This window comes from Phasianus colchicus, chromosome 35 (genome assembly GCF_987193195.1).
Source record: "Phasianus colchicus chromosome 35, bPhaCol1.hap1.1, whole genome shotgun sequence".
Taxonomy (NCBI): Eukaryota; Metazoa; Chordata; class Aves; order Galliformes; family Phasianidae; genus Phasianus; species Phasianus colchicus.
In genome coordinates, this window is record NC_143470.1 from 1 (window position 1) to 68,055 (window position 68,055).

Below are 68,055 nucleotides of genomic sequence, written 5' to 3' on the forward strand. Positions count from 1 at the left end.
TATTATTATAAACCAGTCTTCTTCGGAATCCTTTCCTTTTTACCTCTTACAAGCATATTGCATGTAAGGACTGAGGCTCTCTGAATAGGGAGAACAGCAGCGGAACATCATTCATCTTGGTTCCCATCTCCCCTGGAGCTAGCAGAGCAGCCCCAGCATGTGGTGTGGGGAGTGCAGGAACCAGGAGCCCAGCTGCCACGCGGAGCTGCAGCCCTGGTGTCCGTGGGGCAGCCCCTCACTGCCCGGTGGCCATTGCCTCTCTGCTGTCTTCCAGTCAGGGCTGCTGCTTCCTGGAGCCGTGGCCATGAGCAGCAGCAGGGAGTGGTTTGTCAGGGCTTCTCTCTTTACACTTGTATGCCCTCCTCATATGCCCTTGAATTTGTGACAGCCCTCAGGTCTGGTGTACCTCAGTGACAGCCCTGCTGTCTCTACAGCATCATCCTGTGGCTGCAGGCAGGCAGGCAGTGTGCACCGCTGTGCCAGAGCTGGCCTCCCTGATGGAACGGTTGTAATGAAAGGGGAAATGGTGTCCAAGTGAAAGAAGGGAGATTTAGATTGCATTAAAGGAAAAAGTCTTTCATGAGAAGAGTGGTGAGGCACTGGCACATGTTGCCCAGAGAGGTGCTGGAAGCTCCATCCTTGGAGACTGGAGCAGGCTCTGAGCACCTGATCGAGCTGTAGGGGTCCCAGTTCATTGCAGGGAGTTGGACTAGATGACTTTTAAGGGTCTCTTTCAAATCAAATGATTGTATAATTCTGTCACTCTATGACTTACTGTATTGCTCAGTTGCCTATTGAGCCCTTAGAGGCACCCCTTGGTCCTGCCCAGCACCATCCTTGGCTGCTGATTTATCAGGGCAGATGGAGAGGGACTCAGCAGCAGAGATCCCCACCTGGCTGAGTCTGCTTCTCCCTGGAGCAGCACAGCCAGGGAAGGTCATCCTGGGGCCCAGGGCAGCGCAGCCCCCACCTCTGCAGAGCAGCTCTGCCAACTCGTGGCCCTGCAAGGAGCGCAGGGAGAAAATCAGGAGCAGCCAGCCAGGCCAGCACCAACACACTGCCCTGGACAAGGCTCTCTGAGCACAGGGGTGGCCCCTGACAGCCCAAACTGCCCAGCTCACCACTGCACTTCTACTCCAGCAGTCTTCCCCACCAGCCCTGGACAGCCCTGTTCCGGGCTCTGCTGAGCTCTGGACTGGGAGAGGGACCGGGCTGGGCTGCCCATTCCCCAGTGCAGGCACTGAGCCCGGTCAGAGCATGGAGGGCTCCCATTTCAGCCATCAGCCCTCAGCAGTCCGAGGTGAGAGTCTGCTGCTGGGAACTACAGGCTTAAGGCTCAGGAATGGTGGTTGTTTCCTTGGGCAACGTCTCCTTTTTGCTCCTGCAAGAGGAAGCTGGCTGGATCCCTTCTGTGAAGCACCCTGCTCAAGGGCCCCATGGGCATGAGGTGCTCCAAAGGGGCCCCAGGATCACCTCTGCCTGCTCCCTCCTCCTGTGGGCTCACAGAGCTGCAGCCCCGCAGAGCCCCCAGCACAGGGGTCATCCTGTGTATGGTGCACATTGCTCCAGTTGCCCCCAGCACCCACACAATCTTGTCCAGGGAAAAGATTTGGGGTATTGCCACAGTCAGGACAGGCACTGAGGAACAGCCACAAGATCAGAAGGCTCCTGGTCATGCTTGCATCTGCTGGGAATTTTCAATCCCAGATCAGTTCCTACCGCCCTGCATCCCTCTTTGGAGCAGTTTGGCCGTAGATGGGTGAGTCTGTACTGGCTGATCAGTACTGGTCAGGGTGTGAAGCAGACCCAGACGGATGGGGATGAGTGCAGCCCATCCCTTCTCTGGGAGTCTCTGGGTGTCCAAAACGCTTGGAACGACAGTGGAACATTTCCAAAGGCAATAGGAGTGTACAGGTATGCCTGAGGTGACAGGAATCCCTCTCCAGCTTCCCTTCCCTGTCTTTATTACATCCCAGTTGCCTCGGTGAAGACCGCAGACATCTCATTTGCCTGTATATTCAGAGACAGGACCTAGGAACTATGAGCGTCAGCTCTGACTCACATTCTATATGGGCTCCAGGAGAAAGGGAAGAGAGTGATGTCTCAGTAGAAGTGAAAGGAATCAAAATATTAGTGTAACAATTAATGATAACCACTCATAAAAACAATACAACAGCAAAAAAAAAAAAAAAAAAAAAAAAAAGGAGAATATATTCATTGGAGTAAGTAAATGTTATAACCATAAAAGACATATAATAGGCCCATTATGGGACAGACTGAGAGTCATCTGTAGAGAAAGACAATAAGATTAGCACAGCTAAAATGTGTCGCTGTCATCATATTCCTCAAAGCATCCTTGAGCTCCTGGTTCCTCATGCTGTAGATAAGCGGGTTCACTACTGGAGGCACCACTGAGTAAAAAAATGACACCACCAGGTCCAGGGCTGGAGAAGAGATTGAGGGGGGCTTCAGGTAGGCCAGAAAGTCAGTGCTGAGAAACAGAGAGACCACGGCCAGGTGAGGGAGGCACGTGCAAAAGGCTTTGTGCCGTCCCTGCTCAGGCGGCATCCTCAGCACAGCCCTGAAGATCTGCACGTAGGAAAACACCATGAAAACAAAACACCCCAAAGTTAACATAGCACTAAGCAGAAGAAATCCAGATTCCCTGAGGTAGAAGTTTGAGCAGGAGAGCTTGAGGAGATGGGGGATTTCACAGAAGAACTGGTTCACAACATTGCCTCGGCAGAGAGGCAGTGAAAATGTGTTGGCAGTTTGAAGAACAGCATTGAGGACCCCAGAGCCCCAGGCAGCTGCTGCCATGGTGGCACAAGCTCTGCTGCCCAGCAGGGTCTCGTAGTGCAGGGGCTTGCAGATGGCAACGTAGCGGTCGTAGGACATGACGGTGAGAAGGTAATATTCCGCTGAAAACAAAAACAAAAAGAAAAAGACCTGTGCAGCACATGCAGCATAGGAGATGTCCCTGGTGTCCCAGAGGGCATTGGCCATGGCTTTGGGGAGAGTGGTGGAGATGCAGCCCAGGTCGAGGAGGGCGAGGTTGAGGAGGAAGAAGTACATGGGGGTGTGCAGGCGGGGGTCGCAGGCTACGGCTGTGCTGATGAGGCCGTTGCCCAGGAGGGCAGCCAGGTAGATGCCCAGCAAGAGCCAGAAGTGCAGGAGCTGCAGCTGCCGCGTGTCTGCCAACGCCAGCAGGAGGAACTCGCTGATGGAGCTGCTGTTGGGCATCTGCTGCTGCTGGCCATGGGGACCTGATAAAGGGAGGAAAAGCAAAGCAACATTACAGCAGACCTTTTTGAGCAAGGCCTACTTCATTTCTTACTGAAACCTCCCTCGCTGCCCCTGCCTTCTCTGCAGGACCTTTGCTTGAGCTCTGGTTGCTGTTGGCTGAGGATGCCACTGGGCACAGCGAATGCTGCTGTGGAGACTGTTGGAGTCAGCTCTGGCCACCAGCAAGAAGAAAGTTGAAATACAGAGTGATCTCAGATTAAAGTACATGAGATATAAAGCAGTTTTTTCTCAGTTTCACAAAGAAGCACGGGAGGGCTCTGTGATATCGCTTTCTTTATCTTTTCCTTTTTGACCCACTACACAATAGAAACTCTTGGTGTTTGCTATGCATGCAAAGTGAAATATTTGGGGTCCAGCAAGGCAATGGCGTTATCCCTCAGTGCAGAGAGGTCAGCTGGTCTGTCCTTTAGTCAAGATCGTGGCTGCCCCGTGCTGGCACCTGTGGATGGTCGCACTCAGTTGTTCCCATGAAAAGACTTTGGATTCTGCTGAGAGCTGAGGAATCCAGGTAAGAAGAGCAGAACTCTCGACTCCTTTCCTTTCTCATCATAACTGAGGAGCTCAGCTCTGCTATCTTCATGTGTTCATTTCCATGGTCTTAACACTGAGTTGTTCTCTCTGTGGGGCTGCTGGTTAACACAGAGATGCTATGGGAGATCCAGAGGCACCTGCAGCCTAGCAGACACCCCCAAAAACTAGTTGAATGCCACAATAACAGGGTATCCTGAAGGGAATGTCAGTTCATTCCCAGACCCACAAACAGCATTTCCCAGAGCCTCAGAGGTTAAGGGGAGAAATGAATGTGTTTTCTCCATGGACATATCTGCATGACAGAACCCACCGTGTCAGTGTCTGAGATGCACCTGAATTCTCACCCTCCAACCAAATGTGTCCAGTGGCAGCTATGACCAAGGTTACGTGGCATTGGGCTGGAGCTCTATGCTGGGAGAAATTAACAGGCCAGGGAGCTGCTGCAGGGAAGATGCCTGCACTTCAGGGATGGCAGGGAGGTGCCCAAATCCCCCTCCCACCATCTTTCTGGCAGCAGGTCCCTCTCCCATCCTGCCCATGTCTCTGCTGCCTGCAGCTGTCCCTGCCTGCAGCTGTTTCTCTGACCGCAGGTCCCTGCCTGGAGCTCACAGAGCCCATCTCAGCTACTGTGTGCTCAGCTCTGCCCTGCAGACCTGATTCCTGGCATTGGGCACTGCCCAGGGGCATCTCACTGTGTGCAGAAGCTTCAGGCCAGGTCACACGGAACCCGCTGAAACTGAGCATGGGGTGATGGTGATTTCTATGGGCTGAGGAGCAGTAAAGGATCTTGCTGTGCATCCTGGTAAACCTCAAAGTGATGGCTAGGCCATCTCCACTTCTCTGAAATCACAGCCTTTATTTCTAGTTCAGCTGTGAAAGAGGAGCACACAGCCCTGGGGCACAGCAGGGACCTGCTCTGCAGGACAGCCCTGGGCACCCGGCTGCACCCCCGGCTGCACAGCCTGCAGCCGACATGGGACACGGAGCCCTCAGGGCTGTGCTCTGTGCTGCAGCAGGGAAGCCCTCATCCAGAGCAGGTCCTTCTCCACAGTAAATAAGTATGGATGACCCTGGTGCAGAAAGCATTTCTAGGATACTCCTTCACACTTCCCAGCCAGCCTGCACCTTACCGTATCAATGTCTGTGAGAGCTGCTCCTCCAGACAACTCAGATTTGTCCCGCTCTATACACCGTGTTGGATCTCTCAGCCTTCTCTCCTCCCATTGTCACTGCAGGCAGTGCCCCAGCTCTGCTGCACTGTACAAGCTGTTCCTGTATGAGCTACTTGTATGAGCTCCCTGTGTCCCGGGAGCCCGGCCCAGCTCAGCAGCAGAGGCACAGCCCAAGGGCTCCCTTGCTCTTTCTCCCTCCAGCTCCTGCTGATGTCCCTGGGGCTCCATGGCTCACAGCTCCTGCAAGGCAGCGGGATCAGCCCTGGGAAAAGTGTTCTGAAGGAGACTGAAGGAAGCAACAACTGCTCTTCTCTAAAGCGTGCACAGAGACTGATTCCAGCAGCATGATTTGTTCTAGCAACGTGTGTCTGTCTGTGTGAGGTGTAGATGTTCTCCTCTGCACATCCAGAATGAAAGGACACATAGAAGAAAAGAGGGGTCTGCGCGTTTCTCCTGCTCAGAGCACTGATTCAGGAGACGTGATGCAGCCATCTCACCCCCAGCTGCAAGGTCTCCGCTGAAGCAGAATTCAGTTCCCCATGCAACCCACACCCACAGGAGCTAGGATTCCCCCTGGTTCATCTCAGGTGTGCACAGAGCAGTTCCCTGCATGGGATCCCCCGCCCTGAGCCCCTGGTCTGCATTCAGGGGGGTCAGCTGCTCCCACACAGACACCTGGCCATAAGAGAGGTGCCAGCGGTGCTCCAAGAGGTGTGCGAGTGTTTGCAGGCTCAGATGGAAAATCTCAGAGAACACTCACATCCCTAGTGACAGTCTTCGGTGAGACTGAAGTCTCAGCTGATACGGGAGAACCAGCATGGCTTCGCCAAGGGCAAATCCTGCTTGGCCAACCTGGTGGCCTCTTCTGATGGTGTCACTGCATCAGTGCACAAGGGAAGAGCCACTGATGACATCTGTCTACACGCAGCTAAATCATGATGCCTCAGACTCCTTCTGAGCACGTGCGTGGATGTCACTCATCTAGGGGGGAAACAAGCTGTCTTCCTGTCTGCTCTGCAGTTCTGACTTCAGTTATCCCAGTTCAGGAAAGCCTGGCAATGGCCAGTGATTCAGATGGCCCAGACTACACACAGAAGTGATGCTGCTCTGTAAGACCATAGCCATGTAAAATGGCAGACAGCTGGTGTCAGCCCTTTTCAGTCCAGCTGTTTGCTGATCCTTAGCTGAAAGCTGAAATGTGGTCTTCCCTGGATAAGATGCACATGCTCAATACCTCATTTTTTGTTGGAGATTACTTTTTTCTGTATTAATTTGTCAGGCCACCTGTTTGTTTCACATTATGCTTGTTGAAATTGGTTCATTTTTTCCTACCATAGGCTCTGCAACTGGAAGAAGGTGAGCCTCTGCGTATTTGGAGTATTAATGATCAGCCATTCCAGATGACTTCTTAAATAAATTTGTTAAGGAGTTACAGAAAGTTACTGTAAGTTTTGACCAACTCCTGAGTAAACTGGAATACTGGATAGCACCCCCAAAGTCCTCCTGAAAGATATTTTTCTCTGTTGGAGATAACTGCATGCACGATCCCTACCATTGCCTCCTTTGGGCACAGTTAGGAGCACTTTGCTTTTCTCCAGAGAGATTTTGAATTCTCAACAGCATCCCCACACCCTCCCAGGGCAGGTACCCAAGAACTGTTGTCTTTTGGGGGTTAGGTCTGTGTACTAGTGATGGGCTCAGTTCATTTTCAAGCGTCACAGAAAATAGCACAGCAACCCACTGTTTACACTAAAGAGAAGGATAAATTGGTAAGTTTTGGAATCTGTGTGTCTTCTTCTGTGACTACTGAAGGCAGTCTCAGTATATCTCATACAGAGGGATATATTATTTATTTTCTGGATCCTACTAACCAACAGTGGTATTTCTGACTCTTCTTCTTCTGCAGGACAGGAGGGGAAGCCCAGGCAGTTCCAAGCTGAACTTCAAAACTCAATTTGTTTGATGCTGATGATGAATGGATTGGTTCCAGCAGTCCCCTTCCCGCAGTGAAGAACTGTGACAGCTCCCAGCAATTCCCAAGAGCGCTGCAGGTCATTTCTCTTCTGCACTGTGGAGGTGTCAGGGCTGGGAGCCTACAGTTTTCTAAACTTATTTTGGCTGAGAACGAGTCCCATGTCAAAGAAAGCAAAACCTGCCCCTTCATCTTCATTGAGCTCTGAGGCCAGCCTGCCCTAGGTGCATATTTTGTTATGGGGTTGTTGTGGCCAAAGCGCAGGACCCGGCACTTGGCCTTGTTGGACCTCATCGCATCACCCCAGCCCAGCGCTGCAGCTTATCCAGATCCCTCTGCAGGGCCTCCTACCCTCAGAGCTGGGCTCCTGCAGCGTCAGGGCAGGCAGAAGGTTGCTGGTGCCAGCGTCATAATGGGCAACGGCCAGCACTGGCCCCGTTGCTACGGTGTCACAATGGGTGCTCTGTGACACGGCACCAGGAGCACTATAAAAGCGGCTGCACAGTGGTGGGTGCTGCATCCTGAAGGAGCTTCTGGCTGACGACTGGAAGCGTCTGGAAGGGATCAGCTCCCACATGGCTGGTGCCAACAAGGAGCGATCTGCACGTGCGATACGGAAGAAGATAAGCTTCTGGGAGGATGGCCCCGCAACGGAGCGTGCCTCCAGAAGTCCCGATGTCACCGCCAAAGGTACCGGGATCCACAGCCACCACAGGGCACTGCTGCGACCGGGTCCTGGCAACGAGTGGGCCAGAGCCAGCACTCTGACTGCCTCGGGACCGCCTCTGTTTGGGGCCGGGGACAGCGGTGACCTTTTCCATCTGCCACCTCACTGCCGCTCTCAGGCACTCGCAGTGCTGAGAAGTGGCAGACGCAGAGTGTGACCTGCTTTTCCTTTGCCCTGCAGAGCGAGTAGCCGTCTGGGACGCGGTGGCCGTCTGTGTGCAACAACACCTCCTGCTGCACAAGGTGGGTCAGCACCCGCTTCCCGCTGCTCTGTTGGAGGGGTGGGCAGTCCCCTTGGCCCTGGGCCACGCCGTGCACTGACTCTTCCCCTCCCCGGAAAGCACGAAACTCCCCCCCAAAGTCCCTGCGAAGCACCAATGGGCCTCCCACAGGCGCGGTACCGCTTGGGGCAGGTGGTGCTGTATCTCAGGGCTGATCCCAGTCGCTGGAGGCCTCTGGATTCCCTGAGGCTGCTTCTGCCAGGACTGCTGTGCTGCAGTTTGGAGGGCAGTGGGAAGGAGAGGGTTGGGCAGCTCCTTCCCAAATCTCTCCCAGCTGCCCTGGCCTGCACCTCTGGACAGCGGCAGGGGACCTGAAGCACAGTCCCTGCACAGGGCAACCTCTGGTCCTTTCCTTCAGCCTTAACCCTTTGGCCCTTCCCTTCTCTCCCACGTGTAGGGGGTCCGAATTCCCACCTTCGGTTCCTTCGACATCATCTCCAAAGAGATCCAGGCTAAGGACGGGACCCTGGTTGTGCAGTGGCCTGCGTTTCGCCTGGCCAGGAACCTTCTCGACGTCCACAGTCTGATGGGTGATGCGGAATTCCTGCCAGGTAGGAGGAGAACTAAACTCCTGCTGCCTGCACAGACGGGGCAAACAGGACGACTGCCTCCACTGCCCAAAGCAAACGGCCCCCTCCGTGGAGCCAGTCCAAACCCAGGGCTGTCCTGGGTGGCAAATACAATGAGTAGCACTCAGAAGCACGGGCACGAGGGCTGCTAAATGACCAACTCCGACTCTTTTGTGTGATTTCCCAGGCCGTAAGGAGGCGGAGACCATCAAGTACACTCAGGTGGCCGCAGCTGCATCTGTGTCCCGGCAGAGAGGGGAGATCTGCATATGTAACACCACATCTCTCGTCTCCCGCTGCCTGAAGAAGGGGGAGAACATTGCCTTTGTCCTGAAGGACATAGGAGTCCTCATCTTAGAAGGAGCACGGGCTCAGATGAAATTCTACTACGACTTCCTCGAGAAGGTCTGTGGGAAAGTGAACCTGGAAACAGCAGTTTTCAAGGTGAGGTTTTGGCTTCTCCCTGGCCCGGGCAGTCCCACAGCCCTTACCCTGCCTGCGTGTGGCCTGCCAGGACCTGGCCAGCTGCTGGGGCAGGCAAGAGCCGCAGTGCTGTCAGTTCTCCCTGCCTCGGGCCCTCCACTCCCGAGTGCCTCAGCCATCACAAGGATGTTCCACAACCTCCCTGTTCCTCCCCTGCAGGTCCCCTGGCTGCTGGACATGGTGGTGTCCCGGGTGGCAGCGGTGGCCTCCCTGACGCTCTCTGGCCGGGTCGTCGTCTTTCCTGAGTGAGTATGTTTGTGGCTGGAGCCTCTGCTCGACGCAGCTGCTCAGCTCTCCTTCGGTATCTTTTACTCCTTGTGACCACGGCTGTCCTGCCACCAGGACTCAGGGCAGCCGCTGCTGTTTCCATCCTGTCGATCCTTTATCAGCTCCAATAGTATCATCAAGTCCCCATCCCTGCAGGACAGTCACCGAATCTGGCCATGGGACCTTCACCCAGCTCCACAATCAGCATAGTGCTTTCTCTTAAAGTCAGCATATCTGGCTCCCCTGGTGTTTGCTGTCAGCTGAGGCCACAGGTCACGTTGCTTAGGGAACAGATTATCCAGGGCATTCCCTCTTGGAGATTTTACCTTCTCTCCAGAGGTGGGCATTTTGAGAATTCCCACTGGGTACCTATTTTACACGTCCTGGAAGAGTAGAGATTTCTGCGAGGTAGATCTGATGGGAGAGATGAAGGAATTTAGGTGACATGTTCTCCCCATCGTGGCCTGGACTTCTTGGCTGGGTGGCCCTATTTCCCAGGACAGCCCCTGGAACCAGGGCACAGTCAACTCTGGAGAATAGTGCACCTTGATGCAATGTGAAAATCGGCCTGTGAGCAGGCAATCCCGGTGAGCAGCAAGGGCTGCTGGAGCACTGGGTCACCCCTGTGTCTTCTCCTTTTGTACAGGTTTCAGTTGGAGTTGGTCCCCAAACCACCTCCCAGGAAACCATCCAAAGCCTCGGGAGAAGTCCCTGGTGAGGGCAAGCACGAGAAAGCAGAGCGTTTGCCACCTCTTGGCCAGAGCAAGAAAGGTAAAGCAGCAGCCAGCTCCTTTCCATGCCCCACACAGACAAACTGTGATGGGAAAATGCCCACTCGGTGACCATCCTAAGGCTCTGACTTGTGAAAAGATTCACACCAGCTTGCCACAGCCTCTCCTAACCACATGTTAGCCTCATGACATCTCAGATGCGGGGCGTGCTGTTCCCATGCGCCCCATCCCTGGGTATGGCAGGAGGATGGGGGATCCTCAGCCCTGTCCTCCCCCCAGCAAATGAGCCCCTAAAAGAGACTGTCACCTCACCCGGTGACACCACCCGGCTCCTCTTTCCCAAAACAAATGCCAGGAAGGCAGGCCCAAATCAGAGCTGCACCTCTGAGAGGAGGAGCTGGGCAAGAGGGACAGAGGTCCCCGGAGAGAGTGTCTGTGAGGGAAGTGGAGCGGCCCTCTTCAGGTGCTTTGGGACAGGCCTGAGCACCTCTGCATGCCACAGGGACAGCAATTTCCCAATGAATCTCCTCTGACGAGATCTGTCCTTCCCAGTTCCAGGGAAAATTCCTGAACTGCCACCCTTACCTGGCCGCTTGAGCATTACCAGCAGAGAGGGCACATGCTCTGCAAAGACAACAAGGGTCGACCAGAAGAGCTCTGTGTCCAGGTGAGACTGGGTGCTCGGGGTTGGGATCCTTTTGGGGGCGTTTCAGTGACCCAGCAAGAGCCCATTCTCCAGCCTCTGACAGTCCCTGTCTGGGGCTGCCCAGCAGCACTGAATGCAGCAGATGGAGAGGTGGGATGGGGCTGCCGGAAGCCCCCCATTTCACAGTGCTGACCCCTCTCCAGCCCTCAGGAGAGCCCCAGCGCAACCTGTGAGCTCTGCGTGGGGAAGGCTGCGTTACAGCCAAGGCTGCAGGATGCGGCCCCAAAGCCATCACCCACTGACATGGACCCCCTCTGCTCTGTTCTTTCAGTCAAGTTCCAGTGGTCCCAGCGGTGTCTTCTGCCAAAAAGATGGCTGTGCCTAGCAAAACCCAGGGCGAAGGCACTACCAAAAGCTCAGCACCACCGACGGGTCCAGCACAGGCAACAAAAGCCCACAGGTGCAGAGAAGAACCAGGGGTGGTGAAGCCAGTGCTGACCAGTCAAGGTCAGCACAAACCTCCAGCCCAAGGAAAAGCACCAGAAACAGGTCGCACTCATGGAGTGGAACCTCAGAGGTGCCAAGAAGAAAGAGGAGCGCTGAAGCCGGTGCTGCCCAGCCAGCTTCAGGGGAAACACGCAGCCAAAGCTCCAGCACAAGCGTCAGGTCGAGCTCAGGCAGTGGAATCTCAATGGTTCCGAAAACAAGGAGCAGTGAAGCCGGCGCTCACCACCCAGTTTCAGGGCAAACTCATCACCACAAGAAAAACATCAGAAATACTTCCAGCACAGGCAATGAAGGCTCAGAGGTGTAAAGAAGAAGAAAGAGGAGCAGTGAAGCCAGCACTGACAAGCCAGTTCCTGGGCAAATACCCAGCCAAAGCTCCAGCACCAGAGGCAGGTCAAGCCCAGGCAGTGGCATCTCCGAGCATCAGAGGAGAAGGACGAGGAGCAGAGAAAATCTCCTGTGATGGCACAGTGCTGGAGACAAACAAAGAGAAGCCGAGTGGCCCTCACGGAGCCCAGGCTCCAATGATAATTCCCAAAATAGTGATTCAGTCACCATCAAGCTCTGAGCACAGTCTGCCTGAGAAGCCCACCTACGACCCCAACTTTCTGATGCCACCACCACGCTTCCGCAAGCGACGTCGAGCCCGAGACAGGGCGCGAAGGAGGTGCGTGATTCCTATCCGTATCATTCCGGGGTGCCATCTCCCTGTAGAAAGGCAGAGGTGGAGGAACAGCGGGGACTCTCCCAAGACCCCTTGGCTCTGAGGGATGGGACGGCTACGCTTCCTGGAGCCTTGGGCTGGTGCATCACCAGAGGCGAGTTCCTCCTTCTCCAGTGTCTTGCTCTCTTCTGCGGACACACCCAACGCACCAAGGCCCACGATTTGGCAGCATCTGGAAGGCCCAGCTAAGCGCGAGGCTGCTTGGGGCCAGAGAGGAGACTTTCTTTCCGGCTCGATGCTCCTCTAGGTCCCTGGTGGGAAGAGCAGGGCTTTGGGGATGGGGGTGGCATAGCTCAGGAGCCAAACACTGCAGCTGGACACCTGCTAGGGAACAGGTAGAGAGAGGGAGTGAAATGGCTGCCCTGCCCTCAGCGTCCTGACCTGAAGCCTCCCGTGGGGTCTGTGTGTGGGCAAACTGCTCCCCAGACCTGTGCTATTGTTTGAGAACAGTTTCTCTTCTTTTACAGAAAATAATTGGTCTTGTAACCATGAAAATATAAGAAAGACTATCAGAGCAGATGCTGTGGAGCAAGATAAACAGGATGTGAACGCAAGGCTGAGAACCAAGGATATCTCTAGAAAAGAGAAAAGCAAAAGGAACGGCTCACAGCTCAGAGTGGATAAGCGCCCGCATGCATGCACAGAGAGTGTTTGTGGAATACTCTGTTGATGTGTAAAGGTGGATGGGAAAGTTGTAAAGGCGGACGGGAAAGCCAAAAAAGGAAACTTGTAAATGTATCTAAGTGATTGGAAAATCTTTAATAAATGATTCGGACCACCCTTCACTTCTGAGTCCGTGCCTGGTGTTCACATTTGACCGCCTGGAAAGAGATGGAGAAAAGTAGAACAGAGGTCTTGCAATAGATGGTGCAGTTTTCATTTCTTCCCAGTGCTCTTTCACGGGAATGAGGAGGAAGGCTTTCTCAGCTGGGCTGTGGCTCCGAAGCCGGCCCAACACACGGATGGAAGCGGGGCTGTCTCAGTGCTGCCCGCAGTGTGGAAGGACAGAGAGCTTTGAATCCTGTGATCTTACGGACGTGACAGCACGTGGCTGTGACGTGAGCTATCACAAGGCACTCTGTGATAGCTGCCCGTCAGCCTGAGGGACAGGGATGGTTCTCAAACACGAGGGATGAGCTGCTCAAACACGAGGGCTCCCCTCTGGAGCAGGATGGGGAGCGCAGAGCCGCCGAACGGCTGCTGGGAGGATTCCTCCTCTGAAGGCCCCGGGCACTGAGGAGAGGCAAGCCTTCGGGCTCCACAGGTTTGGCACAGCCCAGACAGAGCCCTGGTGGATTGCACGCCACTGGGAGCAGCTCCAGACACCTATCGGACACCTGCCCATGGTGCTTCCCTCTGTGGGGTGGGCATATTGTCCCCTAACCAGGTCCTATGCCCAGTGTGTGTGAGGCCAATAGGACACCACAGACCTATAGGAGGCACCCCTTAGGCAAAAAGTCTAACCACAAGGTCAAAAGGTGCAATCCTTCAGCAAAATCGTGCGTCTGAAGGCAAAAAGGGTGCATCACTTTAGCAAGCCTTACGCCAAGGCCAAAAGGGGGCACCTTTTGGGGGCACAGGTGTCTCACCTGTGGAGCAATAAATGCATGCGTGACAGATTGTGTTTTTGCAGTAGAAACTTCCAGTACCAAGTTACTGAACTTGCAATTTTCTTACAGAATGGCTGCATAAATGGCTGGTTGGGTTGTTTTTCACAGAAAAGATGCTGAGCAGCAGGATAGAGCGGAGGCTGTGATGTCCTGATGGTGGTAAGAAATTAATCAAGAGAGTTTGGGCAATATCCACTGTGATCATAGATGAACAATGCAAGCTTTTGTAAAGGAATATGCATGGGAAAGACTGCTAAATAAATTTATTTTATTTATTTATGCTTGCTAGCACAGCATAATAGGTATCATAAATCAGGAATTGGAGCTTAGTAACCTTTAGATATTTTATAATCTGGGTTTCTTCTTAAACATGGCTTTCATATGTAATAAGGAAAGGAAAAATACAGAGCAGAGAAAGGAAAGCCTGGCACAGGATAAAACAGGTTTAATGGTGTCAAGAAATATTGCCCTCCTATGTCCATAGAAATGGACAAAATGATCCTAAAAACAATAGGTTGCTGATAGACCTCATATGGAAAAATGGATTAATAAATGCATCGTGTGGATGATAAGCCTGGAGTACCCACCCAGGCGGGAAACAGAAAAGCGTCTCCTCTGATGGGAGAAAAGGATATATAATGAGAAGTGTTTCACTGATCAGTGCGCGTTTTCTGCCTTGTTAGGAGGGGGTGCATGCCTGTTGTTGCAACAAATAAAAAAAAACTTTGCTGCTTCACTGAAATCTTTGCCTGAACAAACATTATTGAAGCTGGGTATTTCTCACACTTGTTTCTATACAGGTTGGGGCATGAGCTGCTGCAGAGGAGCCCTGCGGAGAAGGACCTGGGGTGTGGATGACAGGTTGGCCATGAGTCAGCAGTGTGCTCTGGTGGTCAAGAAGGCCAATGGCATCCTGGGGTGCATTAAAAGGAGCGTGGCCAGCAGGACAAGGGAGGTGGTCCTACCCCTCTACTGTACCCTAGGGAGGCCACGTTTAGAAGAGCGTGACTAGCTCTGGGCTCCCAGTTCAAAGAAGACAGGGATCTCCTAGAAGGAGCTCATCAGAGGGTGACAAAGATGATAAAGGGCCTGGAGCATCTCCCATATGAGGAAAAGCTGTTTGACCTTGGGCTGTTCAGCCTGGGGAGAAGAAGACTGAGGAGGGTTCTGATGAATGTTCATAAATATTTAAAGGGAGGTGGGAGGCAAATGGTAGGGGCCAGGCTCTTCTTGGTGTGTAGTGGTAGGACAAGGAGCAACGGCTTAAAACTTGAACATAAGGAGTTCCATACAGACATGTGAAAGAAGTTGTGTACAGTAAGGGTGATGAAGCACCAGAACAGGTTGCTCAGAGAGGTTGTGGAGTCTCCTTCTCTGATAGTATTCAAGATCCATCCTGATGCCTACCTGTGCAGCCTATTGTATAGAACCTGCTTTAGTAGGGGGGTTGGACTCGACGATCTCTTAGGTCCCTTCCAATTCTGTGATTCTGTGAATCATAGAATTGGAGAATCTGGAAGCACTGAATGATCGTGGAAACATCATAGCATCTACATCTTAAAAATACAGTCAAAATACATAGCACTGTGATAGAATGGAGGAAAAAAATTACCCTTAATTGCCCTTGAAGTACTCCAAAATCAAGGAATCGTAGAATCCTCACAGAACTTGACTCAGGCAAGCAAGCACTAAGGACCTCATCCTTTCCCTCCCTGCATTTCCCCCACATCTCATAAAGGATGAGAATTCTCCTGTGTCCTCTTTCAGTTGCTCATATATTTAGAACAGCATTTTTAATTGTCCTTAATGGCAGAAGGCAGATGAAGCTCCAGCTGTGCTTTGCCCTTCTAATTTCTCCCTGTGTGGCCTTACAACACCTTTGCAGTCCTAATTTTGTGCTGGTGTCATGGTTTTGGTTTTTGCTTATTTGATTTTCAATATTCCACATCAAAACATCATGTACTGGAAGTGTTAATGCTCTAATTCTACGTACCTATCCCTATACATTGCGGAAGTCATGGGATCTGACCCTTCCGGGGGGGGGCAGTCTCTTACTGCCTGGCAGTGGGTGCTGGAGGGTGCTTTCCTAGCCGTTCCAAGCTTTTTCAGGTTTGACTCGGTCTCGGGAACTCTCTCTCATATCTTATTTGATTTATTAGTCTCAATTTCAATTAGATTGTATTATATTGTATTATTTTGCATTCCGATATCATAGTTAGTAAAATAAGTTTACCTCCATAGATAGTTGCCGCTGTTTTTTTCCTTTTCCCCCTTCCTTCCCATTTTGTGGGCCCAGGTGGGGGGTGGGGAGGGCAGGGGCCTACTGCCCCCTGTCACGGGCATAAACTGATCTAGTTAATTCCGTGACATAGGGTCAGGTTGGGTGATATGGAGTTACGGGTCTCAGAATGTTATATGGTGGGGGTGAGCTGGGGGCAGGGATCCCAGAGTTCTGGGGCTACAAAATGTTGGGTCGCAGCGTGATGGGGGCAGGCAGGGTCAGGGAGTCCCAGGGTCGTGTGGGGGTATGGTTCACACAGGGCTGTGGGTCACGCGCCGCCATGGGGTCACGCACACACAGGGTTATGTGGTCATCTTGGGGTTTGGCTCATGTGGGGTCATGGATCGTGGCCCCACCTTTGGGCTACAGGGACCCCCAGTCCCATCTCAGGAAGAAATAAAGGCCTTCCAACACCGCCCCACCTTTTTACCTCAGACCACTCCTCACATCCCACCCTTCCCTCTATGTCCCCATAGCTCCCCATATGTCTGTGTCCCACCTGCAGCGCATGTCTTACCTTCTCCTGAAGAGCATTCTGCTCCTGCAGGCTCTGTTTCCACATCCATCCCATGTCCCCCACATGTATATTCATACAACCCCCCACAGATCTCCATAGCTCATTAAGGACCTCCTCAGACCTGGTACACCTCCCTCTCACCCAGCCCAGGACCTCACAGTGACCCACAGTTCCCATCAACAACCCTTATCCCTGCTCTGGGCTTCCTCCTTATCCCCTCCCTGTTTCCTCCTTTGGACCTGCCTTACCCACTCCAGGACCCCCTTGGATCTCACAGATCCCCACAGTTTCTGACTGGACCCCCATCACCGTCCCAGGACCCCCACAGCCCACGTGGGGCTGCTGAACCAGGCGTCCTCACTGAATTGTGCCACAGTGCTGCACCCTGAGCCCTTCTGCAGTGCTGCAGATCCCAGGGCAGCGGGCACTGCTCTGTATGTCTCCGCCCGGCCCAGGAACGCCATCCCTGCGCTGCCTGTGGAAGTCTTTTCTTTGCTCCTGGCACATCTTCCATCTGCAGAGCACATGAGGAGTGTCCCTCAGACTGCGCTCCAGGTTAACCTGCAGCGTCCAAACGAGGAATCGCACAGCAACCCTCATCTCAGGATGGGGCTACAGCTGTGCCCCAGTGCCTTCATTAAAGAGAGGAGAATGAAGGAGCATAATGGGGCATCTTTCCTCCTGACATTTCCCACCGTCTGCGTGTTGGCTGTGCCGTGGGAGTGGCATTTGGTCATAGAGCTGTGAGTGCAGGTATGTGTGCAAACAGGGGTGTGCAGAGATCATAGAATCATAGAATGGCCTGGGTTTTTAGTTTTCCATGTGTGTGTGTGCACATGGCTGTGTGCAAGTCTGCAGCTGCGCTCTTGTACTCCAGCATGTGGGTGTGCAAAGTGATGAGTCTGCACACGTGTGTTTGTATATGAACACTGATGTGTGCATCAAGGTCTTTCTACACGGCTGTGTGTTTTTTCACACATTTGCATGCACATGGGTGGAGTGTGCATGCAGGTGTGCAAGGATGTGCTTGCATGTGCGTGTAAATGCACAGGTTTGTGTGCGGGGAAGTCTTTGCACATGGGTGTGTGGTTCTGCACACCTATGTGCACGCAGATGTGTATGCAGGGGAGCAGCTGAGGTTCCTGGGACCAGGAGATTCCTGGGAGAGGCGGAACTCACACGAGAGTGCTGGAGAGCACAGGGCCGGGAAGCAGAGCTCTGCGCTCTGCACAACAGCCTGCAAGATGGCCTGGAGCGCTGATAGAAGCAGGATAGAGTCACAGAATCACACAGAATGGCCCAGGTTGGAATGGACTTTAAGCATCATCTCTACCACCTTCCCACCACAGGCAGGGCCACCAACCTCCACATTTCATACCAGACCAGGCTGCCCAGGGCCCCATCCAACCTGGCCTTGAACACCTCCAGGGATGGATGGGGCATCCACAGCCTCTCTGAGCAGCTGTTTCAGCACTGCAAGTAAAGAATTTCTCCCTGACATCCAGCCTAAATCTTCCCTGCCTCAACTTCAAACCATTTCCCCTTGTCCTGCTGTTCTTTACCCTTTCAGAGAGTTGACTTCCCTCCTCTTTAGAGGCTCCCTTTAGGTCCTGAAAGGCTGCCATTCGCTCACCCCACAGCCTTCTTTTCTCCAAGCTGAACAAGCCCAGCTCCCTTGGCCTGTCTTCTTAGGAGAGGTGCTGCAGCATTCTGATCATCTTTGTGGCACTCCTCTGCACCTTCTCAACATCTCTCTGCCTTCCTTGTATTGAAGGCCCCAGACCTGGATGTGATACTCCAGAGGGGGAGTGTGCGCCGCCTCAGCTTCTACAGGTGGGTGTTTGGGGGGATAGGGGGGTACCAAGATGGGGACTGGGGCTAAGGGAGCCAGGGGCCGCGTGCTGCACTGCTTTGCCCCCGTGGGGCTTCTGTGTCACTCAGGGCCTCTGCTCGGAGGCAGGAGGTGCTCTGTGTCCCCCCGCAACCCCCCAGTCCCTCTTTCTGACCTCCAGGGTCAAACTCTCCTCTGTGCTCCCCTTCCCACCTGAATACTGGAGCACCCTCCCAACTCCAGTTCCCCCATTCTGATTCCTGCAGTCCTCCTCCACCCCCCACCTCACTGCCCCCTTCTCAGTTCCCTCCCCATTCCCCATTCTGACCCCCAGGGTGCCTTTCCTCGTCCCCTTCCCCTGTCCCACCCCTCCTATTCCCCCATTCTGATGCTCCTCTTCCTTTGTCCCCCCCTCCGCCAGTGTACCCCCTGAATCCCCGATCCAGAATCACAGAATCACACCATCACCAGGGTTGAAATCACCAATAGCTCTCACTAATCCGTGTCCCTCAACACAACGTCTCAGTGTTCCTTGACCTCCTCCAGGGCTGGTGACTCCACCACTCCCAGTGCAGCCCATTCCAGCACCCGACCACTCTGTTGGAGCAGTAATATTTCCTAACGTCCAGCCTGAATCTCCCCTGGTGCAACTTGAGGCCATTCCCTCTCGTCCTATCGCTGTTACATGAGAGAAGAGACCAGCCCCCAGCTCACCACGGCCTCCCTTCAGGAGTTACAGAGAGCAATGAGGTCTCCCTGAGATCCTTCTTGCAATGAGGGGCCCAGAACTGAACACAGCGCTCGAGCTGCAGCCTCACCAGAGCTGAGTGCAGCAGGACAATCACTTCCCTGCTCTGCTGCCATCACCATTTCTGATACAGGCCAGGATGCCACTGGTCTTCTTGGCCACATGGGCACATTGCTGGCTCAGCTGCGTGCCAACCCATTACCCCAGGTCCGTTTCCTCTACATTGACTTCCAGCTGCTCTGCCCCACGCCCATAGCGGTGCCTGGGGTTTGTGGTGGCCAAAGTGCCTCTCCAGTTGACCAGGAAGGCTGACAGATGATGGAAAGCAGCTTGGCTTTTCACCTCCCCCAGCTCCCCAGCACGCTTGGATGAATCTCATCTGGCCCCACGGACTTGTGGCAGTCCAGGTGGAACAGGATGTGAACTTTGGTTGGAAATGCAATGCCACGGGCTGCACAACTGTGGGACAGTTCTGAGTGTAAGGAAGGGCATCTGCTGGGTGAGTGCTTTGCTGGATGAGCATCGCCCTGCTGAAGAGCAGCCGTTGTCTTTGCAGACAGCCACATCCACGGGGATTGGAAGCTTTTTCTGCCTTCCGGCTCTTGGCTGTTGCTCTGAGAGTGGAGGTTCTTGCCCGGAGAGAACCACCAGCAGAAAGGATCCCACGCGTGGCCTCTGAGCCCCTTCAGGCAAACCAGCTGGATGAGCGTGGCCTGTGACCTTGGCTTGGAGTTAAGCCAGCAGGCTTTGCCCAAAGCAGAATGACCTGTGGGCACAGCGTCCAGAAGGGGGAAGTGACCAACAGCTGGAGACAGCAGCAGCTTGAGCAGCGCTCTTGAGGGAAAGCCTCACTGTGAACACAGGCCCAGCAGAAGAGTAGCTTGTCCCTGTGCTCACATAGTAAGGTCTTCCTTTCTGACCTGTTACCTCTCAGCTGGTGCCTACAGCTGTGTGATGTGCTCTGCAGGAAGTGCTGACGTTTTGCATTTCACCTCGTCTTTCATCTTGCTTAAAAGCTTAGAGGCCATTTTAATTTCCACAGCCGTGAGCTCTGTGCCGCAAGAGCTCTCCAGCTTCTTCCTGTGATGTGAGGCTGTATTGTGTCTACTTTAAGTCAGGCTCTTTTCCCTTTTCATTTTAAGGTAGGAAAATTAATTTCTGGGCCGGGAGGAGAAGAAATGCGACAATCTTCCCTGCACTGTTCAGCTTGCCTGAGTTGCCAAGTGTTCCTCATTTGTCTTGTACCCTTCAATTCCAAGTCCACCTACAGTTAAGTAAGCGATTTCACTATTTATTTCTGACTGTGGCAATTCAGTTCACAAGTCACACTTCATTTACAGTGCCTGCCTTAATTCTGACAAAGCTTGCAGTTGCAGCTGACTTCCCAAGGCTGCAGTACATGGTGGTGGCACAGCCTTGGGCTTCTGCATTTGTGCTAAGGCCACATTTCCTTCCTCTGTCTTGCAGGTCAGCTGGCGCTAGAAGTGGACGGTATCCCAGTGTGAATGAAGGTCAGTAGGAGCAGCTGCTGATGGGAGGAAGGAAGTGCAGGCTACTGGACCTGAAGCATCTCCCGGTACGGTAGCAGAGGAGGCGGTAGTGATGCTGGGGGGCAGTTGCAGAAGAACGGGAGGAACTCCTCAGCAGGAAGCCACAACCCCTGCAGCAAGCTGCAGGAGACTCAGCACGTGTGGATGCCCAGGAAGAAATGCAGGCCCGGTGTTTGAGCAGCGCTGGCCACGGAGTGCTGCAGCCCAAGAACAAAGCTATTCTGCCTTTGCCGAGATGGCTTTTCAGGGTGGACTAGTCTGTTCTCACAAAAACCAGAGGGCTGACTCATCCAAATGCTTGCTGGTTGCTTGGAAGCCCAAATCCTTCAGTCTCCAAGCTGGGGGCAGCCTGGGGGCAACATCTCCTGCGTGTGATCATGCGGTGCCTGAGCGAGAGGATGAGCCAGGCTGCTTACACAAGAGGCATCTTAATTTCTCTGTTTTGTTACTTCAGATAACGCCACTGGGTGGCCCTCGTGTTGTTTTCTTAAAATTTGGTATCAGCCCTGGTGACTCTGGGCCAGAGCCCAAAAGGCAGGAACCAGTCCAGGAGCTTAAAGTCACGGCCCCAGTTAGAGAGGCTGGCACCAGCCCTGGGACATAAAGATGCTGCCAGAGAAGCCAGCAGTGGCCCTGGGGCCTACAAACAGAGCCAGAGAGGCTGGCCCTGGCCACGGGACCTGAAGCCACAGCCTGAGTGGCCAGCACCACCCTGGGGATTAAAGCCCAGCCCCAGCCAGAGAGGCTGGCACGAGTCCTGGGCCTAAACCTGAAGCCACAACACAAGAAGCCAGCACCAACTTCGGGCCTGAAGCCACAGCCTGAGAGGCTGGTGCCGGCCCTGAAGTCTGAAGCGCCAGCCAGAGAGCCCAGCACCAGCCCTGGGGCCCAAAGCCAGAGGCAGAGGCCAGGACTGGCCCTGGGGCACACAGATGTGCTTCCCACTGGTTTCTACTCATTCCTATAGGACTCCACTGACCACTCTGAGCCCATACTGGTCCTCACTGGGTTTTACTTTGCCACACTGGACTTCTCTGGTCCATACTGCTGTGCACTCCTCCCAGTTCCCACTACTTCCTCTGGGACTCCTCTGACCACTACGAGGCCATACTGCGTTTTCATTGGGCTGCACAAGAGTCATCTTCACTTCTCTGTTGCTTTCCTTCAATTAACCCCCATTCAATCACCCCCATTCACCCCACTGGGTGACCCTGGCGTTGGTTTCCTAAAACGTGGGTCTAGGAGGTGACCACTCCCTTTGCCTGTGATGAGAGCACAGAAGCGATGCAGGCACTCGCTGAGGTCACAGTCGGTGCCAGGGTGGGAGCGTTTGTGCCACAGCTGGTGAGCAGAGCTGGTGCTCTGGTGAGCGTGCTGCACGCAGAGACTGAGCTCTGTGCTTTTCTTGAGAGAGATCACCCTGTGAGAGCCCACTGGAAGCAGCGCTGCGGCGTGTGTGTGAGCTGGGCACAGCTCGGGCTGAGCAGTGACCAGGTGAGCTGGGTTTGGTGCTGGCTGGTTGCCGGGAGGTGTCTCAGCAGAAAAGCTGGGCTGGGGAGGAGTTCCCAGCTCCAGCAGTGCCCTTCTGGCTGTATCCAGAGGAAATGGGTTCTTGTTGAGATTCCATCCCACGATTCGGTGAGGATGATGAAATGTCATTCCTCCCCTGGAAAACTGCTGCCGAGCCCCACCTTCATGTCAGACCTTTCCAAGGAAGCAGAGCGCAGACTTCACAGAGTGCAACTTGTGGCTCACTGCTCCATGGATTGCTTGGTGTGCCATACCCAGCAGGTGTTTCACCGCACCGCGCTGCAGTCACGGCAGAGAGCCAGCTGCTCAGCTGTGGACATGGACGATCAGCACAGCTGTGGGGGAAAAGGGGACCGGGGGGCACTTGCTGACAGAAGCCATGGCAGTCAGACACAAGCTGGAGCTAGTGATGGGCAGCTGTTGCAGCCAGCTGATGTCCAAGCATTGCCCCCTCCAGAGACTACATTGCATGGCAGAAGAAAGCTGGGACAATGCTTCTTCCTCCTGATTTTTCACTTGTTGATACTTTCTGTAGGGTTCCTGTCCAGAAGGAGAACTCAGGAGTCAAGGCAGCTGAAGATTGCAGTTGCAGTGCTGTAGGCGATGTCAAGTAAGCATCCGTTTGGAGTGCAGGAAGGGGCAGTGAGAAGTGTTTGTGTCAGTTTGTGTTTGGGCTATCAAAGTAGCACCTTTCTGCTTTCCGGGGGGACATGGGCTTACTGGACAATACTTCTCTGCCTGCTGGTGTCTGTGAAATCAACATACAATCTGTTGTTGTAGGGACAAAAGCAGTGCATCTGTGGAATGGTGCGGGGATTTACGGTTACCTTTCCTGTCCTGATTGATAGTGGGAAGCCAATGTTTAGCCTAGATCCCTTACTGTGAACATGGTACGGGTGAGCTGGCATTGACTCTTTGGGATTTTGTTGCTTTTCCCTGCAGTGGCGACCAGCTCGGATGTGCTGGAGGACATCACGGACATCCAGGGTTTGCTGTCTTGGATCAACGGTGAGTTTGGGGGCTGCAGAGCTGCAGGTGCGTGTTTGCACAGAGTGGGTGCGGGAAGGCTATCATCACCATTCTGGGGGATGTTCTTGCATTTTCAGACGTGGCAAGAGCTGTAGAGGTCCCCCATGAGAACCCCGGCAGCCCTGCCCCAGGATGCTTCGTCGCTGAGCTCCCTGACAACCCCAGGGACAGCAGAGAGCTCAGCACACAGCCTGCCTCCGGGACGCCCGCCGACCCCTTCTGGGGGCTCCCACCATCCCCCGGGTTCCTGCCTGAGCTGCAGTGTGGGCTGTCGCAGCTGCGCCCCATCACGCCACCTGCGAGTGCCCGGCTCAGTCCACGGCCGACCACGCTGGCTGTCACCACGCCTCCCTCAGCCCAAAGCGCACAGCCCACCGAGGAGGTGCAGCAGATGGAGCCCCAGGAGGTTCCGGCTCACTCGCCCCCGTCACCGGGCTCTGTCCCCAGCCGGGTGGCAGAAAAGAAGAAGAGGGGCAGCACCAAGCGGGCCAAGCGCCCTGCGCCTGCCGGCACCCCCCAGAAAGGGGAGAGCTCCCAGCAGGAGCAGCTCACCACCAGCGCTCCAGCCAGGAAAGGGAAGCTGCCGCCGCGCACGGAAAGGGCAGAGAGAAAAGGCCGCAAGCGCCTGTGCCCAGCGAAGCTGTCTGGGGCCAGCGCAGGAGCCAGCAGCAGCGGGCAAGCGGGCACTGCCAGCGAGCTGCGCGTGCACTTGTGTAAATCCATCCAGGTCGTGCACCCGCTGGGGCAGAGGGTGACTGTGGTGGGCCCGGTGCGCCAGCCACCCTCTGCGCAGCCCCAACCCTCGGCCAGCACCGGCCCTGCTGCCCTCCGGCCCCAAGACAGCGGCACAGACAAGGCAGCGCCGGCATCTCCAGGCAGCACGGGGCAAAAGGGGGGCACTGCCGAGAAGACGGCGCCGAGCTGCCTGCGCCCGTCCCCGCAGAGGAGCTCACCGCTGCGGAGGGACCCACCATCACCACCACCATCACCACCACCACCACCACCACCACCACCAGTGCTGCACCAGCAGCAGCCTCGGCCGCAGCGCCCCGGGGACTTTGTGCCCTGCGTGGGGCCACGGGCAGGCGGCGGTGCGGTACCCATAGTGATGGAGGTGTCGCTGCCCATCACAGCCGAGCAGCGGCCCGAGCGGGAGCGCATGAAGAAGCTGGCCCAGGAGGAGCGGCAGCGGGCGGCCCAGCAGATGAAGATCGGCCCCGTGCAGTTCCTGGTGCAGCGGGAGATAGACATGGCCATAGCCGACCAGTATGGCTACCCGTAACCCTGCGCTCCTCGCCGGCCCCACAGCACCAGGCAGCAGCGGCAGCGTTCCAGAGGCACCGCCAGCGGCCCCATCCCTCCTTTCCAGAACCAAGCTGTCCTCCGGAGTCATCGCGGCAGTGGGATGGGACGTCATCTGGCAATGAACTCTTGTGGGATGGGAATTTTAGGATTATCGTCCTTACTGTGACTCCTTGTTTTCTATGATACGTTATTAAAAGCTTTGTGTTCCCTTTGCTGTGTCCCTCTGCCTGCAGTCATTTGGGCCCTGTCACAGCCCCCAGCTCCTCATACCTGCCTCTGGGGCAGGATGGGGCACCACAGATGGCCGTGTCCCTCTGCTGCCACCACCAGCCCCAGCCTTCCTCTCTCCCTGCAGTCCTTTGTGCAGCGGGATGCAGAGGGTGTGTCACACAGCTTCCTGTGCTGCCCAGTACCATGAATTGCTGTGGGGATGGGCAGCAGGCACGGGTAGACGGAGGGGAATTGCCCTGGCCAGAAGAGACTCCGACAGGGGCAGTTCCCATGCAGGGGTGAAGCAGGAGCAGCAGGGCCTGACGTGCAGAAAGGCATAAAGACAGCTCCCAGGCCATGGCTCTTCTGCCCCCACGTTGTTTGGGTCCTGCCGGTTTTGTCTTCAGACAGGGACCCAACCAACTCTGTACACACACAGCAGGATTTGCCATCTGGCTGCCGCTCACGAGTGCTGCCCCCCAGGGCTCAGTACTGGGGCTGCTCCTATTGAACACCTTCATCAATGATTTGATGAGGGGACTGAGGGCACCCTCAGGGCCAAATCTCACATTCCAAGCCCACAGTCAACATCCCAACCCCACATCCTACAGCCCACATCCCACTCCCACTTCCAAATCTCATTCCCAGGCCCTCATCCCAAGCCCATCACCCACCTGTCAATCTCAATCCCTCACCCCAATCGCAATCCCACATCCCCAATCCCAATTCCAATCCCAATCCCATCCCCTATGGCAATAGAGAGCACCCCGAGGCCCCGCCCCCACAGCCGCTCCACCCAAGTTTAGTTGCAGTCAAGAAAAAACAGTCACAATTAGGGATTGACAAAGAGCGCACGGCCTGATTTGTCCAGCGACATTCCATGAGCTGCTGCACTACTACTGGTCCAGAGTAGAAACTATGCAGCTTTGGACCACCAAGCTGCCATCCTGGCACTGCTCTCGTTGGAGGCAGTGCTCCAAGTTCTCCTGCTGTTGCTGACACCTGACGTTGCCCAGGGAGGACTCGGCCACTGCGCTCGGCTCCACCCCCTGTGCCACACACACGTGTACAGCCCACCACCCTTCCACCTGCTGTGAAAAACACCATCCCATCTTGCACACTTCGGCCATATTGCCTTCCTCCTCCTCCCCCCACCAGTTCCCATTCCTGCTTCCCTTCCTGTGCCCCCCCCGCTTCGTTGCTGTGGCCCCAATAGCCTGCCACCCCCCTTAGCCCTCCGGTTTGCATGAGGCTTTGCATCGCTTCCTCTGTGCACAACCCCCCATTGCTGTGCCCCTTCTTGCACCCCTCTTTTGCAGCACCGTTTAGCCATCCCCCCCTACTAAAAGTACAGCTAACTCAGAAATCCAGATTGTTTTTAATTAGCGTTTTTAATTAAAACACAGCTTGCAGCCAGTGCTGTGAATCTTTATCACTGGACTGTGAGCTACTCCTGGCAGGGAATTCTCTCTCTGTACCATTGGTTTTGTAGCAGTCACTGTTACCTTTGCCTCAGTATCCCTCTGGGTTCTCTCTACATGTCCCTTTCTGGAATCTTACCTCTCATTGGGAAACCCCTCACAACCTTTCCTCTTTGCTTTTCTGTACGGAACATCTGTATTTTATCCTCCTTTATATTAACTTCTTTATAACCTTTGGGCTGTAACACCCCTGGCAATGAAAACACAAATTGCATTTTAAAGTGACGCTGCTGTGTTTTGTACCAATTTCCAAATTTTTATTTTATTATTATTATTTTTTTAATCAGGACACATTATACCTGTTGCGGAGCAGTGTGGCTCCACAGCTGCACAGCACAGCATCTTAGGGACAGCTTTTATTGAGCTGGCAGGCGTAACTGCCGGACGCCGGACAGGCGGTACATCCCCTGCACCACGCCTTGCTGCTCAGTGAATGCAGCGCCGCCCTGCAGGACCTGGGGGACTACAGAACATTAAAGATCACCGAGTCCAACCGCAACCTGACCATCCTCCCCTCACTCTAACAACCCACCACTAAATCATGTCCCTGAGCACCACAGCCAGACGTCTTTTGGACGCATTCAGGGACGGTCAGGGACACATCCCCGCTTAGCCAGGGCTGCTGAAGGATGATGGAGAGCGGCTTTGCAGCCACATCTGCCAACTCCCTCAGCACCCCAGGCTGCAATCCATCCGGCCCCATGGACGTGTGGGCGTGCAGCTTTCGGAGCAGGTCCAAAGCCATCTCGCCGTGGGTTATGCCTATTCTGTTCCCCATCCCTATCTACCAGCACAAAGGGCTGTGTGCCCAGGGAACAACCCGCCTCACTGGGAAAGACTGAGGCAAAGAAGGCACTGAGTACCTCAGCCTGATCCGGATCCTTGCTCGCTGCGTTCCCCCCTGTGTCCAACAGGGGATGGAGATTCCCCTTCCCCTTCTTCCCTTCCCTTCCCCTTCCCTTTCCCTTCCTACCCTTCCCTTTCCTCCCTCCCTTCTTCCTTTCTCTCTCTCTCTCTCTTTCTTTCCTGTCTTTCTTCCCTTTCTTTGCCCTTCTTTCTTCTCTTTTTCACTTTCCTTTCTTCCTTTCCCTGCTTCCTTTCAGCCTAGCTCTCACCGTGTTGTCCAGATCCCGGTGCTCCTTTTCCCATATCTCCACGTTCTGCCCGGATCCCAGCGTTCCACTGCGTCTCCCTGCGGATCTCCCACCCCACAGCCCCACTCCCTCCGGGCCGCCATCCCCGGAGCTCCGCCCTCCCCCTTCCCCTCCCCCAGCTCCGCAGGAGATCCCTGAGGGCTCTCCGTTCCCCCCCACTCATCTTCGCCCCCCGCCGTCCCTCCAGCCCCACTCCGGCTTCAGGCCGTGCGTGCAGGCCGCGTTGCCGTGGCGACGGCGCGCCCTCCCTCATGGCAGCGCGCGAAGCCGGCCCCGCGGCGACGGCGCATGCGCGACGGCGTCGCCGTAGCGACGGCGCCTCAGCGCGCCTGCGCCGCTCCGCTGCCGCGGCGCCTGCGCCGTCCCCGCCGAGTGACGTCATCAGCCCCGCGACCCGAGCGGGAGGCGGCCGTGCGGAAGTGGTGCGGGGCACCGCGGGGCTCCGAGCGCCGCCTCGGCTTCGACGGGTGGGCGTTCGGGGGGGGCACCGGGGCGGGGGCCGGGGTGAAGGGGGTTGGGGGCCGCGTGCCGCTCCGCGTTGCCCCGTGGGGTCTCTGTGCCGCTCGGGGCTTCCGCTCGGCGGGGGCGGCTGCCCTGTGTCTCCCCGCCTCCCCCACCCCGTGTGTTTCACTGCCCTCCTCCCCTCCCCCTGCCGCTGGTCGCCCACAACCCCCCCGTCCCTCCGTGTGACCCCCGGGGTTGCTCCTCCGCCCCCCCGTTTACCCTCCTTCCAGTTCCCCCGTTCTGATCATTGTAGTCCTCTTCCACCCCTCCCCTCTGTGCCTCCCCCATTCTGACCCCCAGGATCCACCTGTCTGCACCTTCCCCCCCCGATCCCTCCCCAGCCCCCCGTTCTAAATCCCTCGTGTCCCCCCACCCCGTCACGAGTCTCCCCATTCTGTCCCCTAGAGTTCCCCCACTTTCCCAGTCCCCTCTATCTGACCCCCAGAATCCCCTCTCCTCCCCCAGGTACTCCCACTCCAATTCCCCCATTCTGATCCACAGAGTCTCCGATTATTCCCCTATTCCCCTCTCTTTGACCCCCAGGGTCCCGTGTCCTCCCTTCTCCCCCCACCTCCTGGCCCCTTTTTCTGACCTTAGAGCCCCCTGTACCCCCCCCGTGTACTCTTCCCTGACCCCTGGAGTCTGTTTCCCCCACTTGGACCTCCATTCCCCCCAACCGGACTCCTTTTCTGCCCAGTAGAAGCCCCCCGCAACCCCTGGCTCTCTCCTCCCACCCCTCCCTCCGGCCTCAGATGCACTTTCTGCCTTGTAGAGGCTCTGTTCACCCCTTTCCCTTCCACAGCCCACTAAATTCCCCTCCAACTCTTTTTCAACCCCATAGGCAACCCACTCTCCTCTTCTCCCCCCAGTACTCCCCTGAGGTCTACCCCAGACTCCCCTTCCAACCCGTAGAAACCTCCCACAACCCCCAGATTTCCCCTGCCACCCCCTCTCCATTCCTATACCCCCTTTCCTCCCAGTAGAGACCCCACTCACCTTTTTTTTCCCCCTCACAATCCCCCGTCCACTCCCAGACCCCCCTTTCTGCCCTGAAAAGCCCCCTTTTCCCCTTTCAACCCCTCAAGTTCCCCTCCATAGTATTCCCCACCACAATGTACCCCTCCACCCCCAGGCCCCCTTTCCACTCACAGAAGCCTCTTTCTCCCCTTTTCCCCCTCAAAATCCCCTCTCTCCACCCCCAGGCCCCCTTTCCGCATCACAGGGCTTCTGGCTCACCAGATCCCCCAGTTTCCTTGTTCCACCCTTTCTCCAACTCCAGACCATCTTTCCACCTCTAGAAGCCTCACTAACCCCTTTCCCCCCCACGCAACCTCCCCTATCCAGCCCTGGAGTCATGCAGAAGAATCTGGAGATGTCCTAGAGGGGTTTGGGGCATGCAGGGTGTCCCCAGGCGGGTCCAGGGAGTGTTTGCATTCATCAAGAATGGTCTGGCCATGTCCCAGAGGGGTGTCGGGGTGACCAGAGTGTCCCCTAGTGGTTCCTGGTGTGCTCCAGAGTTCTCGAATGGGGAATTTTAGGACAGCCTCATGTAGTGACACGTTCTCGGGCTGCTTTGTCCCCATGAGATCGCTCCCAATAATGTCTGTTTCCATTAAAATATAAGCTATGTCAATTTTGTTGTATTTTTTCCCCACTTCCTTTCAGGAATGGATGTTTCTTGCCAATCCCCCGTACTAGGCACCACGGAAACAAGGCCCAAGGCCACCGGGTGACACTGGGACAACCGCCTGTCCCCAAAGTTCTCACTGTCACTGTGACCGTGGAACCCGGGGCCGTACCAACGTACCTCGAGAGCCCCATCAGCATCCTGCAGCTCCTGGAGCCAGGTGACGCTGTCACCCTGGCTGTCCAAGACTGTCCCCAGCTGTCTCCCCTGCCATGGTGGCACAACTGCAGCGCGGTGACATCCTCATTGAAGAGGTGGCGAGGAGGGGTTCAGGGAGGGGGGCTGGGGACAGTCGGGGGACACGTGGGCTGTGACATGGGGTTGGTGGTGTCACCTTCACTGGATGGCACTGAGTGTCACTGTCTTCAGGTGACACCGTGACACAGGGTGACCTCGATGTGGAACAGCCGTGACGCTGTTCCACATCAAAATACAACAGAATACAACAAAATAGAACAAAATTGACGTATTGTAGACGAAAAACTTAACATGAGACAGCAGCGTGCCCTTGCGGCTCGGAAGGCAAATGGGATCCTGGGCTCCATCAAAAGAGGGGTGGCCAGCAGGGACAGAGAGGTGATTGTTCCCCTCTACTCTGCTCTTGTGAGGCCCCATCTGGAATACTGCGTCCAGGTCTGGAGCCCCCAGTACAAGAAAGACAGGGAGCTGTTGGAGAGGGTCCAGAGGAGGGCCACGAAGATGATCAGGGGACTGGAGCACCTTCCCTATGAGGACAGGCTGAAAGAGCTGGGGTTGTTCAGCCTGGAGAAAAGAAGGCTGCGGGGTGACCTCATTGCAGCCTTTCAGTACCTAAAGGGAGCCTACAAACAGGAGGGGAATCAACTCTTTGAAAGGGTGAGTGACAGCAGGACAAGGGGAAATGGTTTTAAGCTGAGGGAAGGGAGATTTAGGTTGGACGTCAGGGGGAAATTCTTTACGGAGAGAGTGGTGACGTACTGGAACAGGCTGCCCAGGGAGGTTGTGGATGCCCCGTCCCTGGAGGTGTTCAAGGCCAGATTGGATGGGGCCCTGGGCAGCCTGGTCCAGCATTAGGTGGAATGGTTGGTGGCCCTGCGTGTGGCAGGGGGGTTGGAGATTCATGATCCTTGAGGTCCCTTCCAACCCTGGCAATTCTGTGATTCTGTATTTATTTTAATGGAAACAGACATTTTTGGGGGCGATCTCACGGGGACAGAGCAGACTGAGAACATGTCACTATGTGAGGTTGTCCTGAAAATCCCCATTTGAGAACACTGGAGCACAGCAGGAACCACTAGGGACACTCTGGTCACCCCGACACCCCTCTGGGACATCTCCAGACCCTTCTGGATGAGTCCAGGAGCCCCAGACACCTCAAGACATCTCTGGGACATCTCCAGAGCCTTTCAGAAGACTACAGATCCTTGCAGAAGACTACAGGACCCTCTGAACCCACTTGAGGACTCCGTGGACCCCACAGGCTCATTCCGGGACATCTGCGGACCCTTCTGGATGAATCCGAGGACTCCCTGGATCAACGTGAGGATCCCCTGGACCCTCCAAGTTCTCTCTGGGACATCCCCAGACCCTTCTGGATGACTCCAGGACCACTCAGCCTCACATGACGATTCTCTGGACCCTACCAGACTCTACTGGTGGGACATCTCCAGATCATCCCAGTGGCTCCTGGGAACTCCTGGGCCCATCCTCGGAGCTTCCAGGTCCTTCAAGGGATCCCTGGGACTATCCTGGAGACCCCCTGGGCACCCTCAAGACCCTACCTGGACATCTGCAGACCCTTCTGAATGAATCCAAGGACTCCCTGGACCTACCTGGGGCCCCCCCCGCACGCCCCAAACCCCTCTAGCACATCTCCAGATTCTTCTGCATGACTCCAGGGGTGGATAGGGGAGGTCGTGGGAGGGAGAAAGGGGTTAGTGAAGCTTCTAGGGGGGAAAGGTGTGAGCGGGGCTTCTGTGAGGTGGAAACGGGGTCTGGAGCTGGAGAAAGGGTGGAACAGGGAAACTGGGGGATTGTGGCGTGCACCGTCTGCACGTGCTCTGCAGCATGCCTAGTGCAAGCAGGGAGCAGCAGCGCGGCGGTGGCAGCATTGCACGGGAACCTGCTGTGCTGCAGCGCGAGACTCCGGTCCTGCTGCTGGGCAGCGCCGGGCGCAGCCTGGCTCCCTGCTCTCCGCACCTCCCTGCAGGGACCGATGGCCGTGCCCGGGATCTGCCCGAGCCTCTTCTGCAGGCTGAGCCGCCCCAGCTCTCCCAGAATCCCACCCCAACATTTCCCACGCGGTGCTGAGGAGGGCAGGGGACGCGGGGGGAGGAACGGGGCTGGTGGTCGCAGCCCTACGACGCGGCCGTTTGCGCCGCCCCGTCCTTCCCCAGCGGTGGGCACTGGACGCGGTGGGTTCGTGGAGCTGCAGAAACGACCGCGGGCAGAGACGTAGCAAAACGAACGCTGAACGTTTAATCGTTGAACACGCAGAGCAACCCACAGAGAAATGACCGCATTCCCAGCCGGCTCCCGTCCGAACGATCGTTCCCCCCTCACAGCTTCCCTCCTCGGGGCCAACACGAAGCGGCTCCACGTCGGCTTCGCGCAGCTCCGGGAGCTCCGCGCGGGGACAGACGGACAGACGGAAAGCGGCGCTTGGAGACGGCAGCTGCGGGGCAGCAGCTCAGCACGGCGCCGCCGACGATCGGAGCCGAGCGAGAAGCGAAGGCGCCCGCCGGACTCCGTGCCGGGCTCGAACGCGAGTCGATCCGTGGGATCGCTCCCTCTCTTTCGGGGCCGCCCGGCTCAGCCGGGAGCCGCTCCCGGGCACCGGGCGGGTCCCGCCGCTCGCGGTCAGCCGCCGCTTCTCGCAGCCCGGCAGCGCCTCGCCGCCACGACGGAGGACGGCGCGGTTCCCCCTCCGAGATCGGCTGCGTTCCGACGGGGGACGGACGGGGGCGGCGGCGGTGCCCGCGGCCGCGGCCGCCATTGGCGGAGAGCCCGCGCTCGGCCCCGCCTCCTCCGCTCTGCCATTGGTCGGTGTGCCGAGCGGGGCGGGTGCAGGGCGCGGGGTCCTTTCCTCCCGCGGTCGCGCCGTCATTGCGTCATCAGCGCGCGCGCCCCGGACGGCCACGGCCCGGCTGCCCGCGGCGATGCCTGCGGTCGTCGTGTTGCGGGAACTCGGCGCGGCTTCTCTGGAAAAAGGATTTTTGCAGATCAACTCTCTGGGCGCGCTGCTCCCTCCTGGTTCAGCCCACAGCGTTCCGCCCGTGCAGTGGTTGTTCCCGTGCCTGTTTTCCAAAGCCCCGGCTCCGTGGAGCTGAGCGCTGTTTTGTGTGGTGGCAACCTCTGGTCCTGGCGCTGGGCTCCGCTGGATGCAGCCTGGCTCCGTCCTCTGTGCCCCTCCCTGCAGGGATTGGTGGCCGTGGGTGGGATCCCCTGAGCTGCCCTTCTCCAGGCTGAGCAGCCCCTCGCTCTCAGCCTCTTGTGGTACAAGAGGTGCTCCAGTCCCTTCACCATCTTGGTAGCCCTCCGCTGGACTCTTTCCAGTATGTCCAGCTGTCTCTTGTACTGGGAGCCCAGACCTGGATGCTGTTCTCCAGGTGCAGCCTCACCAGCGTCGAGCAGAGCAAAAGTAATGGTGCAGAATAACGGTCCTTACCTGCTACAAGTCAGGACTAGGGCTATGATGGGAGCACGCTGCTTTATGACTGACATGGAGAACTGGTAGGAAGAGGGCCTGGTGGGCCTGAACACAGATGGCAGGTGGTCCATCTTTTGTTTCACTGGAAACCAGATAACTCCATGGGCAGCAATGTGGAGAAATGTTCTCCGTGTAGTTGTGTCCCTGTGGCTTCTTTCTGATGTGCTTGGAAAGTCCCACTAGAATAGGCTGCTGCGTGAGACAGAAGCCTGATACATATCACTTGTGTGGGTGGAGTTTGATCATCTCTGTGTTCATCTTTTATGTTTGTTTTTTTTCATTTCAACTCTATGTGTGCATCGGGGCAAGCCTTCCTTTGCTAAATCCTTTTCTTGTGGCCTTAGGCAACAATCAAGGGGGTCTCAGGGTTCAGTGCTGAGCAAGAAGCGCAGGCTCTCAGGAAGGCCATGAAGGGCTTTGGTAAGTCGATCTCCCTCCCTCCTCGGGTCAGCTTTTATTTTTTCCCCAGCACTGGGAATGGCTGCTCTGGTGGTTTGTTAGAGGGAAGCGTAGCTGCTTGCATTGCTCTGCTGCACAACTGCCCTAAAGATGTTTGGAAAGTGGAAACAGAACTGCCCTTCATGTCCCGAAATGCAGCTGCCCTGGCGGTGTGGGTCCTGGCAGCTTTGTGTGCATAGCTGTAGTCCTGGGGCTGTGGAGAGCTGGCTGTGTAGGGGACTGGAGGTGGCACAAGAGCAGAGGGCACTTGTGATTCTTGTGCAAGCAGCCTGACTAGCTTCCATTTCTTTCTTGCAGGCACGGATGAAGATGCCATCATCGACGTCTTGACCAAACTAAATGTTTCCCAACGTCAGTGAGTTCTGGTCACCTCTAAGAGCACCAGTGGCAGGGTAGGTGGTCTGCAGAGATGTGTGAACGTGGTTGTGTCACTTGGGTGAAAAGCGAACAACGACCCAATCTCCCTAAGAGAAAGGTCAGCAGAGACTTTACCTGACCAAGGTTGTTTTGTTCTTGTTCAGTTCAGAGCAGTTGTTGATGCAAGGAAGGTTGGAGCCTGAAGAGGAGTGGTGAATAGCTCAGTTCCTTCTGTCCTCGAAGGCCGTACCTTCTGCCAACTCCTTTCTCCTCTCTTGGCCTTTGATTTTTTGATTGATGACTTGAAGTGACTTGAAGCTGAGTGGGAGTTTTGAGAGAGTGATCACTGGGATGATGACTGCCACCACCATGTATGACGTGCACAAACTAAGGAGGGCTGTGAAGGTTTGGAAGTCTTCCTTTCGTATTGCTTAAGTTCTGGCCAAGGACTTACTGCTTTGTTATGTATGTCTTCTTATTTATCGTTAACCTAAATTATTATTAAAGAAACCTGGTTGCACGTCACGAGCAGTTGCTGGTATCTTAAATCTTGCCTTAAATCTTGTTGTGGGCAGCACCCAGGTGGTGGCCCTGCTCCTAATGGGTGCTGTGTGTATGTTCTTGCTAGAATCTGGCTGCTCCCTTGAGGATGACATCGTATCTGACACATCTTCCATGTTTCGAAGGGTCCTCGTGTCCCTCGCAGCGGTGAGCCACGCTGAGGGGAGGAGGGGGTGAATCTTCAGAGCTGTGGGCACAGCTCTGCACTCAGTGGTGAGGAGCTCCAGGCTGGCTTTTTCTCTCCCTGTGTGTCCCATGGCCTGCTCCTCAAACCCAGCTTCTGCAGGGAGGAGACTCTGACTCTGGGTGTGCATGAGTGCTGTGGGCCCTTTTGTAAATATCCCAGTAAAGTGGGTTGCTGCTTGTTTCAGAAGGAAGCCCGAAGCACACCTGAGCTGTGTTTCACTGTGTTTGTAAGCTAGTGTTCCCTTTGGTGCACTCCATTATCCATCTCCAGCAGCTGTTCCTGAATGGGGAGTTCTCAGGAGTTGTTTCCAGTAGATGCTCTGGTGAACTGAGTCTTCTATCCTTGTGTCTTTGCAGGCAAACAGAGATGAGGGAGTGATGCCTTTGCTCAGCAGGATGCTCAGGTGTGTAAGTAACATGAAGTAATGTGCTTCCCAATCTATTCTTGTTCATGTGATGCGTGGTGAAGAGAAGCCAACCTGTGAAATGGGCATAATGGTTCTAGTCTTGTTTGCAAGTCTCTAATGAGAGGTCTCTAGACAGGCTGGTTACTTGGCAGGGGCAATGACATTTTGGTTGTGGGTTGCCGTGCCTGGTTGGTGCTTGTTGGAAAATATCCATGATGTAGACAAGTACGGGCCAGCAGTGCTCTAGCTCCAAGGAATTAAAGATCTCCTGTACACCCAGTCTTCTCCATGAGCCTTACTTTGTCATCCATGTCTGTAAGTGCCTATACGAAGTGGGGGAGAAGAAATGGGGAACAGATGAGGTGCAGTTTATGTCCATCCTCTGTACACGGAACAGGGATCACCTGCTGAGAGGTAGGGCCCCTCCCCAGTGTCCTGGGTTTTTCTTTCCTTCCTTGTTTGTGTGGGATGCTTTTGTAGGAGCTCCATAGCTGTTCAGGAGATGGGAACTCTTCTGAGGCAGCAGGTGTCCTAGAGAGAGCCCCATTGCATCCATTGCATTTGGGCTGTGTTATTCCCTCCTGAGACTGAAAGGGGCTTCAGAAACCTAAGTACAACTGGCTGCTGCTCCAGCATGGAAGGCAGAGATCATGAAGTGATCTCCACGTCCTTGTAAAGCTCCAACTTGTCAACCTGCTGTCTGAGTGTGGAGCACGACCAGCCGTGCTGCGCTTTGTGTGTACGTTGCCTGTAGGGCTGGAGGTGGGGAAGCTGCCCCAGTGACTGCAGAAGGAACTTGAGCTGCACTGTGCCTGGTTGCAGGTCAGCCTCATAGTCTTGGTCTGTTTGCCCTGACTGGGGGGAGTGTAAACCATCAGGTGTGTGTGTCAAGCCTTTGCTCTCAGTTAATTTCTGTCATGGAATGGTACCTATGAAAGAATGACTTGTCCATAACGCACATCTCATCAGCTCTGCCTGATGCCTCATGCTGAGCTGCCTTGTGCTGGGGTCACGTACCAAATGTGCCAGCACCTCCTGCTGGGACTCCTGGATAGCACTGCCGTTAGAAACTCTGCTGGTGCTGCCTTCATGATGTGAAATTCTCTACCAACCTCTGAGATACAACTTCCTCCCAAGCCCTACGCTCCTGTCTGCTAAGCTGTGCGTTCTTATCACTACAGGACGTGGTTCCTGTTTGCTTTTGCAGGTGTTTGTAACTGTTGGTGATGTTGGAAGTATCCAAATAATTTTCCAGGACGGTATCTCTGATAAAGCAGATTTTAGTTGCAGTTGCCATGTTGGGCCTCCTGCAAGCAGGAGCTCACAGAAAACAGTGCTCCACCTTTTATCCCCTATTGCCCAACGCTGATCTCTTTCTGCCCTGGTTCCTCACTGGCTGAGTACTGCAGGTTCACACTCTTTTGGGACGCTTCACTAATCACACAAATACCAAGCAAACACAAATCCTTGCCATCCAAACACAAATATCTTGATTGGTTAATTGCCTTCTAACCATGGCTTTCTTAACAAACATCCGGTCATCACTTTCGGATGCCTGCTTTACAACATAAACATAAACCTAACCTCTTAATTGTTTAATTACCCCCCTGGCATTTGTGCCCTTTACACTGGGTCATTGTTCTGGTCACCCGTCTGTCCTTGCATAGAGATGAGCTTGGAGGGAGGATAGAGGGGAGTATCCTGGAGTCTGCCTGTGGCATCCTGACATTGCCACAGCGTGGGACAGTTCTGCTTTGTGTAAAGGCCCTGGCTCCTGGAAAGCTTGTTAAATGTATTTCGCGTTTGCTGGCTTACCAGTCTTACAATGTTTTCCAGTTCAGAATACTATACCTACATTGTTTAAAAGATTTAAGACCTATTGCAACTTTGTAAGGAAGAATTTGTGGCATAGCTCAGTAATTATGTTTCTAAAAGATGTTACTAATATGTACATGATATTTCTACTTTTCACACCAGCTGCTCCTAAAGACAAGCTACAGAATACAAACGCGTTATGTTCCACTTCTTTAACTCAACTGTCCATCTCAATATCCAGTGCAGAAACAACATGTCTCTCCCACAGCGAATAACACTGTGAAGGCATCAGAGAGCGCCTGCTTGTCTCCGCAGTGCTCAGGGGCTTTTCTGAGCTGCAGGCCCCGCACTGCAGCCCCACGGCACAGCCTCACAGCTGGTGACGGACTGAAGCTGGAGAATCCTGGCAGCAGAGGACGCTCCTGCCCCACAGAAGGGCCGGCAGCTCCAGCGCAGCTCCAGCGCCCTCAGTGCTGGAGAGGAGGCTGAGGTGCCTCCAAGCGATGGATGCGGTCCATCCAACCTTCCACCTCGTGTGGTTCACCGTGCAAGGCCAGCAGGAAGAAAGGTGGGCGCGGGTAACACGGCATCCAAAGGGACTGCAGAGCTCTCGGGCTGGGAGTCCAGGGTGTGGGGGCCCAGGGGTGCTGTGGGACAGGGGTGAAAGGAGGTGGTGCGTGCCAGTCCTTGGCTGCAGGACTGGTGCTGGTGGCAGGGCCTTGGGTTCTGTGTCTGCAGCACCTATTTGCGGATTGGTGTCTGCTTGGAAGGGATGGGACCCACCTCCCTAAGGGAGGCGAGGATATTTTTGTCAGTAGGATGGCAGCTTCACAAGGGAGGCTTTCAACTAAGACTGGGGAGGGCTGCTGAGCAAAGGGATGGGGTGATGCAAGGGAGAGGGACCAGAAAATGAGCACTTGCAGGAGAGCAAGAAAATGCCTGAAGGCACCATTCTGGGGAGATCCCCAAAGCTCCAGAGGAGGTTCTGGTGGGTAACAGGGGGAGGCTGCTGGAACAGAGGAACAGATGGACAGAGGGACCAATGGAGGAGAGAACTGTTGGAGGGAGGGAGGGAGGGAAAAACAGATTGAAGGATCACTGGGTGGATGGAACGATTGTTGGATGAAAGGATGGATGCAAATACAGGTGGATGGAGGGATCAACAGGAAAATATGATTTCTGCCTCAACGAGCAGCGTGCCCCCAGGCCCCACTCCCTCCATGGGGACCAGTGGGGGTGGCCCCGGGGGTACAGGACCCACGTCCCATTGTTTGGAGCCACTCCTTTGGCTGCTAAAGAACCCGGAACCTGTAAGAGGAGTTACACTGTAAAAGGAGGTCTCTTCCCAGGCTAAAACACCTCCCGTGTACATTGAGATAAAGCAAATTAGTAACCAACTCATCTTTTCTTTATGAGTTTAACTTTCAGCCCTGCACTTTCCTTGACAGCACAAGTAGTTCCCTGGCATCCTGGAATAACCTCCTGCAACAACACTTCAGTTACCTCCTGTGCCTTATTAGTTCTACAAGGGAATGCCTGCAGCCACCCTAAGAAGCTACCAGTACCAACACACAGCAATACCCCCCTTTTCTTGGGAGTTCCGAGAAATCAATTTGCCATTGTTGCCCCAGAAGGCTCCCTTTCCCAATAGCCCCACTTGTGCCCTGTTCCTGGTACTAGGATTGTCCTTTGTAGTGTCTGTTCCCCGAGTACGTTTTATCATCTTCCTTGGAACCCACTCCCATAAGATACTGAAGGGCATAACAGTGTGTCCATCTGGGTGCGCACCCCTCTGTCAGCTTGCTCTCTTCCCTCCTAAATCATTAATTAGATTCCTGTCCTCTCTGGAATATTTTACAGGTTCCGCCTCAGGTTCAGAGATGTTAAGTTTGCCATCTGGAATTAAAGCCTTTGCCAACTGCCTGTTCTGTCACCTGGTCCACCGTCTTATTTCCAGTTTCCTGCCCAGAGCCTTGTCTTGAGTAAGATTACTTTTAGTAGAGCAAAAGCTTTGAATCACCTTTAAAATACAGAGAAACAAATAATACTGTATTATCTTTTGTTTTATTTTCATATTGTTATTATCAGGTAAAGAGGCAGACAAGTCACATCTCAGAAACAACTTGATTTCAGTGGCCTTAAACGGTCCCTCTGTGATGGTTATTTTCTTATTGACTCGCTGTCAAACACAGCCAGTGGATCTCTGTACGTGCAGCTTAGAGTTCCTAGCTAAAATGAATTGCATAAATGCACTCAGGCCTTGAGGGAGATCCGGAATCTCTGGTGAAGCTGGCTGACTGGCTGGGGAAGCCTTCCGAGGCCTGAAGCCTCCTGGCCGGCCAGTTGGGCCAGGCCGAAAGCCGGCTGGCCGTTCAGGGGAGCACTGCCAGGCGAGAGGTGGCCGGCCGGCTGGCCCATGGAGCTCTGCATTTGCAGACCTCTCCAAGCCGGCCAAAGGGGCCCTGCCAGGCCAAAAGCCCGTAAGTTGTGATCCAGATAAGACAGAAGAGACTGTGCTGGATTTCCCTGGGCATCAAAGCACCGTGAGACGCTCTGATGCCCTCTCGCAATTCTTTCTCCCTCCACCAGCACAAGAGCTGGCGTCAAAAGGCGCAATGACACTGTCACAGGCGTTCTGGAGGTTTTTAAAGGGTAGGCCCCTGATAAGGCTTTATTGATGGTTTTGCCCCTCTACATTTCACTCTAGATCTCCTTGTTGGCCTGGAGAAGGGAAGGCAGCGGGGTGACCTCCTTGCAGCCTTCCAGTACATAAAGGGAGCCTACAAACAGGAGGGGAGTCAACTCTTTGATGGTGTAGCTAATGGCAGGCCAAGGGGAAGTGGTTTTGAGTTGAAGATTGGATGCCAGATTGGATTGTTCTTTCCAGAGAGAGTGGTGGGATACTGGAACAGGCTGCCCGGAGAGGTTGTGGATGCCCCGTCCCTGGAGGTGTTCAAGGCCAGGTCGGATGGGTCCTGGGCAGCCTGGTTAGTATTAGATGTGATGCAGATGGGATTGACGCATCTGTTTTGCAGCCTCCAGTGGAGCTGTGTGTGTCGTGGGCACCCCATGCCCGCATCAGCGTGGGTAGGGTGTGGCCTTCCTGCGGACTGGGGGTTTGGTGTTTGGAGGCTGGCACTCGGGAGACCCCGTTTCTTCTTTTATGGGTGGCAGCAGTCCAGGTCGGGTGATGGAAGACTCCTCAGGCAGCCTGGACTCCCCACGAAGTGGTGATGCTGCCATCTGCCCCAGTGCATCCTGCACTGGCCTGATCTTCTTTGCCCTCTGCCTGAGAAGTTTCACCGAGTCACAAGCCAGTGGGAGCCTGGATGGTCGGCCTTGAGGCTCTGTAGACTCAGCCCTTGAGGAAGATCTTCTTCTGAAAGGTGTTGCTGGCCTCAAGGTGATCTGAGGGGGTGCGGCCTTGGCTGTCTGCAATTTTTGCACCGCATCCTCACGATGGGCTTTTCCTGCTTCCTGCACTTCATCAAGGAAGCTCACGTGTTTGGTTCCCAGTGTTCGGCGCTGGTCTTGTTTGCTTGATGGTACTGCCTCCCCCTGCAGCTCGCAGGTCACCGGCTGCTCTTGGGCTTCAGACGCCCTCCGGATGGGTGGCAGCGGACTGAAAGGACAGAGCGGGAGGGGTCCGCGTGAGTGGCTGATGGCTTTGGGGCCGCATGCTGCAAGCCTGAGCCAGGAGCCTTGGCTGCAACGCAGCCCTCCCCACAGACTGCTCGCCGGCTGCCCCGTGGCTCTCCTGGGATGCGGAGAGGGGCCAGCCCTGTGAGCCGGGGGGCTCCTGGCGTCCCCATCCCAGCACGGTGGGTGCTGCTGCGTTCAGCACTGTTGGGCGGCCACCAACAGTGACCCTTTGGGGCTAGGGAACGGGCTCTCGCTGTGTCACCCCCATGCACATCCCAGCCCAGAGCCTCCAGCCTCACCTGGCCTTGGAGCTCTCCTTCAGCAGTGAGCTCCTTATCCTTCTGAGCTGTCCTCCATCCATGCTGTCTGAGCTCAAGCGTTTGATGAAGGTTGGACGGTCAGCAAATGACACTGGAATGGAGAAGGCAGAGGAGATTCACCGTAAACCCTTTGGCTCACTCACAAGGGGCTCTCAGGCCTGTTCCCAGAACATCTGAGAGGGACGCTCTGCTCCCCCCACTGCTGACATCTGCACCGCCCTCGGACCCTTCCTGACACCATCCCTGGCCCCACTCCTCCTCTCTGCAATTCAGCTCTGTTTTGGGACTGCATTAGTGACGTTGGCTTTGGGAAAGAGGAGCTGGGTGGTGACGATGAGGTGGCAGGGTGGCTTTTGGGGACCATATCCTTCTGCTAGGGAAGGGCGGGGCCTAAGATCCACACATCCTCCTGCCATAGCCAGGGATGAGGGCACGTCACACCCAGCACCTTAGTTTGTGAGAGGCCAACAATTCCTTAGTTTGGGAAGAGGCCGTGCTGAGCTGGCGTGAAGCTTTGACACAAGTCAGAGCCCTTGGCTGATGGTCAGCAAGGGATTTCCCATCTCAAGCTGGTTGCCCGTGCCGCGGAAAGGAGCTGGCAGCTGCTTTACCTTTCTTGCCATTTGGTTTCTCCTGACCAGGGATGCTTCCTGAGGACCTGCGTCTTATTGTGGGCGGTGGTTTGGGTACAAACTCCATTTGAAACCTGTACGAGAGGAGAAGACAGCGACCGGTGTGACGCAGCGCTCCAGCAATCCTTGTTGCTCTCTCTGATTGCCTGCTCCCAGGCACATTGTCATGCTGCATGAAGCACACGACTTTCTAAAGTCTTTAGCAGGGTCAGTCGAGATAGGTGAAGGGGAAAGAGTTTCAAACAGCAGGAGGGAAGATTTAGATTGGATATAAGCTTTTGACAGAAGGGTGGCAGGCACCGGAACATCTTGCCCAGAGAGGTGGTGGGTGCCCGGACGGGCATTCAAGGTCGGGCTGGACCAGGCTCAGAGTTACCTCATCTGGCTGTAGGTGTCCCTGTTCCCTGCAGGGGAGTGGGATTAGGTGCCCTGTCAGGGTTCCTTCCATTCTATGATTCTGTGACATATGCTCATGGGCAGGACACTCATGGACACAAGGAACAAGCGCTCCAGAACGAGAGCTGAGCAGGTGCATCAAGCAGCAGCTACAGCCACCAACATACTCACATGGGAAAGACGACAGCGCAGCCAGAGAGCGCCATGGAGGCCACCGGTGCCACCCGAGACACCACCGTGTCCAGCAGCCAGGGGGCCTGCAGGGGAGAAACGCGGAGGATGTGGGACGTCCTCGTGAAGGCTGAGGCATTGGGGACACGAGGAGCCCAAGGCGGGGAGAGCTGACAGCAGCACAGCACTTGCACGGCCCGAGCAGCTGGCCAGGTCCTGGTGGGCCGTGTGCGGGCACAGCAAGGGTCACGGCAGTGCCTGGGCCACGGAGAAACCACACAGCTCACCTTGAAAACAGCTCTTCTGAATGTATCTTTCCCTGATAGCTTCTCGAGGAAGTCAAAGAAGAATTTCATTTGGAACGTCAGTCCATCGATGTGGAGGACGCCGATGTCCTTTAGGACAACAGCAACGTTCTCCCCGTTCTGCAGGCAGCCGGAGAGCAGGGACACGGTGCTCTGGATGCAAGTCCTGAGTGTCTCGCAGCTCAGAGAGGCAGCTGCGGCTGCCTTGCTGTATTCCAGGGGCTCCACCTTCCTATGGACTGAAAAATGCAAGGGACAGAGTTGATGATACGGGTGGTTTTCTACAGGTGCTTGCCTAGAAGAGCTTCTGGTGGACATCAGCCAGAACGGCCTCATGATTGGACAGGCTCCTCAGAGGAGGAGGTTTGCTTTTGAGAATGGAGGCGCTGGCCGTTTGCCCTGTCCATGAAAGCAGCAAAAGTTGATCCCCCCTCCTACCTGGCAGGGACTCCCTGCGGGCCTTGAGGTGGTGCGTGGCTATGAGATTTGTAGCCAGGTGAAACACGGGCCACCGCAGAGTCAGGGTCCCATCCTCAGTGCGGATGTCTTTGGAGATGGTGTCAAAGGAGCCGAAGGTGGGAATCCAGACCCCCTGCAAGTGGAAGAGAAAGGAAGGGCGGAAGGGTTATGGGACGGCTGGAGGAAGAGCCAGAGGGGTCCAAGGTAGGGACAGAGCTCAGGTGCCCTCTGCCGCTGTTCAGAGGCACAAGCCAGGGCATCGGGAATGGCTTTGGGAAGGGGCTGCACAGTCCTCTCCTTCCCCTTGCCGTCCCAAATGCAGCACAGCAGGCAGGGCAGAAGCAGCCTCGTGGGATCCAGAGGCTTCCAGAGACCGGGATCAGCCCTGAGATAGACAGTGCCCGGCACAAGTGATCGTGCAGGATTTGCAGGAAGCCCGTGGGATGCCCAGGAGAGAAATGTGGGGGCAGTTTCCTTCTTTCTGTGGAGGGGAAGACTCAGAGGAAGTCCAGGCTGAGCTGGATGGGGAGAGGAGGAACCCGACAGCCAACACACCTTCTGCAGCAGCAGCTGCTCCCGTACATAGGCGGCCACCGCATCCCAGACGGCAACTCGCTCTGGAGGGCAAAGGAAAAGCAGGTCACACTCTGCATCTGCCGCTTCCCGGCACCGCTACCGCTGCCAGGCAGGAGCGAGGTGGCAGATGGAAAGTGTCATCTCGTGCCAAGGTTGGCTGCAGCACCGCTCCTGTGCTGGCTGTGGACCCGTGTACCTTCGGTGTCGGCGCGTGTCGGTCTGGAGGCACGCCTCGCTGCGGGGCCGACCTCGCTCATCCCGTTCCGCCTCGTGCCGGCGGCTTGCTCCTTGTTGGCGCCAGCCATGCCGGAGCTCATCCTTCAGATGCGTCTGCTCTCTGCCAGATGCTCCTTCAGGATGCAGGACCCACCAGCGTGCTCTGCCTTTACACCCCTCCCGGGTGCCCGTGTCACAAACGTCGCCACGGCGACGCGATGACAGCGTGGCCGGTGCTGGCCGCTGCCCATTGTGACGCTGGCACCAAGACCTTCAGTCTACTGTTTTAATCTGACCCAGCTGGAAAACTTCACTATAGTTAGTTTCCTTGATTCCTGTGCAATTTTATTTCAGAACTGAAGCTTGATTTAAACAATTTTTTGCAAAGTCTGAAATGAAAGTTGCATTTCTGCTTATATATAGCTGCTTTGATCCACGATGAATGAAGTCATAAAACAGAGTATAAGGGGAGGTTCTAAACTGCCTGTTGTTGAGTTCATTGTTGAAGGCAACAGGAGAGCCCAGAATGTGGCTTTTGAGAGTAGATTTGCCACTGCCTCTTACTGAGTTCTGTATTGCATTTTTCTGTGCGTGCAATTCTTTTGACTCAGAAATACAAGTTATAATGAAGGTGAGGTACTTCACAGCACATTAGAGATTTGCAACAAAAATGCATTTGGAAAACACATTATAAACCTAAATGCTGCAGAAGGACATTGATTAGGATTCTATTTAAGGGCAATAGATTCTATCTTTGCACACAGCCAGAAAATGCTCCTTCTACATTTCACTGATCACCATGTCAGCACCTCTAGGGATCAGCCCGTCGGTTCATTGGAATAGCAGTACACTGACAAAGTGCTGCTGTAATCCTGGAAACAGCTCACTGGGCTGTTCTCACAGCCCTGGCTAACACTGTCCAGGTTAACTGAGTCTTTCCTCCCCGGATTGGGGTTCTCCTCTTCAAAGAGAAATGATTTTAGGTTTCATTTGGTCAAAGCCGGCAAAAATCAATTTGAAAAAAGGCACCTTTCAAATCCAGAAGGTCAACTCCACCTACTCATTCATAAGTTGGTTAATTAAATGTATGGATTTGCCACAGCTGGGAGCATACCTTCAACCGTTCTATTACTTGCCCTCAAGTCTTACATACCAAAGTACAGCTCTTGCCATCCAGTTTTTCATCATCAAGATTGGGGTGCTGTATTTGGATTCACATTCAATTAGTAATCCAAACTCCAGAAGTTATTTATGATTTCCATCCTTCTCCAGTCTCATATCCTCAAAGGGCACTGCTTTACGCTGACTGGGCTGGCTCCTGCCTTTAACTTCACTTCCTTTGGGGCTGCATTTTGGCTCTGCCAGGCATCCCTGATAGCCACACTCCTAACTAATTTAGGATTTAAGATCGCAGTAACTTCTGGGGGTACAGCCTTGTTTTTCCCAGTTTGTGCTAAAGCCAGAGGAGGAGGAGATGGTGGGGAGGGAATGGGGGAGATGGGCGATGGGGAGATGGAAGGGATGGAGGGGGGGGATATAGGGGTTGGAGGTGGGAGGATGGGGGGAGGAGAGTGGGATGGAGAACAGAGGTGAAAAGATGGACGGAGAAGAGGATGGATGGAGAAGGTGGAAGGAGGGGTGGGCAGAAGTGAAAGGATGGATAAGGGGAGGGATGGAGAACAAGGAAGGAGGGAGGGACACGCACCAGGCCACGTGCTTGGCTCACGTGCTTGGACAGAGAAGGACCACGGCGGCGCTGGAAGCGATGGGCAGAGCCAGCACGGCGTCCCTGCTGCAAAGGGCACTTTTCCTCTCTCCTGCTTTGATTCTCACCAGGCTCTGCAGGGTTTCTTCCACTCCATACCCGCTCAAAGTGTCATACAGAGCCAAAGTGGAAAACCTGCTTGCAAAACAAGTCTCGGCACAACCAAGATGAACTGCCAAGCTCAGCTCTCACTACAGAACCAGTTATTTGTGACTACACCTACAACTATCAGCCCCCATCAAACTGGCAAATGTGCATTCTGGGGTGCATTAAAAAGAGCGTGGCCAGCAGGTCGAGGGCGGTGATCCTCCCCCTCTACTCTGCCCTGGTAAGGCCTCATCTGGAGTACTGTGTCCAGTTCTGGGCTCCTCAGTACAATAAAGACAGGGATCTCTTGGAAAGAGTCCAGCGGAGGGCCACAAAGATGGTGAAGGGCCTGGAGCATCTCCCCTATGAAGAAATGCTAAGTGATCTGGGTCTGTTTAGCGTTGAGAAGAGAAGACTGAGAGGGGACCTGATCCAGGTCTATAAATATCTGAGGTGTGGGGGCAAAGTGGCGAGGCCAGACTGTTTTCAGCAGTGTGCGGAGACAGGACAAGGGGAAATGGCAGAAGCTGGAGCATAGGAAGTTCCGCACCAATGTGCGCAAGAACTTCTTTACGGTGAGGGTGACGGAGCACTGGAACAGGCTGCCCAGGGAGATTGTGGAGTCTCCTTCTCTGGAGATATTCAAGACCCACCTGGACGCCTACCTGTGTGACCTGGTGAAGGGATCCTGCTTTGGCAGGGGGGTTGGACTCGATGATCTCTGGAGGTCCCTTCCAACCCCTACGATTCTGTGATCCTGGCCTGTATCAGAAATGGTGATGGCAGCAGAGCAGGGAAGTGATTGTCCCGCTGCACTCAGCTCTGGTGAGGCTGCAGCTCGAGCGCTGTGTTCAGTTCTGGGCCCCTCATTGCAAGAAGGATCTCAGGGAGACCTCATTGCTCTCTGTAACTCCTGAAGGGAGGCCGTGGTGAGCTGGGGGCTGGTCTCTTCTCTCATGTAACAGCGATAGGACGAGAGGGAATGGCCTCAAGTTGCACCAGGAGAGATTCAGGCTGGACGTTAGGAAATATTACTGCTCCAACAGAGTGGTCGGGTGCTGGAATGGGCTGCACTGGGAGTGGTGGAGTCACCAGCCCTGGAGGTGGTCAAGGAACACTGAGACGTTGTGTTGAGGGATGCGGATTAGTGAGAGCTATTGGTGATTTCAACCCTGGTGATGGTGTGATTCTGTGATTCTGGATGGGGGATTCAGGGGGTACACTGGCGGAGAGGGGGGGAAAGGAAGAGGAACATCAGAATGGGGGAATAGGAGGGGTGCGACAGGGGAAGGGGACGAGGAAAGGCACCCTGGGGGTCAGAATGGGGAATGGGGAGGGAACTGAGAAGGGGGCAGTGAGGTGGGGGGTGGAGGAGGACTGCAGGAATCAGAATGGGGGAACTGGAGTTGGGAGGGTGCTCCAGTATTCAGGTGCGAAGGGGAGCACAGAGGAGAGTTTGACCCTGGAGGTCAGAAAGAGGGACTGGGGGGTTGCAGGCCAACCACTGGGGGGACTCACCAGAGCTGAGTGCAGGGGACACAGAGCACCTCCTGCCGCAGGCTGAGGCCCTGAGTGACAAAGAAGCCCCACGGGGCCAAAGCAGAGCAGCATGCGGCCCCTGGCTCCCTTAGCCCCAGTCCCCATCTCGGTGTCCCCCTCCCTACCCATACACCCACCTGTAGAAGCTGAGGCAGCGCAGAGTACTGTGGAGTACTGCATCCAGATCTAGGGCCCGCAATACAAGGAAGGCAGAGAGATGTTGAGAAGGTGCAGAGGAGTGCCACAAAGATGATCAGAATGCTGCAGCACCTCCCCTGAGAAGACAGGCCAAGGGAGCTGGGCTTGTTCAGCTTGGAGAAAAGAAGGCTGGAGAAAAGAAGGCTGGAGAAAAGAAGGCTGGAGAAAAGAAGGCTGGAGAAAAGAAGGCTGGAGAAAAGGGCAAGCGAATGGCAGCCTTTCAGGACCTAATGGGAGCCTCTAAAGAGGAGGGAAGTCAACTCTCTGAAAGGGTAAAGAACAGCAGGACAAGGGGAAATGGTTTGAAGTTAAGGCAGGGAAGATTTAGGTTGGATGTCAGGGAGACATTCTTTACTCAGAGAGTGGTGAGGTGCTGGAACAGCTGCCCAGAGAGGCTGTGGATGCTCCATCCATCCCTGGAGGTGTTCAAGGCCAGGTTGGATGGGGCCCTGGGCAGCCTGGTCTGGTATGAAATGTGGAGGTTGGTGACCCTGCCTGTGGTGGGAAGGTGGTAGAGATGATGCTTAAAGTCCATTCCAACCTGGGCCATTCTGTGTGATTCTGTGACTCTATCCTGCTTCTATCAGCGCTCCAGGCCATCCTGCAGGCTGTTGTGCAGAGCGCAGAGCTCTGCTTCCCGGCCCTGTGCTCTCCAGTACTCTCCTGTGAGTTCCACCTCCCCCAGGAATCTCCTGTTCCCAGGAACCTCAGCTGCTGCCCTGCACCCACATCTGCGTGCACATACGTGTGAAGAACCACAAACCCACGCGCAAGACTTCCCCGCACACAAACCTGTGCATTTACACGCACATGCAAGCACATCCTTGCACACCAACACGCACACTCCACCCATGTGCATGCAAATGTGTGAAAAATCACAAAACCGTGTGCAAATACCTTGATGCACACATCCCTGTTCATACACACTCATGTGCAGACCCATCCCATTGCACACCCACATGCAGGAGTACAAGAGCGCAGCCCCAGCCTTGCACACAGCCATGTGCACACACACACGGAAAACTAAAAACCCAGGCCATTCTATGATTCTGTGATTCTATGATCTCTGCACACCCCTGTTTGCACACATACCTGCACTCACAGCTCTATGACCAAATGCCACTCCCACGGCTCAGCCAACACGCAGACGGTGGGAAATGTCAGGAGGAAAGATGCCCCGTTACGCTCCTTCATTCTCCTCTCTTTAATGAAGGCACTGGGGCACAGCTGTAGCCCCATCCTGAGATGAGGGTTGCTGCGGGATTCCTCGTTTGGACGCTGCAGGTTAACCTGGAGCGCAGTCTGAGGGACACTCCTCATGTGCTCTGCAGATGGAAGATGTGCCAGGAGCAAAGAAAAGACTTCCACAGGCAGCGCAGGGATGGCGTTCCTGGGCCGGGCGGAGACATACAGAGCAGAGCCCACTGCCCTGGGATCTGCAGCACTGCAGAAGGGCTCAGGGTGCAGCACTGTGGCACAATACAGTGAAGACGCCAGGTTCAGCAGCCCCACGTGGGCTGTGGGGGTCCTGGGACGGTGATGGGGGTCCAGTCAGAAACTGTGGGGAGCTGTGAGATCCAAGGGGGTCCTGGAATGGGTAAGGGAGGTCCGAAGGAAGAAACAGGGAGGGGATAAGGAGGAAGCCCAGAGCAGGGATAAGGGTTGTTGATGGGAACTGTGGGTCGCTGTGAGGTCCTGGGCTGAGTGGGAGGGAGGAGTACCAGGTCTGAGGAGGTCCTTAATGAGCTATGGAGATCTGTGGGGGGGTGTATGAATATACATGTGGGGGACATGGGATGGATGTGGAAACAGAGCCTGCAGGAGCAGAATGCTCTTCAGGAGAAGGCAAGACATGCGCTGCAGGTGGGACACAGACATATGGGGAGGTATGGGGACATAGAGGGAAGGGGGGGATGTGAGGAGTGGTCTGAGGTAAAAAGGTGGGGCAGTGTTGGAATGCCTTTATTTCTTCCTGAGATGGGACTGGGGGTCCCTGTAGCCCAAAGGTGGGGCCACGATCCATGACCCCACATGAGCCTAACCCCAAGATGACCACATAACCCTGTATGTGTGCGACCCCATGGCGGCACGTGACCCACAGCCCTGCGTGAACCATACCCCCACACGACCCTGGCACTCCCTGACCCTGCCTGCCCCCATCACGCTGCGACCCACTGCCATGTGGCCCCAGAACTCTGGGATCCCTGCCCCCACCATATAACACACTGAGACCCGTAACTCCCTATCACCCAACCTGACCCTACAATCCCTTCTGACCCCATTACTGTGACCCAGAACCCCATCTGACCACATAACTCTGTGCAGTGCCATCTGACCCTACGTCACCCCATAACTCTGTGACCTGCAGGACCCCCATGTGACCCACGACCCCCTGTGCTAACCCCATGTGGCCATAGAACCATCTGTGTGTGGGGAAAAGGCATCTTCTCCTCAGGGTGGGACTGCCCCAGAGCTGCCCCAAAGGCGACATGGGGTGGGCTGCAGCCGTTTCTCTCAGTTTGGAGAGATGGGAACTGTCCAAAAGGGCCAGAAGAAGGACATGAATGCTTCTGCAGGGAAACACCTGTCACAAGGTTTGGTGGCAAAGCAATCCCACCGAGACTGAGGAAGGGGCTGGAGCTTGGGTGCTGCGGTGCTGCGTGGCAATGAAGGAGACTTGAACCAGGGATGGAGCTGGGACGGACTGCAGGAAATCAACTCCTTAATGGGGACAGTGGGAGAAGAAATCCAAGTCAGCTGCAGAAGGAACAGCAGACCTCCTTACAAAAAGGCATCCCAGACTGGGGACGTTGGAGCAGTTGGGACAGTGGTAAAGAAATGGCTCCAACATCAGGTCTTGGAGCAATTACTGCAAAGACCCCGAGAAATGGACAAAGAGCTCTGATGGCAGCGCAGCACGAGGAGGAAGGAATGCATGGTGGTGCAGAAGGAGAAGGATGGAGAACAGCAGCGGTGGGATTCCCCTTTTGCACGGTCACCCACCGCTACGGGACTCTGCAACAAGAAGCTGCACCCTGCTGTGGTCAGCACGGCTGTGTGTGTCAGCTGGGTGCTGCTGGCAATCATCTGAGCTGTTACGGTCAGGAAACATTCTAACATCTGCACGGATAGCAGGATAAGTAGGATCAGAGTGAGAGCTGTGCTGTTGTTCAGCAGACAGATGCTGAGCAGAGCACAGCAGGGCCAGGATGTTCGGACCAAAGGAAGGTGGAGACTGCACACGAGGGAAGGCACAGGTGCAGGACAGAGCATGAGACACAGCAATGGCAACAGCTGTCAGAAATCCTGCCTGCCTGTCTGCATAGGAAAGCACACAATAACACCAAAAGGACCAGGTTGGCCACAGACCTCACCTAGAGAAACAGCAGAGCGGATGCGTGGCCTAGACTGCGAGCCTGCAGTCCCCAGCCAAGAGGGAACAGGAGAGCAGGGACTGCCAAGGGAGGAGAGCTACAGGAGCAGAAGGAGCTCAGTGAGCAGCTGCGCCTTTTGTCCCTCACCACAGGGAGGGACAGTGCAGAGAAGCCATAGCAATAACAGATGAGCTTTGCTGCTGCAGGGAGAGCTGTGCCTGATGGAAGAGCAGTGATGAGAGCGTTTCTTGCACAGCCCATGGGCACTTGGGGGGGATCTGCTGGGATGGGGGAAGCCCTACAAAGCTGTGGGACAGCCAAAGGACACGGATGGGAGGACCCCAAAGGGGCACTTTGGGGCAGCTATGGGGCACAGCCACACCTAGGAGCTGCCTTTACCCAACGCACTGCTGGTGGTGGAACTGCTGCTGGCCACGGGCCGTGGGCAGTGATAGGGCTGTTCTGGGCTGCTCTAGGATGGCTCTGGGGCTGCTATGAAATGGGGCAGCTATGGGACACAGCCACAGCTCAGTGGGGTTGATGTTCCCGCACACAGAGCTGGTGGTGAATCTGCTCTGATCATGGAACCTCTCCCATAGCCCCCCGCTGCCCCCTGGACTCCCAGCTTGCCCAGCAAGATTGGGGCAAGCCGGGGGTCAGCAGATGTTATAGGCAGCTGATGTACAGCGACCCCAGAGCCACCCTGTAGCGTCCCCTGAACGACCCCAGAACAGACCCATCACTGTCCACAGCCTCATCCGGGGTTACGGTGCTCACAGGGATATGGGTCATGTGGAGCCTTGGGGTCACGCTGAGTTCTATGAGGTTACGGGGTCATGAGAGGTTATGGATCAGGGCCCCACCTTTGGGCCACAGGGAACCCCAATCCCCTCTCAGGAAGAAATCAAAAAAATGCATTCCAGCACCACCCCACATCCCCCATTCTCACTCGAAACCCCTCCCCACATGACCCCAGACCCTCTACATCCGCATAACACCCCACGTTCCCACGCCCACAAGTCCCAGCTTTAGCTCACACGTTGCCTTCTCCTGCGCAGCACTCTGCTCCTGCAGCCTGTGGCCCATATCCCCATATCCTCCCACGTTCCTCTGCTCCCATATCCCCATGCCCCCCTCATCACTCGCAACCATATCTGTGCCCTGCACCTGCTCCAGCTTTGCATTCCTCTCCTGCTGCAGCTGCCCCTGCCCCAGAATTGATCAATTCTGTGCTCCCTGGAGGGAGAAGGCGGTGAGGAGGGGCCCAGGTTGGCTACTGGGGTCCTGGAATAGTGGCAGGGTTCCTGTCAGGGACTGTGAGGGTCTCTGAGGTTGCTAAGAAGCCCTGGAGGCAATTAGGGAGATCTCAGGGAGGAAATAATGGGGGTCAGTTGGAGTCTAGTGGGGAATATGGGGTGCTGCTTGGGACTATGGAGGTGTGTGAGGTTTTGGGCCAGCTGTAGTGGAGAAGTTCCTAGTCTGAGGAGGTCATTAAGGGGCAATGGGTTCTGTGCGGGGCTACTGGGGTCTTGCAGGGAAAGTATTGAGGGAGGAGGGAGGTGTCGGGGCTCTGAGGGAATTATGGGTGGGCTGTAAAGGAAAGGTAATGGGTTATCTTGGGGAAAGCAAGGGGCAGCCAGGGGGATGGAAGGGACACCTACAGGAATGCAAGGGGAATCTGGGCTGGGGCAAGGGGACAGCTAGGGGAAGAACAGGGGAACGTCCCAGGAACTGAGTTCTTCTTTCAAATCCACATCTGCTACTTCCTGACGTAGCTGCAAGACTGCCAGAGAAGCTGCAGTACCGCTGCCCATTCTGCTGCCTGTGTCAGAAAGAGCTGCATGTTAGTGGGTGCAACTGCCACTACAAAGCTAACTCCATAATTGCAGACACAAAACCATCACCTTCAGTATCTGTTACAGGCCCTTGCCCTTGCACAGGAACCATTCCCACACAGCAAGGGAACTCCTTCACTGCCTTAGGATGCGGAAGAGGAAGAGCCCCAAAGCCTTCAAAACATGCTATCTTGCCACCAACTTTGGAAGCTACACACACCTTCTCCTTTGAGAATTAGCAAGATGAATCAATGCACGTTGCTGCTGGAGAGGGCTGTGCTGCATCTCCTGCTGCCATCCTTGGGTTGTCATCGTGATGCCAATCCACAGAGCACTTTGAAGGGCAGTAACCTTGCAAGAAAGAACAGAGAGCTCTGCCGTGCATTTCCTGTTGGAACACAGAGATGAGCCATACAGCCCTTGCTCTCACAACACACACCTCTTCTCTTACCAGCTTTCCATTCCTGCACAATGCTGTTCAAACCCCTCCTCCATCTCTCCCTTCATACACAATGCACAGCCTCTCCCCAGCGACGAGCTCTGTGCTGTTTAATGCCTGTGCCATCATCGGGACCTACAGAAGAAACCTTGCGGTTAAGAGGGTTGATTAGACAAGCGCTCTGTCTGGCAGAATTCACCATCTTAAGCACTTTAAAGAAGCGTCTTCTTGAATGCTCTGAATCTCTGTGACACATCAGGAGATGCTGAACTAAACCCGCAGCCTTCTCAAAAATGGAAGGGCTCTTCAGAACCAGCTGGAGGGGGAACAAGATCCTAGGGGGGCTGTGGAGCTGGTAAGGGAGGTCAGAGGGAGGAAATACAGAGGTTCAGAGGGAGCCCAATGGGGGACACAGGGTGCTGTTGGGGACTATCGGGTTCTGTGGAGTTTTGGTTCAGCTATGGGGGAGTTTTACTAGGCCCTGGAGGGGCTATGGGGCTTTGTGGGGGGCTGTGGGGTGGCTACAGGGGTCCTGGATGGGAAATATTGAGGGCGCTACTGGTGCTCTGAGGGAATTATGGGTGTCATGGGAAAGGGCAGCCTTGGGGAAAGCAAGGGGCAGCCAGGGGGATGGAAGAGACACCTGCACGAATGCAAGGGGAATCCAGGCTGAGGAAGGGGACAGCTAGGGGAAGAATAATAATAAATAATAAAGCACCCTATAGCTCCACGAACCCCTATATCCACCCGTAAGGCCCCCGAAGCCCTAGAGCCCCATACCCTCCTATAGCCCTCTACAGCCCCCCTAAAGCACCTCATAGCCCCACATCCCTCCTGATAGCCCCCCAACACCATATTCCCCAATATTTCCCTCATAGTACCTATACCCTCACATCCCCCGACACTCCCCCACATCCCCTGATATTCTCCCACATTACCGTATACCCCCCATACCCCATATTACCCCACAGCCCCCCTGTAGCCCCCACAGCCCCTAAACTCCCACATCCCCCCAAATCTCCCCCACCGCCCCCCGGACCCACAGCTCACCTCAGCTCCGGGGGGCAGCGGGAGCAGCGCCGGAGGCCTCGGGGGGGCACGGCCCGGATGCGGGCAGCAGCGCTGCGGCGGTTGGGCCCCGAGTCCTTCAGCCGTCCCAAAGCCCCGCATCCCGCGCACGGTTCCGCTCCCCGGCCCCGACCCAAGCCGTTCTCCCGCACACCTCCGGCTTGTGCCGCTTTCCTCAGCACCGCTCCCGTCGTGCCGCGGCTCCGTCTCGCTGATGCCCGCACAGCTCCGGCGCGCAGCGCCTGCGCCTGCGGGACCGGCGGCGTCGGAGAGGAAAGACGGCGGGCTCCGAGCCGGAGGCAACGGCCGCTCCCGCGCTCGGCGCCTCAGCCAATCGGAGCCGGCGGCGCTGCCGCCGACCAATCCGAGACCGGAGGCGGGCCGGAACTGCCGCCGACCAATGAGAGGCGCGAACGGACCGGAAGTGCCCCCAACCAATGAGAGGCCGGAGGCGGGGCGGAGCGGCTGTGGGGGCGGGGCCTCGGGGTGCTCTGTATTGCCATAGGGGATGGGATTGGGATCGGAATTGGGATCGGGGATGTGGGATTGCGATTGGGATGAGGGATTGAGATTGACAGGTGGGTGATGGGCTTGGGATGAGGGTCTGGGAATGAGATTTGGAACTGGGATTGGGATGTGGGCTGTAGGATGCGGGGTTGGGATGTTGACTGTGGGCTCGGAATGTGAGATTTGGGACTGGGCTGTGGGAATATGGATGTGGGATCTGAGGGCAGTGCTGTGATGCCTGAGGTCACCCGGAGTCACTCTGTGATCAGCCCACAGCTGTGTGTTCCAAAGAACAGCCACTGAGGTCAGGGGCAGCAGTCCAGGCAGGGAGATGCTGTGGTGGGAAGCAGGCTTGGTGCCGACGTCCTGCAGGGAAACGGGTGCAGACTGCATGGGACAGTGTAGGACAGCACGTGGTGGAGATGGCTGAGGGGCTGGCAACGCTGGAAGGCCCTGACGGAGCCACGGTCTTTGTCCAGCAGGCCGTGGATGGTGTCTGTGGTACAGAGAACCGTGAGGGGACACGCTGTCCTCGTGGCACTGGGCTCTCGTGGCCTCCTTGTGCCCCATGCAAAGGCTCCCACTGCTCCAGGAATAGTCTTGACCCTGCATAAGGGACAGGATCTCCCTTCCAAAGGCCTGGGCATCAGGGTTTGGCCTTTCTGCTCCATAAGGCAAAGGTTGCTGTTCTCAGCATCAGAGCCACCAGCACAGCGCCTTTGTCTCCCTGTAATCATGGCTTCCAATTATCTGCTCTAACAAGTCCCTGGGGGCCGTGTTGGCAATGGCTCTCAGCGGGGCCCATTCATACTCCCAGAAACTTCCTTCCAACTTTATCTTCCTGAGCACTTTGTGCAGTCTTCTCTCAGCACTGGAGGATGATGGACTCAGCACCAAACACCCCAAGGAGACCAGTACAACCCCGAGAGCCCTCAAGTGCTTTGTGCCTTCCTGACATCTTCCTCAAGTCTTCAGAACCTGTACAGCTAACTGGAGAGCTATCAGGAGTGCACTTACAGAGGAGGACCCTAAGGTACATTTAACGAGTCTCTTTATTTATTTATATTTTCTCCAGTATTAAAAGCAAATTAAGGCAGCACTTTGTAGACAGTAATCATCCAAGGCGTCTCCTAATGAGGTTTGCTCTTTCACTGTGTGGACAGACTTTCTCCTCAGCCTCCCAAGCCCATTACTGCTCACGTTGGCCCCGTGGGATTTTCATCCCTTTTCCTCACATCAGTCTTCTCTGAAATTTGCAGCTCAGTGTTGCTTTTCCTTTGCATCAACTCCCACTTGCCTTCCTCAGAGACCAGCTGCACATGGGCACAGAGGGATTCCTCCTTGTTGCCAACAAAGGGGAATCAACACGATGCAATTGAATGAACAGTAAAACACTCTCCTCAGCTGGATGCCATGTTCAAGCTGTCTGCCTTCCAGGGGGAATTTTGGTGCCAGAAGAACTTTTGACAGAGAAAGTACATACAAACACAAATAAGAAGTTGAGTAAAGAATTCATTAGACTTTTGAGATGGCCCAAGTTTCCAACTTATGGGAGCTCCTAGAGTAACCACATAGCTGGGAGGTAGGTATCTGAAAGAACAAAGAGCAAAGGGAGGGGGAAATCTGGAGAGCAGTGGGAAGGGCACATGTCCACACTGCCTGCAGAAAACACGACCTTAGCCATGGTCATTTATTCAGGAGAGCTGGAAACACCTGCAGGGAGTGGGAGATCAAATACAGAGGTGAGACCAAGCAGGGCTAGCAGCTACCTGTGTCCCAGCACCTGAATGCTTTTGTGTCCTCCAAACACAGTTCTGGAAAACAGTGACACAATAAATCTCCTCAAAGACTGGTATTTCCAATAAGGAGAGAAACCAGGCCCCAAAGCAGTTTAGAAACTGAGAGGTGTGTTGGCACATTTTCTGTGATTTGGATCTTTCTCTTCAGTTCTTTGTTCCAGTTTTATATTACATAACATCTTTCACACCTACAGCCTCAAAACAAACACACAAACAAACAAAACAACAGAAAAAAAACATATTTGACAGTGATAGGCCCAAGGAAAATGGTTACACACTAAAAGAGAAAATAAGATTAGATGTTAGGAGGGAATTCCTAATGTCCTTAACATCAGGTTGTGAGGCAATGGAACAGATTGCCCAGAGAAGTTGTGGATGCCCCATGCTCAAGGCAAGGACAATGACACGGGGGTTGGAACTTGATGGGCTTTAAGGTCCCTACCAATCCAAGCTATTCAATGATGTATGTTGGAAATATCCAAATACTTTATCAGGACGGTATCTCTGATAAAGCAGATTTTATTTGCAATTGCAATGGAGGGGCCTCCTGCAAGCAGGACAGCACTCAGAAAACAGCGTTACATCTTTTATTCCCTATTGCCCGATGCTTCTCTCTTTCTCCCCCAGTTCCTCATTGGCTGAATACTTTAGGTTCCCAATCTTCTCAACGCTTCACTAAACATACAAACACTGGACAAACATAGATCTCTGCTGGCTAAGTGTAAACTTCTAATTAATTAATTAACGTCTGACCCTCACTCCACACTTGGTTATTGTTTCTGGATATCTGCTTGACCTCCCTTGCATAGAGATAAGCTCGGAAGGAGGAAAGTTCTTCTTCAAACCAGTTGCCCTTTTTAGTATCTAATGCAGAAACAACATTCCATTCCCACAGACACCACAGAGTGACATCCGCTCAGAAATTGTACAAAGACAAGTGATAGCTGGCAACCTACTGCTGGGAACCTGTTTTGGCAGGGGTGGTGAACGTGGTGAACCCCCGCTGGTCCCTTCCAACCCCTACGATCCCGGGTTCTACTTTCTGTTCACAAATCTGATGTCATCCAATCCAACGTCCCGCTTTCTTAACTCAGCCGATATCCCCTCTTCGTTCCTCTTCCTTCCTTCAGGTGATCCTGCCCACAATGTCCATGTGAAATGTCTCATCCCGCTTGGAAGGCTGTGAGGAAAGCGAATCTCTGGGATCCCCCAAACAAAGCACTCCCTGCCCGGCAGGGTCGCGGGAGCCATGGAGTCATGACTGTGACACAGAGGATCAATGCCGGCTAATTTATGGAGCGTTCTAACAAGGAATCAACGACTTCCAGGCAAAACTAAGCAACTTTCTGACCACAGGTCATCAGCGTTACGGGTAGAGTACTTTGGAACAGTACTTGTTTCCCTATCTCCTACTCGAAGATCACTTCAGGCAACGGCCACTAAAGGAAAACAAGTAATACTACACTGAGAGCAAAGAAAAGGAGAGAGAGAAAACAGAGAGGGGTGAGCGCTCCCACCCGGGGCGGGCAGCAGGCTGCTGGTGCCAGCATCACAATGGGCAGCGGCCAGCACCGGCCACGCTGTCATCGCGTCGCCGTGGCGACGTTTGTGACACGGGCACCCGGGAGGGGTGTAAAGGCAGAGCACGCTGGTGGGTCCTGCATCCTGAAGGAGCATCTGGCAGAGAGCAGACGCATCTGAAGGATGAGCTCTGGCATGGCTGGCGCCAACAAGGAGCAAGCCGCCGGCACGAGGCGGAACGGGATGAGCGAGGTCGGCCCCGCAGCGAGGCGTGCCTCCAGACCGACACGCGCCGACACCGAAGGTACACGGGTCCACAGCCAGCACAGGAGCGGTGCTGCAGCCAACCTTGGCACGAGATGACACTTTCCATCTGCCACCTCGCTCCTGCCTGGCAGCGGTAGCGGTGCCGGGAAGCGGCAGATGCAGAGTGTGACCTGCTTTTCCTTTGCCCTCCAGAGCGAGTTGCCGTCTGGGATGCGGTGGCCGCCTATGTACGGGAGCAGCTGCTGCTGCGGAAGGTGTGTTGGCTGTCGGGTTCCTCCTCTCCCCATCCAGCTCAGCCTGGACTTCCTCTGAGTCTTCCCCTCCACAGAAAGAAGGAAACTGCCCCCACATTTCTCTCCTGGGCATCCCACGGGCTTCCTGCAAATCCTGCACGATCACTTGTGCCGGGCACTGTCTATCTCAGGGCTGATCCCGGTCTCTGGAAGCCTCTGGATCCCACGAGGCTGCTTCTGCCCTGCCTGCTGTGCTGCATTTGGGACGGCAAGGGGAAGGAGAGGACTGTGCAGCCCCTTCCCAAAGCCATTCCCGATGCCCTGGCTTGTGCCTCTGAACAGCGGCAGAGGGCACCTGAGCTCTGTCCCTACCTTGGACCCCTCTGGCTCTTCCTCCAGCCGTCCCATAACCCTTCCGCCCTTCCTTTCTCTTCCACTTGCAGGGGGTCTGGATTCCCACCTTCGGCTCCTTTGACACCATCTCCAAAGACATCCGCACTGAGGATGGGACCCTGACTCTGCGGTGGCCCGTGTTTCACCTGGCTACAAATCTCATAGCCACGCACCACCTCAAGGCCCGCAGGGAGTCCCTGCCAGGTAGGAGGGGGGATCAACTTTTGCTGCTTTCATGGACAGGGCAAACGGCCAGCGCCTCCATTCTCAAAAGCAAACCTCCTCCTCTGAGGAGCCTGTCCAATCATGAGGCCGTTCTGGCTGATGTCCACCAGAAGCACCTCTAGGCAAGCACCTGTAGAAAACCACCCGTATCATCAACTCTGTCCCTTGCATTTTTCAGTCCATAGGAAGGTGGAGCCCCTGGAATACAGCAAGGCAGCCGCAGCTGCCTCTCTGAGCTGCGAGACACTCAGGACTTGCATCCAGAGCACCGTGTCCCTGCTCTCCGGCTGCCTGCAGAACGGGGAGAACGTTGCTGTTGTCCTAAAGGACATCGGCGTCCTCCACATTGATGGACTGACATTCCAAATGAAATTCTTCTTTGACTTCCTCGAGAAGCTATCAGGGAAAGATACATTCAGAAGAGCTGTTTTCAAGGTGAGCTGTGTGGTTTCTCCGTGGCCCAGGCACTGCCGTGACCCTTGCTGTGCCCGCACACGGCCCACCAGGACCTGGCCAGCTGCTCGGGCCGTGCAAGTGCTGTGCTGCTGTCAGCTCTCCCCGCCTTGGGCTCCTCGTGTCCCCAATGCCTCAGCCTTCACGAGGACGTCCCACATCCTCCCCGTTTCTCCCCTGCAGGCCCCCTGGCTGCTGGACACGGTGGTGTCCCGGATGGCACCGGTGGCCTCCCTGGCGCTCTCTGGCTGCCTTGTCGTCTTTCCCAAGTGAGTATGTTGGTGGCTGTAGCTGCTGCTTGATGCAGCTGCTCAGCTCTCATTCCATCACGCTTGCTCCTTGTGTCCACGACTGTCCTGCCCATGAGCATATGTCACAGAATCATAGAATGGAAGGAACCCCGAAAGGGCACCTAGTCCCACTCCCCTGCAGGGAACAGGGACACCTACAGCCAGATGAGGTAACTCTGAGCCTGGTCCAGCCCGACCTTGAATGCCCGTCCGGGCACCCACCACCTCTCTGGGCAAGATGTTCCGGTGCCTGCCACCCTTCTGTCAAAAGCTTATATCCAATCTAAATCTTCCCTCCTGCTGTTTGAAACTCTTTCCCCTTCACCTATCTCGACTGACCCTGCTAAAGACTTTAGAAAGTCGTGTGCTTCATGCAGCATGACTATGTGCCTGGGAGCAGGCAATCAGAGAGAGCAACAAGGATTGCTGGAGCGCTGCGTCACACCGGTCGCTGTCTTCTCCTCTCGTACAGGTTTCAAATGGAGTTTGTACCCAAACCACCGCCCACAATAAGACGCAGGTCCTCAGGAAGCATCCCTGGTCAGGAGAAACCAAAGAAAGAAGGCACTTTGCCACCTCTTGTCCAGGGCAAGAAAGGTAAAGCAGCTGCCAGCTCCTTTCCGCGGCACGGGCAACATACTTGAGATGGGAAATCCCTTGCTGACCATCAGCCAAGGGCTCTGACTTGTGTCAAAGCTTCACGCCAGCTCAGCATGGCCTCTTCCCAAACTAAGGAATTGTTGGCCTCTCACAAACTAAGGTGCTGGGTGTGATGTGCCCTCATCCCTGGCTATGGCAGGAGGATGTGTGGATCTTAGGCCCCGCCCTTCCCTAGCAGAAGGATATGGTCCCCAAAAGCCACCCTGCCACCTCATCGTCACCACCCAGCTCCTCTTTCCCAAAGCCAACGTCACTAATGCAGTCCCAAAACAGAGCTGAATTGCAGAGAGGAGGAGTGGGGCCAGGGATGGTGTCAGGAAGGGTCCGAGGGCGGTGCAGATGTCAGCAGTGGGGGGAGCAGAGCGTCCCTCTCAGATGTTCTGGGAACAGGCCTGAGAGCCCCTTGTGAGTGAGCCAAAGGGTTTACGGTGAATCTCCTCTGCCTTCTCCATTCCAGTGAAATTTGCTGACCGTCCAACCTTCATCAAACGCTTGAGCTCAGACAGCGTTGATGGAGGAGACCTCAGAAGGATAAGGAGCTCACTGCTGAAGGAGAGCTCCAAGGCCAGGTGAGGCTGGAGGCTCTGGGCTGGGATGTGCATGGGGGTGACACAGCGAGAGCCCGTTCCCTAGCCCCAAAGGGTCACTGTTGGTGGCCGCCCAACAGTGCTGAACGCAGCAGCACCCACCATGCTGGGATGGGGACGCCAGGAGCCCCCCGGCTCACAGGGCTGGCCCCTCTCCGCATCCCAGGAGAGTCACGGGGCAGCCGGCGAGCAGTCTGTGGGGACGGCTGCGTTGCAGCCAAGGCTCCTGGCTCAGGCTTGCAGCATGCGGCCCAAAAGCCATCAGCCACTCACGCGGACCCCTCCCGCTCTGTCCTTTCAGTCCGCTGCCACCCATCCGGAGGGCGTCTGAAGCCCAAGAGCAGCCGGTGACCTGCGAGCTGCAGGGGGAGGCAGTACCATCAAGCAAACAAGACCAGCGCCGAACACTGGGAACCAAACACGTGAGCTTCCTTGATGAAGTGCAGGAAGCAGGAAAAGCCCATCGTGAGGATGCGGTGCAAAAATTGCAGACAGCCAAGGCCGCACCCCCTCAGATCACCTTGAGGCCAGCAACACCTTTCAGAAGCGACTCAAGAAGATCTTCCACAAGGGCTGAGTCTACAGAGCCTCAAGGCCGACCATCCAGGCTCCCACTGACTTGTGACTCGGTGAAACTTCTCAGGCAGAGGGCAAGGAAGATCAGGCCAGTGCAGGATGCACTGGGGCAGATGGCAGCATCACCACTTCGTGGGGAGTCCAGGCTGCCTGAGGAGTCTTCCATCACCCGACCTGGACTGCTGCCACCCATAAAAGAAGAAACGGGGTCTCCCGAGTGCCAGCCTCCAAAGACCAAACCCCCAGTCCGCAGGAAGGCCACACCCTACCCACGCTGATGCGGGCATGGGGTGCCCACGACACACACAGCTCCACTGGAGGCTGCAAAACAGATGCGTGAATCCCATCTGCATCACATCTAATACTAACCAGGCTGCCCAGGACCCATCCGACCTGGCCTTGAACACCTCCAGGGACGGGGCATCCACAACCTCTCCGGGCAGCCTGTTCCAGTATCCCACCACTCTCTCTGGAAAGAACAATCCAATCTGGCATCCAATCTTCAACTCAAAACCACTTCCCCTTGGCCTGCCATTAGCTACACCATCAAAGAGTTGACTCCCCTCCTGTTTGTAGGCTCCCTTTATGTACTGGAAGGCTGCAAGGAGGTCACCCCGCTGCCTTCCCTTCTCCAGGCCAACAAGGAGATCTAGAGTGAAATGTAGAGGGGCAAAACCATCAATAAAGCCTTATCAGGGGCCTACCCTTTAAAAACCTCCAGAACGCCTGTGACAGTGTCATTGCGCCTTTTGACGCCAGCTCTTGTGCTGGTGGAGGGAGAAAGAATTGCGAGAGGGCATCAGAGCGTCTCACGGTGCTTTGATGCCCAGGGAAATCCAGCACAGTCTCTTCTGTCTTATCTGGATCACAACTTACGGGCTTTTGGCCTGGCAGGGCCCCTTTGGCCGGCTTGGAGAGGTCTGCAAATGCAGAGCTCCATGGGCCAGCCGGCCGGCCACCTCTCGCCTGGCAGTGCTCCCCTGAACGGCCAGCCGGCTTTCGGCCTGGCCCAACTGGCCGGCCAGGAGGCTTCAGGCCTCGGAAGGCTTCCCCAGCCAGTCAGCCAGCTTCACCAGAGATTCCGGATCTCCCTCAAGGCCTGAGTGCAGCCGCTCCACGCAGCCCCAAGGCAGACCATCCAGGCTGCCACAGCTGCCTCGTGGAGCACTCCAACTGCCCAGGCAGAGCACCAAGAAGAGCAGGCCTGGCAGGCTGCCCCCAGCCGACTGGCCTTTGATCTTCATTAGGCCTTGTTCTGCCCCTCACGTAGGGGCTGGCTGCCAGCTGTGAGGGCTGTCAGCATGGAGGTGTGTTCTTTGTTGGTGTTCTGTGTGCCCTGATCTTCAGAGTGGGTTAAGCAGTTTTGTCTTTGTGTTCGGGTTGAGTTCTTTGCCTCTTGGGGGTAACTAGAAGCTGTGTCTGCTGTTGCCTGGGTGTCCAGTTGTTGTTTTGGGTGAAGGTTCTTCTTTGGAGTTTGTGGGCTGGGTCTCAGGAGGCCCCTGAGGGTCTCTGGCTTTGAGCATTAGTCAGTGGCAGTTGTTAGTTGTAGAGTGATCTGAGTGTGTGTGTGAATGGTGGTGCTTAGAGCTGTGTGAATTCCTTGGCGAGGCCAAACGGCGTGGAGGTCCTTCTGCTTCTAGTTGTGCAAGGCAGGAGTGAAGTATGTTTCTCCGTTTCTGCAGCTGAGAGCGTTTTGTTTGCTCGTGCAGCTTTGCTGTGAGCGATGTGGAGCTGTCAGGCAGACTTGGGTTCCTTTGCCACTCTCCCAGCAGCAGTGAGACTAGTACTGCCTTCTGAAAGCGCACTGCAGCTGAGAAGTTAGTCAGGCTTGGCAGTGGAAATGCTGTGTTGGAGGGACTGTTGGTGGCCGTGAGGTGACAGCCCAAGCCTTGTATTGGCAACTGGTTTCTGTGGCATGGATTAAGTGTAGCTCATTTTAGGGGAGGAGCCTGGGGTTTGATTGAATCGTACTGTGGAATGGCGGAAAGGGAAAGCCCCTTTGGGTAAGAACATGCTGTGAGTTGTAGTGCTGTAGCACTGTCTTTCTACCTAGGCAAGGTAATAAATAAAAAAGTGTGCTGAGATAAGAATATTTGTAATCTGCATTTATGCAATTCATTTTAGCTAGGAACTCTAAACTGCACGTACAGAGATCCACTGGCTGTGTTTGACAGCGAGTCAATAAGAAAATAACCATCACAGAGGGACCGTTTAAGGCCACTGAAATCAAGTCGTTTCTGAGATGTGACTTGTCTGCCTCTTTACCTGATAATAACAATATGAAAATAAAACAAAAGATAATACAGTATTATTTGTTTCTCTGTATTTTAAAGGTGATTCAAAGCTTTTGCTCTACTAAAAGTAATCTTACTCAAGACAAGGCTCTGGGCAGGAAACTGGAAATAAGACGGTGGACCAGGTGACAGAACAGGCAGTTGGCAAAGGCTTTAATTCCAGATGGCAAACTTAACATCTCTGAACCTGAGGCGGAACCTGTAAAATATTCCAGAGAGGACAGGAATCTAATTAATGATTTAGGAGGGAAGAGAGCAAGCTGACAGAGGGGTGCGCGCCCAGATGGACACACTGTTATGCCCTTCAGTATCTTATGGGAGTGGGTTCCAAGGAAGATGATAAAACGTACTCGGGGAACAGACACTACAAAGGACAATCCTAGTACCAGGAACAGGGCACAAGTGGGGCTATTGGGAAAGGGAGCCTTCTGGGGCAACAATGGCAAATTGATTTCTCGGAACTCCCAAGAAAAGGGGGGTATTGCTGTGTGTTGGTACTGGTAGCTTCTTAGGGTGGCTGCAGGCATTCCCTTGTAGAACTAATAAGGCACAGGAGGTAACTCAAGTGTTGTTGCAGGAGGTTATTCCAGGATGCCAGGGAACTACTTGTGCTGTCAAGGAAAGTGCAGGGCTGAAAGTTAAACTCATAAAGAAAAGATGAGTTGGTTACTAATTTGCTTTATCTCAATGTACACGGGAGGTGTTTTAGCCTGGGAAGAGACCTCCTTTTACAGTGTAACTCCTCTTACAGGTTCCGGGTTCTTTAGCAGCCAAGGGAGTGGCTCCAAACAATGGGACGTGGGTCCTGTACCCCCGGGGCCACCCCCACTGGTCCCCATGGAGGGAGTGGGGCCTGGGGGCACGCTGCTCATTGAGGCAGAAATCATATTTTCCTGTTGATCCCTCCATCCACCTGTATTTGCATCCATCCTTTCATCCAACAATCGTTCCATCCATCCAGTGATCCTTCAATCTGTTTTTCCATCCCTCCCTCCCTCCCTCCTCCATTGGTCCCTCTGTCCATCTGTTCCTCTGTCCCAGCAGCCTCCCCCTGTTACCCACCAGAACCTCCTCTGGAGCTTTGGGGATCTCCCCAGAATGGTGCCTTCAGGCATTTTCTTGCTCTCCTGCAAGTGCTCATTTTCTGGTCCCTCTCCCTTGCATCACCCCATCCCTTTGCTCAGCAGCCCTCCCCAGTCTTAGTTGAAAGCCTCCCTTGTGAAGCTGCCATCCTACTGACAAAAATATCCTCGCCTCCCTTAGGGAGGTGGGTCCCATCCCTTCCAAGCAGACACCAATCCGCAAATAGGTGCTGCAGACACAGAACCCAAGGCCCTGCCACCAGCACCAGTCCTGCAGCCAAGGACTGGCACGCACCACCTCCTTTCACCCCTGTCCCACAGCACCCCTGGGCCCCCACACCCTGGACTCCCAGCCCGAGAGCTCTGCAGTCCCTTTGGATGCCGTGTTACCCGTGCCCACCTTTCTTCCTGCTGGCCTTGCACGGTGAACCACACGAGGTGGAAGGTTGGATGGACCGCATCCATCGCTTGCAGGCACCTCAGCCTCCTCTCCAGCACTGAGGGCGCTGGAGCTGCGCTGGAGCTGCCGGCCCTTCTGTGGGGCAGGAGCGTCCTCTGCTGCCAGGATTCTCCAGCTTCAGTCCGTCACCAGCTGTGAGGCTGTGCCGTGGGGCTGCAGTGCGGGGCCTGCAGCTCAGAAAAGCCCCTGAGCACTGCGGAGACAAGCAGGCGCTCTGTGATGCCTTCACAGTGTTATTCACTGTGGGAGAGACATGTTGTTTCTGCACTGGATATTGAGATGGACAGTTGAGTTAAAGAAGTGGAACCTAACGCGTTTGTATTCCGTAGCTTGTCTTTAGGAGTAGCTGGTGTGAAAAGTAGAAATATCATGTACATATTAGTAACATCTTTTAGAAACATAATTACTGAGCTATGCCACAAATTCTTCCTTACAAAGTTGCAATAGGTCTTAAATCTTTTAAACAATGTAGGTATAGTATTCTGAACTGGAAAACATATTGTAAGACTGGTAAGCCAGCAAACACGAAATACATTTAACAAGCTTTCCAGGAGCCAGGGCCTTTACACAAAGCAGAACTGTCCCACGCTGTGGCAGTGTCAGGATGCCAGTACTCAGCCAGTGAGGAACCAGGGCAGAAAGAGATCAGCGTTGGGCAATAGGGGATAAGAGGTGGAGCACTGTTTTCTGTGCGCTCCTGCTTGCAGGAGGCCCAACATGGCAACTGCAACTAAAATCTGCTTTATCAGAGATACCGTCCTGGAAAATTATTTGGATACTTCCAACATCACCAACAGTTACAAACACCTGCAAAAGCAAACAAGAACCACGTCCTGTAGTGATAAGAATGCACAGCTTAGCAGACAGGAGTGCAGGGCTTGGGAGGAAGTTGTATCTCAGAGGTTGGTAGAGAATTTCACATCATGAAGGCAGCACCAGCAGAGTTTCTAACGGCAGTGCTATCCAGGAGTCCCAGCAGGAGGTGCTGGCACATTTGGTACGTGACCCCAGCACAAGGCAGCTCAGCATGAGGCATCAGGCAGAGCTGATGAGATGTGCATTATGGACAAGTCATTCTTTCATAGGTACCATTCCATGACAGCAATTAACTGAGAGCAAAGGCTTGACACGCACACCTGATGGTTTACACTCCCCCCAGTCAGGGCAAACAGACCAAGACTATGAGGCTGACCTGTAACCAGGCACAGTGCAGCTCAAGTTCCTTCTGCAGTCACTGGGGCAGCTTCCCCACCTCCAGCCCTACAGGCAACGTACACACAAAGCGCAGCACGGCTGGTCGTGCTCCACACTCAGACAGCAGGTTGACAAGTTGGAGCTTTACAAGGACGTGGAGATCACTTCATGATCTCTGCCTTCCATGCTGGAGCAACAGCCAGTTGTACTTAGGTTTCTGAAGCCCCTTTCAGTCTCAGGAGGGAATAACACAGCCCAAATGCAATGGATGCAATGGGGCTCTCTCTAGGACACCTGCTGCCTCAGAAGAGTTCCCATCTCCTGAACAGCTATGGAGCTCCTACAAAAGCATCTCACACAAACAAGGAAGGAAAGAAAAACCCAGGACACTGTGCAGGGGTCCTACCTCTCAGCAGGTGATCCCTGTTACGTGTACAGAGGATGGACATAAACTGCACCTCATCTGTTCCCCATTTCTTCTCCCCCACTTCGTAAGGCACTTACAGACATGGATGACAAAGTAAGGCTCATGGAGAAGACTGGGTGTACAGGAGATCTTTAATTCCTTGGAGCTAGAGCACTGCTGGCCCGTACTTGTCTACATCATGGATATTTTCCAACAAGCACCAACCAGGCACGGCAACCCACAACCAAAATGTCATTGCCCCTGCCAAGTAACCAGCCTGTCTAGAGACCTCTCATTAGAGACTTGCAAACAAGACTAGAACCATTATGCCCATTTCACAGGTTGGCTTCTCTTCACCACGCATCACATGCACAAGAATAGATTGGGAAGCACATTACTTCATGTTACTTACACATCTGAGCATCCTGCTGAGCAAAGGCATCACTCCCTCATCTCTGTTTGCCTGCAAAGACACAAGGATAGAAGACTCAGTTCACCAGAGCATCTACTGGAAACAACTCCTGAGAACTCCCCATTCAGGAACAGCTGCTGGAGATGGATAATGGAGTGCACCAAAGGGAACACTAGCTTACAAACACAGTGAAACACAGCTCAGGTGTGCTTCGGGCTTCCTTCTGAAACAAGCAGCAACCCACTTTACTGGGATATTTACAAAAGGGCCCACAGCACTCATGCACACCCAGAGTCAGAGTCTCCTCCCTGCAGAAGCTGGGTTTGAGGAGCAGGCCATGGGACACACAGGGAGAGAAAAAGCCAGCCTGGAGCTCCTCACCACTGAGTGCAGAGCTGTGCCCACAGCTCTGAAGATTCACCCCCTCCTCCCCTCAGCGTGGCTCACCGCTGCGAGGGACACGAGGACCCTTCGAAACATGGGAGATGTGTCAGATACGATGTCATCCTCAAGGGAGCAGCCAGATTCTAGCAAGAACATACACACAGCACCCGTTAGGAGCAGGGCCACCACCTGGGTGCTGCCCACAACAAGATTTAAGGCAAGATTTAAGATACCAGCAACTGCTCGTGACGTGCAACCAGGTTTCTTTAATAATAATTTAGGTTAACGATAAATAAGAAGACATACATAACAAAGCAGTAAGTCCTTGGCCAGAACTTAAGCAATACGAAAGGAAGACTTCCAAACCTTCACAGCCCTCCTTAGTGTGTGCACGTCATACATGGTGGTGGCAGTCATCATCCCAGTGATCACTCTCTCAAAACTCCCACTCAGCTTCAAGTCACT

The 68,055-nt window shown here is 54.8% G+C and overlaps 4 protein-coding genes and 3 long non-coding RNA genes across 7 annotated transcripts; 5 read left to right on the forward strand and 2 right to left on the reverse strand.

Moving 5' to 3' along the window:
- Positions 1-2,186: 2,186 nt before the first annotated feature.
- Positions 2,187-6,959, reverse strand: LOC116241759 (olfactory receptor 14C36-like). The gene is made up of 3 exons (XM_090129248.1): positions 6,881-6,959; positions 4,968-5,249; positions 2,187-3,266 (listed from the first exon to the last, which is right to left on the reverse strand). Exon 3 carries the CDS (start codon positions 3,241-3,243, stop codon positions 2,284-2,286), a length of 960 nt encoding a protein of 319 aa, XP_089985374.1. The 5' UTR covers positions 3,244-3,266; positions 4,968-5,249; positions 6,881-6,959; the 3' UTR covers positions 2,187-2,283.
- Positions 6,960-7,528: 569 nt separating this feature from the next.
- LOC149913628 (coiled-coil domain-containing protein 81-like) lies at positions 7,529-9,802 on the forward strand. Its single transcript, XM_090129249.1, has 5 exons — positions 7,529-7,671; positions 7,889-7,950; positions 8,386-8,539; positions 8,745-9,001; positions 9,200-9,802. The coding sequence occupies exons 1-5, from the start codon at positions 7,557-7,559 to the stop codon at positions 9,287-9,289; spliced, it is 678 nt and encodes a 225-aa protein (XP_089985375.1). The 5' UTR covers positions 7,529-7,556; the 3' UTR covers positions 9,290-9,802.
- A 207-nt stretch (positions 9,803-10,009) lies between these two features.
- On the forward strand, positions 10,010-11,123 carry LOC149913629 (uncharacterized). The gene is made up of 3 exons (XR_016461046.1): positions 10,010-10,078; positions 10,591-10,705; positions 11,016-11,123. It is a non-coding gene; the product is annotated as an uncharacterized LOC149913629 (long non-coding RNA).
- A 511-nt stretch (positions 11,124-11,634) lies between these two features.
- LOC149913630 (uncharacterized) lies at positions 11,635-12,700 on the forward strand. The gene is made up of 2 exons (XR_016461051.1): positions 11,635-11,858; positions 12,383-12,700. It is a non-coding gene; the product is annotated as an uncharacterized LOC149913630 (long non-coding RNA).
- A 20,135-nt stretch (positions 12,701-32,835) lies between these two features.
- On the forward strand, positions 32,836-37,056 carry LOC149913631 (uncharacterized). Its single transcript, XR_016460995.1, has 4 exons — positions 32,836-33,891; positions 34,021-34,261; positions 34,485-34,564; positions 34,961-37,056. It is a non-coding gene; the product is annotated as an uncharacterized LOC149913631 (long non-coding RNA).
- A 2,847-nt stretch (positions 37,057-39,903) lies between these two features.
- Positions 39,904-43,631, reverse strand: LOC149913632 (uncharacterized). Its single transcript, XM_090128973.1, has 8 exons — positions 43,523-43,631; positions 43,306-43,367; positions 42,730-42,883; positions 42,274-42,530; positions 41,987-42,072; positions 41,399-41,493; positions 40,767-40,878; positions 39,904-40,447 (listed from the first exon to the last, which is right to left on the reverse strand). The coding sequence occupies exons 1-8, from the start codon at positions 43,629-43,631 to the stop codon at positions 39,904-39,906; spliced, it is 1,419 nt and encodes a 472-aa protein (XP_089985099.1).
- A 14,226-nt stretch (positions 43,632-57,857) lies between these two features.
- On the forward strand, positions 57,858-61,980 carry LOC149913633 (uncharacterized). Its single transcript, XM_090129028.1, has 8 exons — positions 57,858-57,978; positions 58,134-58,195; positions 58,618-58,771; positions 58,971-59,227; positions 59,429-59,514; positions 60,008-60,132; positions 60,653-60,764; positions 61,084-61,980. Exons 1-8 carry the CDS (start codon positions 57,858-57,860, stop codon positions 61,634-61,636), a joined length of 1,470 nt encoding a protein of 489 aa, XP_089985154.1. The 3' UTR covers positions 61,637-61,980.
- The last annotated feature ends 6,075 nt before the right edge of the window (positions 61,981-68,055 follow it).

What these genes read in the sequence shown, in the direction of transcription:
- LOC149913633 (XM_090129028.1), top strand. Translation starts at nt 57,858, where the DNA reads ATGAGCTCTGGCATGGCTGGCGCCAACAAGGAGCAAGCCGCCGGCACG. An exon ending in GACACGCGCCGACACCGAAG is followed by an intron (nt 57,979 to 58,133) that starts GTACACGGGTCC and finishes TTTGCCCTCCAG; the next exon opens with AGCGAGTTGCCGTCTGGGAT. An exon ending in CCGCAGGGAGTCCCTGCCAG is followed by an intron (nt 58,772 to 58,970) that starts GTAGGAGGGGGG and finishes TGCATTTTTCAG; the next exon opens with TCCATAGGAAGGTGGAGCCC.
- LOC149913628 (XM_090129249.1), top strand. Translation starts at nt 7,557, where the DNA reads ATGGCTGGTGCCAACAAGGAGCGATCTGCACGTGCGATACGGAAGAAG. An exon ending in TCCCGATGTCACCGCCAAAG is followed by an intron (nt 7,672 to 7,888) that starts GTACCGGGATCC and finishes TTTGCCCTGCAG; the next exon opens with AGCGAGTAGCCGTCTGGGAC. An exon ending in TGGAAACAGCAGTTTTCAAG is followed by an intron (nt 9,002 to 9,199) that starts GTGAGGTTTTGG and finishes CCTCCCCTGCAG; the next exon opens with GTCCCCTGGCTGCTGGACAT.
- LOC116241759 (XM_090129248.1), bottom strand. Translation starts at nt 3,243, where the DNA reads ATGCCCAACAGCAGCTCCATCAGCGAGTTCCTCCTGCTGGCGTTGGCA.
- LOC149913632 (XM_090128973.1), bottom strand. Translation starts at nt 43,631, where the DNA reads ATGGCTGGCGCCAACAAGGAGCAAGCCGCCGGCACGAGGCGGAACGGG. An exon ending in GACACGCGCCGACACCGAAG is followed by an intron (nt 43,368 to 43,522) that starts GTACACGGGTCC and finishes TTTGCCCTCCAG; the next exon opens with AGCGAGTTGCCGTCTGGGAT. An exon ending in AAGGAGAGCTCCAAGGCCAG is followed by an intron (nt 40,448 to 40,766) that starts GTGAGGCTGGAG and finishes CTGTCCTTTCAG; the next exon opens with TCCGCTGCCACCCATCCGGA.